General features: G+C 48.0%; 1 protein-coding gene across 1 annotated transcript; it reads left to right on the plus strand.

Moving 5' to 3' along the window:
* The first annotated feature begins 23,898 nt into the window (after positions 1-23,898).
* LOC131059347 (NADH-ubiquinone oxidoreductase chain 6-like) lies at positions 23,899-30,277 on the plus strand. The gene is made up of 2 exons (XM_059215561.1): positions 23,899-24,033; positions 29,584-30,277. The coding sequence occupies exons 1-2, from the start codon at positions 23,899-23,901 to the stop codon at positions 30,238-30,240; spliced, it is 792 nt and encodes a 263-aa protein (XP_059071544.1). The 3' UTR covers positions 30,241-30,277.
* The last annotated feature ends 41,812 nt before the right edge of the window (positions 30,278-72,089 follow it).

Here is a 72,089-nt window from a genome sequence, read left to right on the forward strand (position 1 = left end):
GAACTGTATGATTCTCTGATTTAATCCATCTAAAGAGTGATAATTGTTGAACAGGTATAAGGGCATGGCGGATCTATAAGAACGCCTTTGGTTCTTCCAGATGAGATGGACTGAGAATAAATTGACTCAGTAGGAATGGACTCACAAGTTCATTCACACCTTAGACGTTGTACCTAGGAGTTGGTATGTCCAAGAGGTTACTAGCAGACAGACTAGAGATTGGGATACGATTTCTCAACAATTCTGTGCGACATTCAGATTGACAACAGAAGATCCCGCGTTGTCTGGTATTTTGAAGTATATAACACATTTCATCTTCAGCAACGATGAAGCAAAACCTACAGGCCGAGCGCAGAGAATGGTATGTGTGTGTCATATAGAAAAGGAAAAGTTGAACAGGTCAGTGTATTGCTGGAAGATGGACCGAGAATATCCTACAGAGGAAGAAGAGCTCTGGAATATTCAAATTTCTTAAATTGTTGGAGAGAGAGAAGTCAGAGGAAAAGATCCAGGTAGCAGCAGACCTTATTTCAGGGAGCCCTTGACACCAATGAAATGGAACATAGGCTCTGAAGAATACCCTAAAATGGTTAGTATTGTAGCTTATTGGCATGAATAGACTGTGAACAGGTGGTGGAATTGCTGAGGGAATATGAGAACCTATTTCCTAAGAATTTGTCATAAATTAAAGGGCCGGAGGTCTTTTCCTTCTGAGGACAAGGAATTGTAGGATCCTTGGGAAAAATGAAGATTCAACTCAAATCTGATGCGCACCCTCTGAAGAAGAGACCATATAGAATTCATCCTATGTACAATGAAAAAGTCAAGCAGGATATAGATAGAATTCTCAAAGTAGGAATTCTTTTCCCATCTGAATGGATTAGCCCTATGGTGATTTAGCCCAAGAAGACAAGTGATATAAAGATCTGTGTAGACCTCAGGGGGTGGAATGCAGCTTGTGTAAATGATACTTTCCCCACCCATGTGGGAGGGAAGGAGGCATACTCATTCACCGATGGCTTCTCAGGATATCACTAGGTTAGGATTGCTGAATAAGAGAAAAAAAAGACCACCTTTGCGACAGAATGGGGAGGATTTGCATATAATGTAATGCCATTTGGATGAAAAAAACCCTTTTTTTTCTACTTGTATTATTTGCTGCTTTCAAGGTGCGTTTAGCTTATTTACCATTGGGGGAAGGAGCGAAGCCGCCCAGGAGGGGAAGGAATTCATGCACAAGTTCCTTGAAGTCTACCTCAATAACTGGACCATGTTCAGCCGAGCATATTTAGGTACTTAGACTAATGCTGGATAGATGTAGAAAACTGTCAATTTTGTTCAATCTGAATAAGTGTGTGTTCTGTACACCCTTTGGATTCTTGTTAGGGCATGTAGTGTGCAAGGAAGGATTGTTAGTAGACCAAGCAAAGATAGCAGTGATTGTTGATATGCCCCCTCCTACTTTAGTAAAGACATTGCACGCAACGCTGGGACATACAGGATATTATTACCGTCAATTCATTTTCCATTATGCTAAGATCACTATGCCAATGGAGAAACTGCTCAATAAAGATGCAAAGTTTATATGGACACGAGACTATCAGAAAGCCTTTGATGTGTTGAAGGAAAATATGGTGATTGTGCCTATTCTCATATTCCTAGATTGGAACTAGTTGTTTGATGTTAATGTTGATGCCTCTGCCATAGCAGTTGGCGCAGTACTTGCGCATCCTGGTGAGGGGAACATAGACCATCCCATTTCCTCTGCTAGATTCAAATTGTCTTATGTAGAGCGTAACTATACTACTATAGACCATGAAGGGTTGTCTATGGTCTACGCTTTACCACAGTTTATACACCATAAAAAGAAAAGCCATTGATCAAATTCTACACGGACCACTCAGTGTTCAAATCCCTGGTAACACGCCTGTGTTGGGGGGGGAGGATCTGTCGCTGGTTACTTCTTTTCTGGGAGTTCAATTTTCTTGTGGTAAAGCCTGGCAAACACAACGTGGGACCAGACCGGGTGGAGTCAGGAGAAAATGGAGGGAGCTTGAATGAGGAGTTTCCAGATGCATACCTATTTCGGGTTGAAGTAGTACCAGATCATTTCATAGATATTGCAGAGTTTTTGGCATCTGGTAAGGCACTTGAAGCATATACTTGCATGTAGAGGAGGAAATTGGTAACCAGAGCAGCAGATTACCAGTTCATTGCAGGGCAATTACACAAGCTAGGAGATGATAACATTCTGTGCATATGTGTGTTGGTACATGAAAATGAAACAAATTGACATGGTTTTAATGAAGTTTTTTGGAGGACACTATGCAGGTCAAAAGGCTGTGCAGAAGGTGTTGCGCGCAGGACTCTGGTGGCCATCCCTCTTTCAAGATGTCAAGGAGTATGTGAAGTGCTTTTATGTCTATCAAAGGATTGGAAAACCTTCCGGTCGGAATGAAATGTCGTTGTTTCCTATAGTTGCACTAGAACCATTTTCAAAGTAGGAAATTGCTTTTTGGGATCCAATCAATCCCCCGGTGCGAAGATCCGGTGCGCGCTAGATTATCACTGCGACAGAGTATTTGACGAGATGGGCAGAAGCTGCGCCGGTAAAGGATTGCACTGGAGATACTACTGCGCGCTTTCTTTTTTTACACATTGTGACCAGATTTGGTTGCCCGAGAGTATTGATGAGTGACCAGGGTTATCATTTGAGAAATTAGACTATCCATGCATTGAATCAAGAGTTGATGATACATCATCAGAAAAGCACACCATATCATCCACAAGCCAACGACACTGTTTAATCTGTTAATAAGATATTGGAACATGCGCTGACTAAGATATGCAATGTGGAGTGCGACGATTGGGATGAGAGAATTCCTGCAGTTATCTGGGCATACAGGACTACATGCAAAAGGTTAACAAAGCATACACCCTTCAAGCTTTTTGGAAAAGAAGTTATGATGCCCATGGAGTTTCTAGTCCCTAGTCTTCTAATTGTTGTCGCTACAAAAATGTATGATGAATAGTCCCTAGAAGCAAGGTTGAATTAATTCATGGAGTTAGAAGAAGATCGCATTATTGCTTTAATCAAACAGTGGAGAAGAGCAGGCAGAAAGCATGGCATTACAGAAATAGAAGAAGCAAGACTATAGAATCTGGTACATGGTTATTATCTTACAGTCAGTTTTGAAACACCTTTCCAATACATAGATCCAATACATAGATCCAATACATTCTTTAACCCGCAACAAGAATACGGGCTGGTCGTAACAACATTAGCACTACAAACAAAGGATAACCATAGCAATATGACCAACAATAGCAACAACAATAACCATACATTCAACCAAGTAGCAACGACTTCTACTTGTAGCCTCAATTTCATCATTATACAATTTGTGGTTTTTCTTTTTGACTTTCTAAAAACCCTAACTAACCTAGTCGGTGCCATAATGACAAAGCATTACATATAATAAATAACTAGCCAACTTAGCAAAAATAGAGTTTTCTTCCACTTTGTTGTGCCCTTAGGCTCCACATTGCAAAGCTAAGGCTATCCATGTGTCGTGTTATCATCCTTCTTATGCGTAATCCCAAAAATGAAGGGGCCAACAAGCCCCGACCACACCTGTTGACTCACCTTCGAGTAAACTCCGCTACTTTGTAGCATCTTTCTCTCTTCCTACCCCGAAAATGAAGAGGCCAAATCTAGAACTAACGCCAATGCATGAGTGTTGAATTGACTGAAGGTGTAAAGCTCCTTAGTCCATTTCCCTCAAAAAATTGATGCCTAGGTTTGTGCCTGATCATTGTCTGGTTTGGGGGGCTACATTTTGATACTAATTACCATTCCGCATCTGCAAAATATTCCAACTGCATGAACTCAAAATATGATTTTCTTTAGTAGGCTGAAAGTGCTTGAAGGCCACGAGTGTCTCATCATGCATAGCAGCAAGCTTATCATCTGCAACCAGGATCTCCTTCAACTTATCCGATCAAGAGGGTTGGGGATTGCACGTGCCTCAACAGTAATTTGTTTCATCTTATCCCACCACTCTTTAATTGGTCACTCGCACTTATTCAGAAGCCCCATCTAATCCTAGACCATAGTATAGATTAGTGGGCTCTCCTCCATAGCCTTCTTCAATCATGCTCGAACATCCCGACCTTGAACCAGGACAACATGGACATTATCCATGAGCTCCTTCAGATGTTTCTCTTCCTGACTGCACCCCGAATCCAACTCTAATTGCTATGAAATGGCATGCTAGTGCAGCTATCTCCAACCCAAGTAGATGGTGTCTAATGTTGTGGTAGGTAGACAAGCATGGGCAAAATCTGCTAGCTCTGAATCAACCTACTTCAATTAAGGCTAAAGATTCTCCAGATGAACCCTAACCATCTCTAGCTCATTCTTTGCATGCTGCCTTGCTTGTACCTACAAGTCTATATCAGATGTGATCTCTGCAAGTTGAATGCATAACTGCTGATGGGCCTGCTAGAGGTCTTCGTGAGTCTTAACCACCTGAGTCACTCTCTGGACGACTTCTTCAGTAGTGAGTTGAGCCATCCTCAAAAAACTTTTTCAAAGAAAACAGATAAATTGTTTGTCCTTACTAGCCACGCTGAGATCCTCCAGGTGGGAACCAGTTCAATGGTAACCCACTGTCAATAGAGTGCGAAGACCATGAGGGTGTATCGGCTTCAAAAACTGGAATAGATTGTAATCTGATGAATCATTGAAGGACCCTGTCTTGCATGGCATTTGTGAAAAATGGTCTAACATAAATATGCTCCTAATAGATCTGCAACATGGCTGAAAAAGACGGAGGATCCTATGTAAACTGCTCAATCTGTGCCATTAATGAGAAGTGCTCTAGAGGAGATGCTAGTGTCGGGATAGTCAGAGGCTCTCTCGGAGGAGAAGTGATCTGTGTCTCATTGGCTGCAACCTCTTACATGATGATATCTTCATCCTGTGGTGGTGTAGCAATCAAACATTTCATTTGTCCCGAAGGTCTATATATTAACATTCACCAAATCCATCCATTCCACCACATGCATGTATTTCTTCAGTACCGCTAGGGGCACTGTGTTTTCAATCTGATGGCGGGGTATTTTTGGCATATTCCGATGGTCATGATTTCTCCTGATGGGGGTATGAAACCCAAGCATGTTGTACCTCGTGTTCAATTGGGACACCCGGAATGTCCACAAGAACATCAGGAGCGTCATCTTCTATTTGGACCAAAGTAACAATAGGACCTTGTAGCTCCTCAAATTCATGAAATTCTTGTAAGGCAGAAGAAAAACCTCTTTTATTTGCAAAGTGAGCCAATTAGATGAAGAAAGCATTGCTCGCTTCTATGCGCAAGCGACTCGAACGCCAAACTGTAAAACCAACTGGAACATTTACTGGCAAAGGAGCTGAGGGCCTCGGTGGGATTACTGGGACTTCACAACTCAGAGGCTTCACAACCCAAGGATTCTTGTGTGGATTGTCACCCTATAGATAACTCATAAAAACACCTAAGCACTGCTTTATGTCACACCCTGATAAATTGGCGTCATCCAGAAAACGAATAGATGTCGACTTTTTTGGTCCATAGATGATGAGCCCCCTTCCACTTCACTTTATGTTTGGCCAACCCCTTTATATATATAGAGTCTTTGAACCGATTGATATCATTTGGATACTGGGGCAGCAATCAGAATAAGGAAGAGATAGCAGCTATATAGATGAGGTTCGTCCTTGGAAGATGGCGCTTGAGGAGGAGAAGCTAGGGTTTCTGCTCAACAGTCAAGTCATTGATGCAGGTTTGGAGGTTGTCAAGGTGAGTACTCCACCCCCTAGTCGCTTCGATCTAAGTGTGGAAGAATAATGGTCTTTCTAATGTGATTGGGGAGACCGAGCTATGATCTGCCGTACTTCGATTGGCTTCCTCGAACACGCTACGCCAGCCAGTAGCAACCGCCACGCCAACCAGTAGAAATGCAATACCAACCAGTGGAAACGTTATGCCAACTTTGATATACGCTTACGCGACGCCAACTGTGAGAAACGCTACGCCAACTTTAGAAGACCCAGATTCCTGCCATTGGGGTAGAGCAGTTTAGAGGCAATTATTGAGGGAAATAGGTTGGGAAATCACTCTAATTCCTGCCATTGGGAGAGCATCGTTCATAAGAGATAATAAGGCGTGAAAGAGGAGATAGCACCTGGCGTTAAGCAGAGTTAGGTGCCTTTACTGCGAGATCACACCGTTAACAGTCCCCCTCCTGCCTGTCGTTTAGTGGGCTTCACATCCCGAATCACGACCTGCGGTTGAGATCGGCTTCCCTTTTCTTCCTAGTAATATCGCTTTCCTCCAGTAAGACCGCTTTATTCCCGTTATTGAAGAGGTGCCTTAAACATCTAGAAGAGGTACCTTTACTGCGAGGTAAGACCGTTAACCAGCCCAGTTCCTTCCTTGAACTAGGTCGGCTTCACATACCGAATTATGACCTCTGGCACCTCTCGGATTCCTCCTTCCACTCAATAGAGAAGACCGAACCATGACCTCCGGCACCTCTCGGCTTCCTTATTCCATACTCAATAGGTAAGACCGAAATAAGACCTCCGGGCTAGGTTAGGATTCCTCCACATCTCCAATAGTCAGAAATACCCAGTCAAGAAGTAAGGCAAGGTGCGAGAGGAAACACCCAGATACGGTTTGGTGCTTTCCTGGTATTCTATCCAAGAGAAGACTCAATACGAGTGAATAGGAGCCGTTAGGCGAGTGAAGAGGAGCCGCGAGGCGAGGTTATACCATTAACCAGCCTGGTTCTTCCTGTAGCTTGGGTTTATTACATATAGAAAGTCGAGATCTGAGTTTGTCATAAACTATGCTTAGAACACACCCTGTAGGCGTTAGAACACACTATGTAGGCCGTTATATCAACCACACTATGTAGGCGGTTATTTTAACACAACTAGTGTTATTAGGGAGATCCGAGGCATAACCCATGGACTAGATCCGGGTAATTGAGTACTGATCTTATTAGGCGAGTCCCATTAGCTTCCCAGTTCCTGCCTTTTTAGTTAGGTAAGCTTCTCATGAGACTAAGAGACCGAGACAATACCTTCGGGTTAGATCGGTTATTCTAGTACTTATTTGTTTAGGCGAGGTGATCCCGTTAGCCAGCCTGGTTCTTCTTTGAGCTTGGGATAAAGACTTCTATATAAGGTAGGCCGAGATCTGACCTATGGGCTAGATCGGCTTCCTATTTTTCATAGGCAAGTCGATAGCTCATGCTCATGCCGAGACAACTTCGTAGGAGACGTTACGGGCCCGGATTCCATAGGAGACGTATTCGCAATTGTAACGGGCCTGGGCTCTGCCGGAGACGTATTCGCCATTGTTTCACCCCTGTTTCCATTCACCATTGGGCTATTTAAGAAATCATTCTATATCCCATCGAGCAATCAACAGAGCATGCCAATATATATGCAGTATCTTAAGGGTCAAAAGTGGTCATAGAACACCCGCAAATGCCTGCCCTTTTAAGCCGCATTTCAATCCATCCACGTCATGTCTATCTATACACATATATCTAGATTTCTTTTTATCGAAAGAAGTGGATTCTTAATAAGCAGCAGTAAAGGCAGCAAAGGCAAGGGTTACTTAGGTAGATATTGTCAAAGCACCGGCGGCAGAGCCTGTCCCAGAGCTTATAGATACAGGTCCAGATCCAGAGCCACCAGTAGCATCTAAGTAAGCACCATCAGTAGCACCATATTATCTGGTTTAAGTTCGAGCTGCAGTTAAGGATTTCAAACCAGTAATGGAATTAAACCACCCGGGGGTGCGTCGTCTATAATGGACGTATCGTTGTATCGTATTGGATTGACCCACGCCTCCCTAGCTCGTTACGATATTTTGCACATCTTATCCTGTTCCGGCTTTTTGCACACGCTACCTAGTTCCATTTCAAGTTCCAGTTCCAGCTACAGAGCAATCACCTGTAGCACATATTTCTGTTCCAGATTCACTTCGTCCAGTTCAAGATCCAGCAGACCCATACCCCATAGCCTACAGCAGTAGTTTAATATGTTGTTGACTCTAACCCAGTAGATCCAGTAGAAGCATCAAATTCTGATCGTGATCGTGACGAAGTTTCGGATGACCCATATGCAGTGCCTGTTTCGTAAGGTCCTTATGATCGTAATCGTGATGCAGTTGTTCCTTCGGATGATCGTGATCCTGATTCAGATCTTCGTGATCGAGATCCATAGCTAGCAGCACAAAAGTAAGCATACCTATAAGCATACCTAGGTGGAGTAGTTCCATACCCAGTAGTAGCAGTTCCTGGTCCAGTTCAAGATGCGGGACCAGCATAACCTGTATAGCCACCACCACGCTTAGCACCCCTTCCGGGTTTAGCTCCTGTTCGTCTCGATTATGCCTTTCCAGATCGAGACCCAGCCATCTGCTCGAGCTTCCTCTTTCACTCATTCACTCACCTTCATTTAATCGACGATTACGGGGTTTCCTCAATTAGGTTGATTACCGAATATCCAACGCCGAGGGAAAGGATAAAAGGCAGCAGGAAGGCTGGTGAAACCACTATAGCGTAGCGTACCTTACTTAGACGATGAGGGCTTATTGGCTTACTCCAGAAAAAACGTATTTATAGAGTTCCAAAACAACTGAGCTATATGGGCTTAGAGAACCTTCTAGCTCTTGATTTGGATATAGTGAACATGTCTCCCTCCTTATGCCCGTCCTTATTGAAAAGGAACAAACACTATCCATCCCTTTCTTTCACATGTAAATAGACAGGTCCAGTTGATATGGTTTCGGACTAGCTCCAGTAACAGTAAAAACCTCGCTCGAGGAAGGCAGGAGGCCCAATGAGATGCCAGATCCGGTCCCCCTTTTCTATATAATAATGGCTGAGAAGTGGACCGAACATAACCTATTCCTTATTCTGGAAAACTGGTAACCCATCCGTGAGCACGGATCCGAACCCTTGCCGCATCTCTCGACGGGCAAGGTTTGATTAATAAGCTGGGATAACTAATTAGACATATATTAAAGCAGTTTCCACTAGTTCTTAGTAAATGGAATAGCAACTTGCATATCCATAGAATTCGATATCACCCAGTGGACTCCATAGAATGATTCCCTCTCGGCGGAGCGGAATAGTCAGACCCCTCGCACGCACGAAAAAGTGATTCAAAGAAAGGAATGATATGAGTGGGGGAGAAATAGGAGCGGCTTAGGCAGGGGTGGACTTTGATTGGAAGGCAATGGGACGAAGAAGTATTGAGTGGTGGACCTTCGATAAACTTGAGCTAATGGTGGGTGGGCTTATAGAAACAACTCGTCTTATAGACGTATTAAACACTCTCCGCGCCCTGAGATTTCTAGCATCATTGGGGCTGGCGGGAAAAGGATGAACATGGGAAGTGTGCTGATCCATAGTACCGGCCCTCCCGACTGGATGTGCAGAACGAACCTGTGGGCTATCATAAGGAATGAGCATGGTCCAATTCCCATCTATCCACTGAAGGCTTTGATTCATTCCGGCCTTTCCGCGGGTGGGATAAAAGAAGTTGGCAGCAAGGTGGAATTTGTATCCTTCATTCACTTTTATTGGAAATGCCTTGGTTTGGGAAAAAGGTAGGTGAGGGGTATGGACATCCAGTAGCCAGAGTTGCTGCGCTATCCACCGCAATGGAAGTGGTATGACGGAGCAAAAAAGCCCCGCTATAAATCATCCGGCCGGGAATCATCCTTTCACTTATTCCGCCGTGACTTCCAAGCCTCATAGATCTACGAAATGGTGGTAGTAAAGACACTTGGATCTGCTATCTATGGTTCCAAACATCAGACTTATTAAGTGCGGGAGGTATTTAATTAATAAGGGGTTCGTTCAGTTGGGAGAAATAAGTGTTGTAGCTATCTCACAAGCCTATGATCGCAATCAAAGGAATTCTCAAAATGATATTTCTTCGATGAGCCAAGTGGCGGGTTCCCCAAGGCCCGCGCTATGCCACCAGATACCAACCCCACGCAGAGGCGCCATTCACCCGCACCCCCCCCCTTACTTAATAAAAAAAGGTAAAATGGAACGGAGGAATTGGGCTAAAGAAACTTGCCCGCCTGGGGTCCTCGATCCCAGTATCGGTGGTCCCGAAAAACAGAATGTCCACGCGCAATGAATAACAGCTCATCGATCCGAAAGTCAAGTGCGGAGGGGTCAAGGATATGCTGTCACTTCCCTATTCCAACCGGAGTCCAGGCGAGGTGTATGACACGATATCTCGGGGGTTGTTCGCATTGGAATAGTGGCATACAGCAAGCTCTCTCCGAACCAAACTACTTTTTTTTCAGAAAAGACTCCTGCAGGCGGGAATCAGGTCCACTCATATCGGTTGGTAATTCGGGTTTTTCCATTCACACGCAGTTCAATTGAAACTATATTCTTATTGCTATTTACGGCCTTCATAATAAGAATCCCCAATAGATCAGATATTGGTTTTAGTCCTTCCCCATAGTCCTCCCTTTCACCAGCTCCCCGCCCACTCCATTCGGTCGACTTGCCCCCATTGCGCTCAGGCCTAGCAGGGAGATCGGGCAGACGCGTGTCCCACTGCCCCCATTCCCATCTGCTCGACACATGTCCTATCACCTTCCCCTTATAGAATAATGACAGGCCGGAGCAGCTACCGAACTTGCAAATGTTGATGCTTACTATTGAAAAGTGAAAGGTCATGCCCCACTTGATCTCCGTCTTTCGGAACACGGGCGAGCAAACGCTGGCTCTTACACACATCAACTCATTTCTTTCTGGATCGGACGTATTTATTGAAACAAGCTCGACCTACGCCTCCTTCTCCCGATCCAAAACCACTGAAATCTCTCTTGATTCAAGGTCGATCGATCCGCGTTTCTATGACCGCACTAATACCTTGTTTGTTGCGAATTCTATAGTGCCAGGGAAAGGTGTCTAGGGAGATGGTTTAACGATACGATTTCAGCGCTATCTATTGGCCCAGATGGAGAAGTGAGGAAGTGGACCCGAATGAGTTGGATCTCAGTCCCTCGTCAAGTCCGGCTACAGAGTTGTTGGGTTACCCCGAGAAAGACGTTCCCATGGATCCCTATTCCAATAGAGACGTTGGAAAGTGGGACTGAGATGAGGACCGCGTCCTCCAGGCGAGTTCGGATGCTTACAAAATCATTGATTCAAGTCATGTTTTCCAAGTGCCAAGCTTCACATCGGTTAGAAGATTGGCTTCGCTCGCCCTCTTATTATATAGGCTAAACAATGAGCAATTAGAAGAATGCTTCCCTCGATGGTCAATCAATGGATCGAGAAAGACCAACCAATCTCAATTGCGAGCGCAAGAAGGACCAACCTTGAAGCAGCTTCCACCTCCTCTCCCCTGCATTCGACCTTCACCACCAACCCACTTTGAAAGCCGGATCGATCAATTATCAAGGAGAGAGCATTTATGCACTCGACTTAGAAGTGTTATTACATATGTAATAACACTCGCAATTCATTAAAGGGTAAAAAGGAAGATGGCATTTATGCACTCGACGTAGGGAGAGGGAGAGCGCTCAATCTCACATGGTCATTTATTCCACCCTCCGTGAGTTGAGGGAGAGGGGAACCAGATCGAACCTGGCAACCCACTAATGGAATAGAAGGTCACTTGCCGAAATACATACGAGAGATAGATTAGATGCTTGCACTCTCCCCTCCTACTCTGGAACGATTCAAGGTCGAGTCTGTTATATACGTGAAAAGAACTTTCCGGGATCGACTCTCAATCGAGTTATAGATTTCGGTCGAGTGCTTGCTCTCTCCCAACAAGTCGAAGGTCGAGTCAGATCGAGTCTATTAGTTCACGTATTACTCCAAGACCCGATAGAAGAGTTGGGGAGAGCGGGGAGAGGCTCCACGGTAAAAGGATATTTGAGTGGTTCACTTCTCCGGGTGATCTCAATGTCGAGTGATGGAGGTCCGGGTGTTGGGAAGAATTTGTATCGGCTGGAAGAAGGCGCTCAATCAATCTATTTGTTGGTTCAACCAGCTATTATCCCACGGGGAAGCATCAGTAAATCACTAACCTTCATTTAATTAAGATGAGGGGTTTCCGTAACCTTCATTTCATGAAGATGATGGTTTGTTTCCTCGTGAAACTTTTTCATGAAATGAATAATGGCCTGTGCTTGCCAGTAATGCAGATTCAACTACAGTGTAGGCTGGGTGAGTCGAGCAAGCAGTCGAGTCCTGTCGTTTTTCAACGCCAATCTATAGAGTCAAAATTTTGGTTGTTGGTCCAATCATCAAAGTTTCCCTCCCCGCTGGATAGTGGGCCGAATTACTCTGACCCTTTATATATATATATATATATATATGTGGGGTGATCTGGAGCAGCTCGATGCAGATAGTTTAGCATTTTATGACTGCTGACTATAGGCGAGAAAGGGTTCATCTCTCCCAGTATTCATCCACTCGAGGGAAAGGTGGTTTTTCAATCACCATCTATGTCTCAATCCCCCTACTCTTATAATAAGGAAACCCCCATCTCCCGCTTCCTGCTTTTCGTTGGCAATCCACTTCACTCGACTTAAATAATCGAAATGGGGATTCATTTATTAATAACGGAAAGCCTCTGCTGCTTAAAACGACTATGAAAAAGGCATCACATTCATTGATATGAACTAGATAACCCCTACTCCTATATCTGGCGGACTGACTAATTAGCGACGGGGCCCAAAGAACAACAAAAACCCAAATCAAGTGGAAGGAAGGATGGAAGGAAGGAAAGGAAAGGGACTAGAAATCTTTGGAGGTTTTGGACTAGAAATGCAGCAGGGGAAAGGGACTAGAAATGCAGGTTTGGTTTGGGACTAATTTGATTGATGACTGATCTTGCAAAACAAGAAGATTGATGACTGATCGATCTTGCCTCAAAACCTGCCCTAGCCCCTAAACCGGATACCGAAACACCACTCATGTTACGTATAAGATTAGTGAGGTATCACCGGAAGTATGGGTTCGAATCCCATGTAATCTCAATAGGCTCTCCAGAGCGCCGAAAGTAGAAATCGGTACGGATTGAGGGAATAAAATAGTAGTATCCTTCAAGGTCAACTATCTTACCCTTAAGTGCTTTTTCCCCTTCCTTATCTCACAGATATGAGATCAGTTTCTCTCACTGTGTTCAGAGTTGGCTTTTCTGGGAAAGTCAATCCTTCGACAATGCTGCTATTACATATGTAATTACGCCTTAGGTTCGAATCATCGATCGTACCCTAATAGAAAAATATCGTCGATAGATCATTCTATATGTAATTATGCTTGCCTTAAAAGAGCGGGTTAGAGCGGGAATAAATCAATGGATTCAGTGACCCCATTTCCCCTCACACATTGAATCGCATTTAATCAGATACGAAAACATGTGATTCTGTTGGCTCAGCATAAGGAGATGCAGCTATAGATTATGCAGTATAGTAAGATAGCCCACTATGGTAGGACCCGCTAGGGTAGGACACACTAGGTTAGAGCCCACTATGGTATAGAAAGAGGGGTAGAACCTATGGAAGAGCCCACCCCTATATGAAGAGAGCCTAGGTAGAGAGCCCACCCACCACTAGCAAAGGCGGTTGATCACCCATCATCAGAAGCGAAGGCAAGGGCATCAGAGCCTATTGAATGAATAACCAAAACCAATTGACCGAGTCGATCCACCCGTAGCATATGTAGCATATATAGATTCGGAGCAAGTAGTTTAAGGTACAGATCCTGTCCCAGCTTCCCTTCGCTTGGTCCCTTATGTCAAAACCGTATATGCTCATTTAGCAGCGGGTTATCCTGTTGTTTAAGCAGTTGATTCTTATGATTATGCAGGTTATCCAGTGAAAGCAGCAGCACCTATTGGGCCAGCGCCAGTGAAAGAAGCACTACCTGCAGCAGGGTAAGCATATAAGCATATCCATAAGCAAGGGCAGGTGCATATCCATAAGCAAAGGCAGGTGCAGCAGTAGATCCAGTAGCAGGACCATACCCTACAGAACCAGATCCATCCGGACCAGAACCCACACAAGTACAGGTGGAGGTAGAACAAGTAGAAGCAATAGTGCCCATTGAACCAGCTAGCTACCTTGATCCAGCAACAGCAACAGTCAAACCAGTAGAAGCACCAATAGCATAAGTACCCATACCACCAGTACGAGTAGCAGCTCCAGGTCCAGATCCAGTCCCTAAGCTAGTAGACTAGGAACCAGGACCATATCCAGTTGATCCAACACGAATAGCTGCTTCAACTACTGGATATGCTTATGGTGCTGCTCCTGCTTCTTATGCTTCTGGATTTGTATCTGTATCTGGAACAGGATATGCTGCTACTGGAGCTACTAGTGCTCCTGGATATGGATAATCGACTTAACCACCCATCTGCTTACTCAGTTGCTGGATATGTTCTTGGATAAGCTGCCCATAGAATTTGAAGGGGCAACTGAATCCCATATAGATAGAGGGGCTTAACTAATTGCTTAATAAACAGGATCAACCACTACAACTATTGGTGCTTCACCGACGGCTGCTTCATCGACTGGATCGACTGAGTAAACTGAATAATATACATATACGCCGCTTGGATGCTGCTGATGGTTCAAGGTAAACCACTGGTAGTGCTGCTTCAAGCTCTCGATATGGTCCAGATTTCTTCAACGTATGCTTAAATATGTGCTATAGCTGGTGCTGCTACTCGTGTTTATGGTATGGGTATGAGTCAATAGCTGCTACTATTAATGCCTACGCCTTCGCCCCGTATACTCCTGCTTGGTTTGGTGCTGGGTCTCGATCTTATATATCCGTACCTGGAACTGCTGTTTATGCTGGATCCTTTTAGAATAGTAGGGCTGAATCGACTGGTTCAACTGCGACTTATGATTCGGATCAACAGAAGCAACAGCCTAATCTTAAACCTATACTACTGGGGTTATATCTCTAACTGGAAGGGATGCTGGTCAAGAGATGGATGGTGGTGCTGAAACGACTGAAGCAACAGAAACAACTGTCTCTCTTGGCTCTGCTCTAGCTGCCTCCCGTGCTTCTCTAGCTACTACCTTTGCTTCTCCTACGACTGGTGCTGCTTACCTTGCTCCAGCTACCTTTGCCTCTCCTACCTTTGTCTCTGCTTCTGGGACCGGGTAACTAGCACCTGGCTCTGCTCTTGCCTGTGCCTCTGTGTCCTATAATGCCTATGCTGGTGGATCTGGATCTTGACCTGGTGGTGGGTAGTGGTGGGTGCTACTAATCAACAGCATAATCTACTGAACCAACAACTGCTTCATCGACAGCAAAAGAAACAACTGACTCTGCTTGATTTGGAAGGAATGCTAAGCGAGGTACTGGATAAGCTGGATGAGCTGGATATACTGCTGGTGTTGGATCACGCTCACGAAGGTCGGGCTCTTCCTCCCGGGTCAGAATCTAGCTCACGAACAGGCTATGCAATAAGCTCTGTCTTTGGTCCTTCCACCCTGCCTTTCTATTGGTATTAGCCGCCCAGGTATTTGATATGCCCAGGAAAGAAAGAAGTGGCCAAGGAAAGAAAGAAGAGCTAGCTCAGGTAAGGTAAGACCAGGACCAGCAGAGTAGGGCCTTCTTCATTAGCTCCGGGTCTCGCCTACCCTTCTGGCTGGTAGTGGGCGCCCACCAGCTGGAATTGGCTTTTGGCAACCAGAGTTTTTTTTTGCTAATAAGGAAGGAGGAGAGATCTATCCTTCCTTCTCAACACCATTTCAAAACCTAACGGGTCCTCCTGCCTGTCTAGAGCAGCCATTGCTTGTCACTACTGGGTGGGAGTTGACCCAACAAGTAAGCCCAAACTGCCCCATACCAGCTTACTCGAACCAGTGAGGGAGGAAGGTGAGGGGCATCCTCACTAGCCACTTGTGGTCATACCGCACCTCGTGCGTGTTGCTATTTGGCTTGTTCCTCTACGTGCGTTAAACGAACATAAAAAGGCAGGTATTGACTGTGACCCAACTATGACGAGGTATACGGATACGGGTTCATGCCGGCAAAAGGCAGGGATCGATCGGAGAGTAGTTACGTGAAGAGGAAATAGGCCAGTGACTGACCAAAGCCAAAGGCAGGGATTACATGGTGCCCAACGAATGTGAGGGATTAACCGAACCGGATAAGTGGACGAACGAATAGAGGTATCCTTGTGTTACCGAACGAAGTGCGGTATATTAAGCATAGCACTGGTTGGGAAAGAGATGCTCCCCTTCCGAATCATAGGTAGGAGGTAGGGGTACATTTACTAGTCCAGAGATAAGTACAGGGGCGGGTACAGTGAGCGCTACCTAGGAACTCCAGGCAGGAAAAAAAAGTATCATGTGCGGGGGTTCAATTGAGCCGCCTGCCCCCCCCACGACGCAATTGACCTATTATAAGCTCCGGTCTCAGAAAACCCCTTTCGGTCAAGCGAGAATTGTCGGCCTTATCCTTCAAAAAACCACCCTTATTATTATTGATTCTTCCTTATTTCGTCGTGCTTGCGCGCGCGGGGAACTCTATTTAAGCCAACTAACCAATTAGCCTCCGCTCGTGGGTGGGGCGGAATCACTCAATTCCTACGCCTCCCTCGTTGAAAAGTAAGTCAGGTTTCCTTGTTCCGATTCAATCTAATCTATTAGAATAATAATAAGCAGAGTTTTCCCTTTATTGCTTGCTTGTCTATGGGCGGGTGAAATGATGGTTTTCGGACCCAGTATGGGGAATGACGGACACATGCTCGAATTCGGTTAGACCGAAGAAGCATAGAATTGGATCATGGATGGAGTCTAATCAAATAAAAATACGAGTACCGTTTCATAAAGCAAGAGTTTGGGCTTCACAACCCGTCTACTGCGTTTTAGGTGTAAACCCGTCGTTCAACTTCACGTTCCACTTGTTGCTGCTGGCCCGAATGAGTGATAGGCCCCTCTCCCACCCAACTCCAAAAGCAATTTTGTGCTTCTTGGGTCAAAATCTCTGCTATATTAGATTGATTAGATATAGTAGAGTAGAGTGGAGTAGAGCTCCGGACCCAGTTCTGTTCTTAGTGTGGGTGTGGTGTTGAGCACCCAATCAGTTTGAATCCTAAACACCCCGTTCGGCCCAAGTAACCTAATCGGAAAGCGGCCCCAAGTCTCTTAATTGACGAATGAATGGGAGGCCTTGCTATGCCTGCTATTTTTCACCCGGCCCCCCCTATTCCACCATCAAGTAAAGCGAGATACCGCCATCAAGTAAACGAGATACCACAAGCCAAGCGAGATGGGATTCATCCTTCGAGTTCGATAATAAGTCTAGATAGAAAGCATCCCTTTGAAACAAACTATTACTTTATTGGTCGGTTGGCATGGGTAGGAAAAAAAAAGAGTTGGCAATATAGTTTGTGGAAAGAACTTAGAAACACTTGAGGGTATCCGATAGCGGCTTAATTTATTGATATTTCTGGTATTTCTCCACTTAGCATACAGATTGGGGCATATCGGCTACTGGAAAGGAGAGGGATACATAAACAAAGATACAGATAGGGATAAGGTAGATACTTCCCACTGCACATTACAGGCTGAGGGGCATTCCACGGGCAAACCCGAACCGGGGGCCTTCAACGGAATTAAGGCATTCTCTATCCTAGAATCTAGCCATATGCTGAGGTAACAGGTAACTTAATCATAGATAAAGAGGACGGGAAACGGTATCACGGTCTCTGGTAGACGGTATCACGGTATCTAACCATCTTGGCTACTGGAATTATGGATTTGCGCATTCTCGGCTCTATTGGGCAGGGGCTATCTGGCTCCACATTTATCAATATTTCTGGGATTTATGGCTATTCTATCTATCTGAGTGTTAGTGTGAGTGTTTGTGACTGAATCAGAGGAGAAGACCGCTTGGTACAGATTGGTATTGTTGGTATTTAAGTCGGTAGGATAACTTCTATTTAATATGATATTTCGACAAATTGATTTCATATAAAGCGATTGAACTCTCCCTGGCTTCTCCATGCTAGTGATGGGCGTTTCGGGGGGTGGGTATTCTCTTCTCTTTGATTTGATTCTATTCATTTCAATATATGATCGATCGTATCAGATCGATGTCGCAGTTCCTAGTAGGCGTAAAGCAAGAATGTGACTCAATTCGGATCGGCAAGATGTGTTGAATCGAAAACTATCCCACGCCACGGGGGCTTGCCACCCAAGCTGTAGGGCCCGACACAGCCGATGGCCAGCCATCATATACGATGCATCGTCGCCGGTGGGCAACTTCTTTCTTATTTATCGAATCAATTGAATCTTAGGGCATGTTACGTATAGAATCCACCTTGCCATTCCCACTCCGGCGGGCGTTGAACGCCATAGAATAGTAGGGGCCCGGCCCCCCAACAACCGTTTGAGTGCTCCTAGTGAGCCTCCGTACCATCGAAGAGACCCAATCCCCTCGAGTTGCCTTCGGCAGTTATGGTGATGGAAAAGACTCATCAGTGCCGGAACAGACAAATGGAAGTGATTCTACTGGATATGGGGTTTCTCGCTATCATTCCAACGCAATTCCAATATTAGCTAGCGACTTTCTCGTCGGGGAAATAAAGGGACTTCATTCAGGCGCTCAGCTGACTCCAGGAGGTCAAGGGAATTTCTACCGAATCATTCATTTGTGCCCGCGCCCCCCCGGGCGCATTTCTCATGCCTTCTTACCCTTTCTGTATGTCTTCTTTCCCCCCTGCCGGAAGAAAGATAGGTACCAGAGATGCTTCCCCTGCCCCGGATTGATAACGGCTTTATTGGGCCCGCTATCGATTGATGAACTATAGTTGCTAGGCTTTTATGCGACAGTTATATAGGTAGGGGGCCCGGGCCTTGGAAGATATGCGACCTTTCGCCCCGGGCCTCGGAAGATGGCCTTGTTGTGATAAGAGGGCGATACGGCCTTGTGATAAGATGGCCTTGTAAGATGGCGCCCTACCTCTGCCTATCTATAGTAGGGGGCGGGCAAGAGAGATTGAGAACTCAGATTCAGATTTGGACCTACTCCCTACGCTCGGAGGGCTGGGCTTGGCTTCATGGTTGGGCCCAATCGTTGTTTTCGGGGTTCGGGGCTATTCGGATAGTGCCGGATGACTCCATTCGGCGGTTCGTTAGTTAGAAGATGAACCGGGAAGGAACCGGAAACCGATTATCAGGAAAGGAGAGCCGCCAAAACTAGAGTAGCTTCCCCCCCCACCCCGGGATGACCGCAAAGTTGATGACCGCAAAGGACTATACTAGCGGGGCACCCACAGGGAGAAAGAAATAGAGATAGAGATGCGCTCGATGGCTTTTAGCTTAGGCACTCGGTTGGTTAAAGAGCCACTAAACCAACTCGACCGGGGTGGGTGGGAGGAGATAGGCCGGAGAAGATTGAAACCATCGATCGACCCCTATCCACCCGTGGGGGCGGGCATGCATCATTTATGCGACCGGCCTGTCTAGTTGGACCTTGTGAGAGGGCCGGCAGGCACTCTAGGCAGCTGGGCAGCAATTAACTAACTCTTGACAGGGGCCACAAGAGGAACCGAGCGAAGAATTGAAAGGCGGCCCTAGGGCTCGCTAGAATCCGGGGGCTCTCTTCCTCCCACCCCGGGCATGTTACGTATAGAATCGAGCCTTTAGAATAGTAGGGCGTATAGTCGGTGCTCGCATAACAAGGGGATCTTGACGTGATTTTATGGGGTTCAACTCGGCCGAAACCTTGACTGGAATGCCGGAGTCCGCGTAGGGGCCGATCAACACAGTGTCAAGCTGGAAACTATCCCAAATGCAGGGTGGGAACGTCAGGAAGATAGCCGTTGGGAGTGATGGAGGCCCTACCCACACCACCCCAGCAGACGCCAGAGGGATCAGGGCAAGGACCTGCACCCCAACCTCACTTTAGAACCTACAGGCTCTTCATTTGGGGGCAAGTTTTGTCCTCCATCCTCCCCTGGGTTGGGATGGGCAATACCCCACAATTAATATAGATGGGTGGATGCCCGTTCGGCGGAACCAACCAGACCTAACGTTGGGCATGCAGACCCTACTCAAGCAATCCCTAGATGACGCTCGCCTCGGGGACTAGCCCCTCTCTTCATCCACAGAGGGTTGAAGTGCCGCTTAGTACACTATGGACGGAACGACAACGCCACCTACCGGAGACTCTGCGATGGCCTCTGTGCCACCACAGGTTCTTGTTTAGAACTCTCTCTATATACAGCAATGAATGCTTCCTAGCTCGAGCACAGCTCCTCCCTGATTGTCTCACCTCTCAGGGAACAGATGAGGTCCCGGGGTGGTCAGCATCATCTCAGCGTCAGTAATCCGCCAGGAAACGGTACACGATACCGGAGACTTTTTATGGAAGCTAGCCGTAGTAGCTCCTCCCTGCTCGGGATTATCACCAGCAGAAAGCGCAATCCTCTCTGCTCAACCGAGGACTCACAAAGAGTTAGTTACGCTCTTTATGCAGTTAGTTAAGAGCAGACAGTACTGCCCGCCCATAAACATTTTTCCGACGGTAATAACACAGAGCTGCAGAGGCAGCTGAGTATTCCAGATCACTCCGGCTCATTCCAATTAATCGGGATGGGTGGGAGATATAGCAGGGTGGGAATTCTAGCTGCTGCTTTTAAGCTATTCCCGATCGACGTTTCGTGGTCCCGAGTTGGTGATGCAGCTATCGTTTCACATCTATAGGTAATATCCCTACCCCATATTCATCATTAATGGACTCCACCAATGATTAATGGCCTACTGCGTCGGTAAGGACCCTTGCCTCACCGCCCCGGCACGTTCGGGCCCCTCCCCCTGCCATTAATCAGCCTGCTAGAATAAGGAGGAGGGTCCCGGGGCTGAGGCCCACTAACTATTATAACCCATCCCACCCGCCTGTGTTCGTTCGAGCCACACGCTCCGTGCCCTGCCTGTAACAATGCTAGAACAAAGAGTGGTCCGGAAGGCGCTACGAGAATCGATCGTATAGTGATATGTGCCGCCCACCTTGGCTTTATCGTGAAACCAGTCATTCCTTTTTGAACTGGATAACAACCAATGGAATAAGCTGCATCCTACGCGGGTATGTATTCTTGCCTCTGCCCCTGGTTATGACTTTGTCAATCGATCAACGGGCTTATGACTTTGTCAATCGATCAACGGGCTTTGCAACTAGAAGATCTTCAGCTACCTCTGCCCCTATATCGAGAGATGCGTGTTCTGCCCCTCTCACTGTAACTAAAAGGGGAGAAAGGGGTGGTGAGAATGCGTACGCTTTTGATCTCTATCTGCTTACGAAACCAAACTAAGGGAAGCTAGGACAGGAAGGGGTGCTTGCGCTGGTGGGACTAAATCAATAGGTTCCGCGGGTGAATCTGTTCGATCTCTTACTGAATATGCAACTGAAACGACTGAACCCGGGTCTGCGAGACTGGGGAAGCTGAAACAAGCTCAATTGACGCGGGATCTCAATAATGTACCTCCACCTCTATCTCTGTATCTTTATCTGCGGGAGGCCCCTACTATTCTAAGGGAGACTCCGCTACGGGATATAGATATGGATCTCTAATGAATGGATATGGAATTGCCGTAGCCTCTGCTTATACTTGCTATGTTGCTGGTTATCAAAATGGCATTGGTAGTGATGCTTACTCTAAAAATGGCCTACTATTCTAAAGGGGATCATTGACTAGTTTGGGGTAAGCTTGACTGGTCTACTGGCTTCGAATATGGATATAAAGCTGCTCGGTCAACTTAAACAAGTGCTACTGGTGCTTTAGGTAGATCAACTCGGTAAAATGCAACTAGAGGATCTGCTGTTTACTTTCCTGCTGCCCTTGTCCTTGCCTTTGCTTTTGGCTTTTATGTTGCTTTCACCCCCTACTATTCTAAAGGGCAACGGAATCCCGATATGGAACTGAACGAACCGGAACTCCAGCCTTTGCCAATGATGGTGGAACCAGGTAAATCGCTAATGGCTCCTACCTTAGCTTCTCTAACCTCTTATATTGCGGGGTCTATTGAGTTGTAAACATACCCCTTCCCTGCCTCTACTGGATCATTCACGGGTCCCAGATCAATTGGATTTGGAACGGGCTATGGCCTAAGGAAGATTCTCATGCTAGAGAGCGAGATCCCTACGGGCAGATGATCCGGTTGAAAAACCAGAAGCATCTCAGTAAGGAGCAGGGGAAGCAACATCAGGGACGGAGGTAGGGGCATGCCCATTAAGAGACTCGGAAGGAGCCGGAGCCCCGTTTTAGATTTAGTTCGAGCAAATCCAAATGCATATCCCTAGCCAGTTGACCGGATCTCCTTTAGAATAGTAGGGCTTCCCTTCGCGAATAGTAGGGGCAACCAACTAATCTCTATACGTAATATCCGTGCCTTTGAAGGCATATCATTCCATTGCTTTCCATCCAGGCCTAGCCTAATTAGGTCTTTCCACCCTTCTTGCTCTTTCGTAACCAATCAATAGCTCGAATCCGAGACATGTTACGTCTATAATGAACTACAAGGAGGACCTACTAACCCCCTACTCTATATAGTTTAGATAGGCCAAGAGAGAGTGAAATTAACATACGTCACATCCATCAATAAAGCAGCTAATTAAAGTCGGGAACAACTAATCGGTTCCCAGAGGGTCTTCATCAGAGGGAAACAACTGAGAGAGAAGTGGCAAACCACGAAGTATAAGTTGGTCTTTTTCCCTACCATGTATAAGTTGGGGGTGGGGGAAGGGCCTCCTTACCGTCAAGAGAGAATGGCCGTCAAGATAGAATGTTTGGGTGGGTAGTGTCGGGCGGTTCCCCCCCCTCATTTTATTCCCAACTGCACCCCCTCATTAATCTACGATTCCTAGGGGTGGGGAGAATAAATATAGCCCTACCCTCAATATAGCAGCCCCCCTCTCATTTTCAAAGCATTTTGAACCAGAAGTACCAACGGGGCATTAATATTAATGGGGTTGGGGGAGGAAGAAAGAATTCTATGTTGGGGTGGGGGTGGGGGAATACTAGTGTTTACGTTTTGAACAGGTCTCCTACAAAAGCATTGAATCAGTCTACTCGGCCCTACTATTCGGCAAGGCGGGGTGGTTGTCTTAGTGATGAGATGAATGACCTCACTAAGAGGACAAGGAGTCGAGAAGCCTATACTGCATCATTATGTGCGAATGAGCCATCTCCGGCTGCACAGGATAGGATCCTAGATGGGTAAAGGCTATGCAAAATGAGTATGATGCTTTGATCAGAAATGATACTTGGAAATTAGTTATTGCACCAGCTAAAAGGAATGTTGTTAGCTGTAAATGGCTGTTTGAAACAAAGCAACATAATCCCCACCCGCCTTAGAATTGTAGGGGCCCGGAAGTGTTCATGAGTATGAAGCTAGACTTGTGGCTAGGGGGTTCACTCGTATCGGTATTGATTATGATGAGACTTTCGCTCCTGTGGCCTGCCTTCCATCGGGTTTATTTGTGCTTCGGCTGCGGGTTGGGAGGTACATCAGATGGATGCTAAGAATGCGGGTCAAAGGAATCAATCTATACGGCCCCTGCTTTTCACGTTGATAGAGAGACCCGTGTGCAAGCTTCAGAAATCATTATATGGGCTTGAACAAGCACCACGAGCATGGTATGGAACAATTACTTCTTTCTTTCGTTCCCCGAATCCCATGAAATGCTCTTGTGATAATGATTTGTTCATCGCCCCGATGGACAATATTGTTATTATTCTTCTACACGTGGATGATTTGCTCATCACTAGTCTTTGTTGACAGCTGATACCGATATATAGAGAGAGATTGTGTCAGCAATGTCGAAATGTCTGCCCGGGGAAGACAGGACAAAAGCGACTTTGTAAAGGGCGGAGTGGAAGACGGAACAGCAACATCAAGGGAAGGCACTTCGGGTGAACAGTCTATTGCTTATTCTAGCTCGATTCTAGCAACTATAATTGTAGGGCTAGCTTCTTTTAGCCCCCAATTCTATGCTAAAGGGCGAGACTAGCAGGCGGATTCCCTAGGGGTGGGTGGGAGGAGGCTATGGGGCACATTAATGAACGTCACTATTTTAAGGCGTGTGTGGGGCTTTACTGGTGGGTGGGTGGCAATAAGGGTGGCCTCCCACCCACCCCCAGCCGAATAGTAGGGCGAGCTCGGAGTTTTCTAGCAACTATCGAGTGCAAGTTTCTCGCCGGGTGGGAGGAGGAGGCTATGGGACGCATTCCCTCGACATTCTATGGTACCCAGCCCCCTACAATTCTATGGGGGTAGGGCTTGACTGAAGCCCGCTCAATTATAGAATCGAGCACTCGATAGTTGCTAGAATCGAGCTAGAATAACGGCTGATGGTTCCATGAATTGGTACATCTTTCCCGTAGGTTTGATTCCCCCCTTCTATTACATAACATGGATGTTGGTAGCATTCCAGATCCTCGAAAAAGGCTTAATAAATCGCCGCATCGAGACCGATAGTGACGAAAGTAGGCCAGGTGGAAACGGAATGCTCTATGTATGGTTCCGGCTCCCAACCAGAAATAGCCATCTATAGTGGCCCTCTATTGCTGTGGGCGTTACCGGTAGTTATTAGCCTTGATAGGCGGGCAAGGCTTGATAGGGGTGGGTGGGAGGAGATAGTGCGTCGGGTGGGTGGGAACTATTTTGACACCGCCCCGGGAGGAGGTTAGAACGGTTGGGGGGTTACCTATCATCAATGGGGTAGCAGGTTGCGATCACAGTACCGAAGAGTTACTGAAGGAGCTTGGCTGAGTCAATTACTATCCCCACCCACCCCCCCTACTATTTGAAGGGAATCAGCTTGCCGCAGGTATAGGCGGCCCTACCCCAGGAAGTCAAGTAGGGCCTGGGCCCATTATAGAGTAGGGGTTGTGGATTGATTCCTCTCCCCAATAGAAAGGATAGAAGAGCATACACCCTACTCTATAATGGGGCTCCCTATAATGGAATTCTTCTAGCAAGCTTATTAATTAACCCAACTATAGTTGAGCCTATCCCAAGGCCCTCTCCCCTACCGCGATTCTATACGTAACATGCCCCCTCCCCCCTACCCCTAGCCGAATTGGGCGGGGAAGGGATCAGTAGATTAATGACGCCTGCTAGCCCTTTAGATAGTAGGGGGCTAGCCCTTCAAATAGTAGGGGGGAGGGTATGTATATTGTCATTCTAGCAGGCTAATTAATTAGAGGTAGATTAATTGTTGGGCGCTCCCCTACTATTCTATGGCAAAGGTCTTCGGCCGTATATCTATATGGGTCCGCCTGGGGATAGAGATGGTCGTCGGATCACTACGGATAGAATGGAATAATATTCTGCATGCATCCCATCGGCCTACCATATCTACCAATCGATTCCGCCCGCATGAGATTCCCCCAATATAGAGATAGGCGAACAATGGGGTATATAGAGTAGGGACCGTGATTGGAACCCAAACAATGGAACGGGCCGAACCCGAACAATGAAATCCGAAAATAGGCCGGAAAGGGGCAACAATAGGCCGGAAAGGCCCGAGTCCCTCATATCGCCCGGCGGCACTCCCGATCTGTGTGGAATGGCAAAAGTCGAGTCGTATTGGCCCAATCCACCACTATAAACCCCCTCCCGTTGATAGTTGTTGATCGATCGCATTGTTCACCGGCAGATTCAATGTTCTATCCCACTTCACGAGCTCTCCTCCCCTGGCGTTCAACTTGACTGGAGCGAGTTTGTATTCGTGAGAGGGGTTGAATTGAAAAAAGTCCCCGGGCGGTGAACCCCAGCTTCACTGTTACTATCTCCCGAGGCCGCTGGGAATGAGAGGTTGAGGTTCAATGATGTTGTCAAAAGGGAATGATGTTGTCAAAAGGGCACGATAACGATTACCGCATGAAGGAAGCCTCTGTTCTGGCAATCCGCCCGTGGATTAGTCGGCATGCCACCTCCGCAATGCCGTAATCGGTAATGGCGGTAATCGGTCCGATTGGTCTTGTCGCCCCGCCAATGATCTATGAATGAATGAATGGATGTAGTTGTCCATCCACCCCGATGAAGACCGCGACCCCTTTAGAATAGTAGGGAAGCGGGATAGGGCGATAGTCTAGTAAGTACCAGGACTCCCTTTCAACGTCGAATTGGCGCCTGATCCTATGAACGGGACGAGAACTCGTAGCCACACAGACATGATGCCAGTGGATGGTCGAGCCCCCCTCTATCCCCCATATATAAGAGAGGGGGGGGGGCGAGAGCCCCTATCCCCTATCTCGGTAAAGGCAAGGCGGCTATCTCGCTACATGAGTCAAAGTAGTTGCCTATAGATATATATGGCGGTCGTTTTACCATACCCGTATGTGCAACACCGGTGAATAATCGATACGGAGAAGGCCCCCCGGGCACCTCGCAGCGTCCGAATCAATAGCTGCAGCAGTCAATTCATGAGCCAAAATGGCTTCGGATGATCGGCCACTCTCACCGGGATGGGGACACCGAGAGGATTTCGGATGATCAGCCGCCACATCTAGAATGTCGTCTGGTCTTTTCGGCTTCCCCCTACGGGCCTCCGGAACTCTAGTCCCACCCTGCTTCCTGCATAGGGGTGGGTGGGGGGACAAAAGGGGGCAGGCTGATTAATAAGGAACTATCGAGTCCCTACCCACCCATGGGCCCAACCCCACAGAATTATGTCCACCCACCCAACCCCACAGCACCCACCCCACAACCCTCTACCTCCAACCACTATAATTCGGGTGGGAGGGCGAATTGAACCCCCCACAATAACAACGGCATCTAGGGGTGGGCCCCTACTATTCTATGGCAGGAGGATATAGAAGTTCGGCCCCTGGCAAGGGATGGGTGGGAATAAAGGGCCTCCCACTGCCGGCATTAATAAATAAACCTGTAATTAATCAGTCCATAAAATAGTGGCTTGTTTGAAGTGGGCTATGATTCTTTCCGATACAGTAGGCATTGAACCGACTGAACCTTCTCGCCGAATAGTAGTAGGGGCGACGCCCGAGAACGTCTTCTCCTGCCATAGAATAGTAGGGGCCCACCCCCTAGTCAAGCGAATAGTAGGGGCCATATAATTTGAGGGGGGGCCCGCCAACTATCGAGTGTTGACTGGAGGCGGGCCAGATTATCTACGTAACATGCCATCCCCCCCCCCACTATATATTCTCCACCTGGCCCCCCCTGGGAGGTAGATTATTGTAGGGGCCCACCATAACTATTCCCTCCCACTCCAGTCAATTAATGTACGCCTGCTAGCCCTTTACGAATAGTAGGGGCCCGCCCAATTATAGGGGTAGGGCTTGACTGCAGTCCCATAGCCTCCTCCAGAATAATAGAAAATAGGGGCCCACCCCCCCCCCTACTATTTGAAGGGAATCAGCTTGCCCCTAATGTCCTCCCACCCACCCCGTACGGCCGCAGCAACCTCTCCTCTCTCCCTCTCCACTCTAAGATGCTGGGTTCAACTCGGCCAAACCACTCCTCCACTTTACTATTCCCACCCTGCTGCCTTACTCTAGCAGGCTAATTAATTGGGGGAGTTGGAGAGGCAGTAGCATCTAATATTGATTCATAACCCCCATTAGCAGGGTACCAGTTGACTCAGTCGAAGGAGCAAGAGTCAATTCCGTTGTTTATAGAGCAGAAAAAGCTGCAGCCCTTACAATTAATTGGGTTACTAAAGGTCCATATAATGCAGTTACAGATCCAGGTTAAGCAGTCGATTCAGCGGTAGCCCCAGTACCACCAACAGTAGCAGAGCCTAAAACTAGGGATAGAGAATAGTTAGGTCGGTTCTCCGATCCACCTTGAAGTAACATCTCCAAGTCAAATCTCAGAAGAGACGTGCCGATCTGGAATAGTTGAGTAAGGCGGATCATGCTTATGCGCTGTGGGCACAGAGAGGAATAGGTCGTGCCTACCATCCATCGCTATAGTATTATGTGTAACCGAGCAGATAACCACCTCCTTCCTCGGATGTATAACTCAGTTAATAGTCTTGTGTACCACTGCTATATCCATATAGTGTAGTGCAGCGCCGATCCACTTCGGTATGGCATCATAGAAATTTGCACCGCGAAACTCAGAGGAGTTGGATGAGCCGAAGATCTGCCTCGGGCGATAACCCTTCCTTATCCGATCTGCTTGGCCGACTAGATTGTATTGTATTGGGAAACGTAACCAGAAAGGACTAGTAGCTCCTGCATATGCATCGGCCCCGCCTTGTTCCCGAGGCGGGAGCTTACTCATTGGGAAACGGCCCCCCCCCATAGAAGTAGGGGGAATTGTTACTCTAGCCCCCCCTACCCCTACCCCTACTATTGAAAAGGGGAAAGGGAAAGGGCATAAAATGTCGAGGGGCTATGGGGGGCTCCCCTACAATAACTAGAATAGGGAGGTGGGGGGGGAGGGTTATTGTTCTATGGCTAGCTTATTCCCCTACCATAAAATGTCGAGGGGCTATGGGGCGATTCTAGCCCCATAGAATTGTAGGTCGAGTGCAAGCGCATCCATAGAATAGTAGGGCACGTCATTAATGAACGGCTCGCCCTACAATTTCTAGGGGCTGATGCCATTAAGAGGCATTTGAATACATTTTCTTGGATGGAAGGGTTTACTGGAGCAACCAACATTTCCGTAATGAATGAAAGGTAGGGGCCACCACACCTCTGCCTGGTTTTGATAGGAGATCCTCCTCCCCCTACAATTTTGATGGCCTATTGCCATAGTAGGGAGCTTGCTAGAATAATATGAAAAAGGGGCCGAATAGTAGGGGCCCATAGAATATTTTAGGCTCCGGGGGCATACTCCTATCTCTTGCTTTTGAATCCAAGGTAGGGCATCTGGGTAGGGAATACATCTGGAAGGAGAGGAGCATCTGGGCATGAAAATACTCCTCTATCCGGATTGGCAAGGCTAGGCCCCTATACTGTCTTGATTCGGCAGATGGAGTTGGTAGGGAACAGAGTTTAGGGATTAGCTGGGGTGGGTGGGAGGCCCCTACTATTCTAAGGGGTTCTGCTGTTCCATTCTATTCTTCTGAACTGAACTAACAAATATGGAGAGGTTCACCAATGCGATCTGGGGATTCAATCAAGGCATTCAAGACTATTGGTAATGAGGTGGCCTCCATCACTCCTATTCCTTCTTGCAAGCCGGGGAGCATCTATCCTCTTAAGCTCCTCTCCCCTTAACTTAACAGTGGAGTGCAGGCCGTTGGTGGATTGGCTCCCGCGGAGGCGGTGGGTGGGAAGATCTAGTTGGCAGCACCCGGGTTTGAACTATCGAGCCCCACCCAACCCGGACTTCTCCTATATCCTCCCGCCAATATCGAGAGTAGCCCTCAGCCTGCTAGAATGAAAATCTACATACCCTCTTTATTAATCTAGCAGGGCCCATATAATTCCCCCCACCCCCCCAAAGAATAGTTGAATAGTTGCTAGAGTGACGGAAACTATAGTTGGCATAGTCGGGGTGGGACTATAGTTTCATAATAGAATAATAGGGCTCGATTCTATACGTAACATGCCCGTTCCATTCTAGGGAAGGACGGCGTACTACGATACTTTCCGTTTCGCCGAGCCCTGCTTTGGTCTCCGGTTTGATGGTTGTACGCGCCAAGAATCCAGTACATCCCGTTCCGTCCTCCATCCCAGTGTTTCGCAACACCTCGGGTTCACCCATTTTGTTAGGTCCTGACCTCCCCGCCATGATCTCCCCGGTGGTTCATACAGGAGCTATTGCCGTTTTATCCTTACCCGTGGTCATGATGTTGAATATTCAAATAGCGGAGATTCACGAAAAGGTATCGCGCTATCCACCAGTGAGCGGTATTATTGGACTGATCCCTTGGTGGGAAATGTCCCTCATCCCAGATAATGATCACATTCCATTATTACCAACGAGCATAAGTACAAACTCTCTGAGATATACAGTTCATGCTGGAGAAATACAGGGTTGGACCAATTCGGAAACATCGGGCAATTCACTTCATACCTACTATTCCGTTCGGTTCTTGGTTTCTAGTCTAATTCTGTCAGTAGCCATGATTGGGGCTACAGTACTGACTATGCATAGGACTACTAGAGTTAAGAGACAGGACGTGTTCCGACAAAATGCTATTGATTCCAAGAGGACTATGATGAGGAGGACGACACTATGATGAGGAGGACGACAGACCCACACCCACCCACCCCAGGTTCCGCCCCTACTATCTATAGGCAGAGATAGGTAGTGGTTCGGAACCTGGGGGAGAGTTTATTTCGAACCAACTGAAATATGCTTGACCTAGGGGCCTACCCTTAGAACCATAGAATTTTCCCCATGAACCATAGGAAGTAGAAGCGGGGGTGGGACTATGCTGCAGCAGGGTGGGTGGGAAACTCTAGTTCCGGGGGGGGCCTTTAGCCCCCTTATTGTAGCAAGCTGATTAATTGCCATGGGTTGGGTGGGAATTGTAGTTCAGCGGAGGTCGGCACTAGAATCCCCACCCAACAACCCGGTAGATTAATTGTAGGGACATGCACACTGCCATTATGGCAGCAAGGTGGTACTTTAGTTACTCTAGCAGGCGTACATTAATCCAGGGTGGGATAACTATAGTTGGGATTGGGTGGAAATTGTAGTTCGGAATCTGCCGTTCTAAATGAAAATTCTTAATTAATCAGTTCATTAATGCCGGGATTAATGCCGCTTGCTAGAATACGCTAGAATACGCTACTTTAAGCTAGCCCTTCAAATAGTAGGGGGCTCTAGCAAGTTAATTAATCTTAAGCTAGAATACTTTATTAATCGGCTTGCTAGAATAAGCGAATAAGCTAGAATAAGGCCCCTACTATTCTACCGTTTCATCTTAGTTCGAGTTCGGCTTAATTAATCAGTTCATTAATACGCCTGCTAGAATACGCTAGAATAAGGTGGGTGGGTGGAAAGGCGGGGCCTCCGGGTGGGGGGGAATTCTGGTTGGGGTGGGTAGGGGGAAGTAGGAGGGCCTCCCACCCATCCCGGAGAGGTATAGTTGGTCGAGGTCTTCCCGACTTCAGGGCCCCCACTGGTGCGATGCCCATAGTTCGGATAGGGGGCCGACCGCCAGCTATCTCCTCCGCGGGCCCCTATGATTCCCTCCCACCCGGTTGAGAATTCGGGTGGGTGGGAAACGTTCAGTTCCGGGAATTCTAGTTCTCGACAGGCCCTCAACCGACGTCAGCACTCTTATGCACTCACGACAGCACTCGGATAATCGGATAACGGAGAATCCATTCATGCGCTCACCGCTCACGACAGCACTCGACCCACCTGTTGCCCTACTATCCCTACGGGGGGGCGGGGCCCCTACTATCTATCTATGGGCCAGAATCTAATCCCAGTGCAGCACTCGACTCGGATCGGAAGGGTACTCGTTCGAATATCAGTCGACTGTTGATTAGGTGGATTGGACTTCTGAAGGTTGCGCCCTGCAATCCAAATTCACAGACGGGCCCTATTGTTCTATACTCTGAGACAGCTTTCCTAGCTCAGAACACCCTCCGCCCTATTGTTCTATACTGGGCCGGCTCCTCTACCTTAACGCCCTATTGACTTCTTACTCGCGGACTCTAGTTGGTTTAGAGGCTCCAAAACGGAGAATCTGTCAAGATGCTCGATCGATGGTTGATCTTCCTCCATTCGCAACTGCTTCAACGCTTGGGCCCCGAGCCAGTATCCGGAATCATCACGGTTGCAGATATTATTCGGGCATGAGTGCCATGATCGCTTGGGGTTTGCAACCCATCGACTGCAATGATTTCAAAGGCACGCGCCTTATCCTGATCTGTCTATTTCCACCTTATTCTAGCAGGTTATTCTAGCGGGCTGATGCCATTAGTGTGGGCCCCCCCCCTATTCTAGCCCCCTACTATTTGAAGGGCTAGCGTATTCTAGCGTATTCTAGCAAGCTAATTAATCCCGGCATTAATGAACGTATTAATGAACTGATTAATTCGGAGCAGGTTGCCCTACGGGGGAAGGAACTATAGTTTTGCTAGGGTGGGGGGGGGAATTTGAGTTCCGTTAAGTTCGGATAATCGATCGATCGATGTACGTCACATGAAATCGGGGTGGGAATAGGGGTAGGCCCTTCAATAGAATCCCTCCTCAACGCGCCGCCCGCCTCCCTTAGAATAGTAGGGCATTCTTTGCCCCAATGCACTCAGCTCTTTCTCGCACTCGACCTTTGACAGTTTAGTAGCCCACCTATTCGTTTATCCCATCAAAACGGAGTCTATCTACTACTGCTTGCTCTTGCCAAGCCAATGAATGGAAGAGAATGAGAATCATAGGTTCACTAGCGAAACGGAGGCATATAGAGAGCAATCTTTATCTCTGCATATGAACAGGGTGAGGGTTCATCCGGATTGAGATTTGAATCAAGAGCATCTTAAGCAGAACCTACCTTATAGCTTGGCCTGCGCCTCTATTACCATAGCAAGCAGCCATAAAGCCAGAAACATTCTCGCTTCTCCACCACTACCTCTAGCACCACCAGCAGCAAATGTTAATGACCTAGAACCACCACCAGCACGAATAGCAGCTTAAGAAGCAGTTGTAGTTAACTAACGAACTAAGATTCCAACTAGAATTGGAGGAGGGCGCATTAATGAACTGGGCTAGCAGGTTAATTAATTCACGAACTACAATTCTGAATTAATTAGTTCATTAATACGCTCATAACGTAAACCCCCCACCTAACTTGAAGTCCTCCCTCCCACCCTGCTTCCCAAGCAGGCTTATTGTAGCGTATTCTAGCGTATTCTAGCGTCAATCTAGCAGGCGTATTAATTGACTGATTAATTCACATTAATTCACTCATTAATTAAGAACTGTAGTTCTAATTAATTAACCTGCTAGGATAAGCAATTAAGTGGGTAGTTGCTAGCCCCCCTCCACTCGATAGTTGCTAGAAGAACTTCGAGTCTTGACTGCAGTGCCCTACTATTCTAAGGAGAAACCTGCTAGAATGACGCTAGAATAAAAGGACCACCCACCCCGATTAATCAGTCAATTCGAGACGGCAAATGACTATGCCCCCAACTATCGAGTGTTGACTGGAGGGAGAGGATTCTATCGGGTCGACCTGGGAGAGAGACCCCTATCTATACTCAATCTAAATCTACGTTCGGGGTGGGGGTCAATGAAACTCTATGCAGTGATAGTGCCAATGAAACTAGTTCACCCCGTAGGGGCCCGATAACCCGGCTATCCTCCCACCCACCCCCAGGGGCCCGCCTTTATCTTCTTCCCACAATAATATGAAAAAGGGCGACATAGTAGGGGGGCATCAGCCTGCTAGAATAAGCATGCATGCAGGGTGGGGGGTTAAGGGCCGCACGAACACCCTTTCCAATTCAATTCACTGGTGAGACCTTCCTATTCCCACCCTGCATACCCGAACGCCATAGAATAGTAGGGGCCACCCTGCTTCATGAACTGCAGGGCCGGTTCCTCCCACCAACGGCCATTCAACTACCATAGAATTGGGCGGGGCCCGGGGATTATAGGAGCATATAATTTGGAATAAGCTGACCCCATAGAATAGTAGGGCTAGTTACAGACGTTTCTATGAAATCATTTATGCGCTCGCAACGGGGCCCTACTCTCTACTATATATAGCCCTACTCGATAAAGGTGGGGCTTGACTGGGATTTCTTCTATACGTGATATGGATGGATCGATATTACGTCCATAGAGATAGAGGGTTCGAACTGACGATTCCCCTTGCCGGGTGGTGCATAGGGCCCCTACTATTCTATGGTAGTCGGTAGATTATTGTAGGGCCTGGCGTACTCTATATCCTCCCACCCCCCCCGGGGGGGCCCACCCTGCTTCCCAATCGGCGAGAAAGGTGGGGAACTATTGCTGGTCGAGGGCGAGAAATCGACCTGGGAGATAGCATTGATTGCACTCAACCTGCTGTTCTCGGGGATAAGAAATGAATTCCGGCTGGTTGCACCTCATTTGCTAGTTCCTTAGGTGTATGGGCTTCGGGAGCATAGCATCGTTGGAGAGAGGGCTTGAGAGCGAAGCTCCGGGCGCCCTACGGACGAACCCCTATCAATCATTGGCGGGTGCCTGTTGTCGAACCCCCTACTCTAGATAGGGCAAGGAGTCTTGTCACAGCATTCTCGTATTCCGAGCATTCCTCCATCTACAGTAGTCGAGGGAGCGCAGCATTCTTTATTCGCATTCCTCTCTCTAGCATTCTGCCCTACGGGCCGAGCTCGCAGCCCTTTTGTTTCTTTAATCGCTTGCTGAAAGGTTTTTACAACCGCATAAGAGTATTCGTTTGATTCGTCCGGCCAGTAGCAGGAAGTACTCATCGGTCGCGTTTTTTGTGGGCATCAGGAGAGAGGGGGGTGAGGGCGGGTGGGATGGGCTTGCATTGGATGGAATTCGTTTGGGGTGGGAGGAGATAGATGGGCGGAATGACTGGGATGGGATAAGGCCACTAATGAATAAGTGAATGTTCCTTCGACCAATGCTGCTGTAGCCGAGGCTCCTATACAAAAAGAGGTAGTGCCGTTCAATCCTTCAATCCGGCGGTCTGGAATCTCTACATTTCTAAGTGGTGGGTACCAATAAGATGGAATAACCGAGAAAGCCCGGAGCCGAACCTGCTTGTGTCCTATCCTCCATCACTGCTGTTCCAGCTGTAACGAACGGGTCACCCTACCATACTCTATTCAACGTGCCTAAGCCTCGCCCGCGCGTCTGGAATGGATGAAAGAAAAGGCCTCATGCTTGCTACGGGTGGGTGGGAAACTATAGTTGCTCCACCCATAATTAATGAGTCGATCAATCTCCTTCGTCATCAGCGGGGCGCTGAAAGGAAGAATCTCCATTTCATCCATAATGCACACTTCTCGGCGGAGAAGACGTCTCGTGTCCCGTAGGGATGGGTGGGAGGAAACAATCGGTGGCCCCCGCCACAAATCCACGGCCCTACTATTCTATGGCGGGCACAGGCAAGCAAGCGGGCAAGGTTTCCGAGGTACCCAGGCTAGCCGAACCTAGCCAATCGGATGTTGTATCCGCTGCCCATCCCTCCCGCTGCAATCGATACTCAACCTCCCACCGGGGTCTCCACCGCTGCCACGAGGAATCAATCCACCCGAAGTCTCCTTGAAGGAGACAGCTGACTGACTGATAGTTCTTATTATCGGTTCAACCGACAACTTCTAGAGTAGAGATTCAATATCGGTTGTTGCCTCCCCCTCGCCCGATCCCCATCCCCATCCAGCGACACCTTATCCTTCTCCCAATCGGGTTCTATTGGCATCTCCTTTGAAGCAGCGAGATAATGTCTGCCCACTGCCCCAACATGGCATCAGCCTGCTAGAATAAGGCACCGCACTATTCAAACCGGGCCCCGTAGGGCCGGCCCGGCATACCCGGGCTTTGAATAGTAGGGGCCCTCCCACCCTTCATCGGCGGATATAGTTCCCAACCCATCCCTTCAGCCCTACGGGGGACTTGCCGTTGCCCGGAGATAATTGCCGCCCCAGACAGATGGAATCTGGGTAGTCCTAGCGGGGAAGGATATAAGGGACTGCTATGGGCGAGATAAAGACATTGGGGAAGAGATAACAGATCCCAACCGGGTGGAGGAGAAGTCCATGTCTCCCTCTATCGGATGTAGCCCGGGTGCAATGTCTCCCTCCATCAGATGTAGGGGTGTACGAGAAGGGTGGGTGGGAAGCAATAGTTTCTCGGATGTAGTGAAATAACTTCCCTTCCGATTACTTCTCCTTCTCAGAGTTGTTGGCAGCTGTTCATAGGGAAAAGGCTAGGACCGAGGAGCAGATCCCTCTTCATGTCTGCCCACTGAGGCCCCACCTATGACACAATCGGGGCGGATGGCTCAATAAATCTTTGATCTCCCCGGAACATCTCGCCCGCCTTAAATAATAGTGGGCTCCTCTGATCCGGAAATGCCAATCCATCTGATCCGTTTCGCCCTAACCCCGGAGTCCGATCGAGAGGCAGGAGGGACTGGGGACGAAAGAGACTTCTATAGATGCGTGTACTGAAACAACTATATCTGTTCTTTCCTTACCGAAACCTTCTAATAAATCCTCCGAAGGCGGGGGGTGATGCTATGTTCTATCCCCGGCAGTCGAGTGGCTGAAGCCTTATCGCTCTGCTCCTGAAGAGCAGTTGTTGATGAACCCGAGGAACCGGTAGGAATTAATGCCGGGTTGTTTGTTTCGAATCGGTTTGGGTTGACAAGCACTCGACCATCCAACCTCCGAGAGATAAAACTACTTCTGATTGATCCCCGCCCGTTGCATCTGAACCGGATTGCCCGAACCCAAGCGGGGAGGAAACCAATCCCTCTGACTTCGATCTTCTTTTAGTAGCTGTTTGGGCCCATCCTGCTTCATCATTGAGATCGATTATCCGCTTCGGCTTCTACAGATCGCCTATAGATAGTAGGGCCGCTTCATTAAGGCAATTCTTTTTCCGGGGTGGGCCCGCCCTATAGTTCCCCCCCCATCCCTGGGAATTCTAGGAAAGGGTGGGTGGAAAGTAGCGGAGGCTATAGATTGGGAAGCAGGGTGGGGATTCTAGTTGGGGCTCGCAGTCATCACATCATGTTACGTAGATAGTCTGCCCAGGCCCCCGTAGGGCCATTCCCCCCCCACCCTGCATAGGAACTAGAATTGGCTAACCTTCAATCGACGCCCTGGCGAATAGTAGGGCAGTGCCGACGAAAGCCCACATCTGGAACTGCTGATGGAAGTGATGAGTATTCTTAATCAAAATTCTTGTCAATTGGGGGTAGGGGCCTCCGACTATGAACTATAGCTGGGAGGGTGGGAAGGAGTCTATACGTCACATGGGTGGGTGAGATGCTATAGCAGGCATGTGTAGTAGATAATCTGCAATTAATGCCCATAGAATTGTAGGGGCCCCATAGAATAGTAGGGCCGGCGATTGAGCACCCCGAATATGCGTTTCGGGTCGAATAATCTACCGACTACCGTCAGAATGGTAGGGGCCTGATGAACCATCCCGCAGTCATCTGAGCAAGACGAAGGATCAAGAAAAGGGGCGGGGGGAGGGGGGCAGGTCACAATAATCTACCGACTAGCCTATAGAATGGTAGGGGCCAACTATAGCTCCCTCCCACCCTTACAACTATAGTTGGTAAGGGCCCTACTATTATTCTAAAGGGGCTAGAATAAGGAACCCTATGATTCCCACCCACCCGATCTTAGTTACGGGTGGGGGGGAACTCTAGTACGGCTAGCAACGGCTATCTTCCTTATTCTAGCTTATACTAGCGGGCGCATCCTTAGAACAGTAGGGCACTTATTAATTGTTATGGATATAGTTGCATGCAGGCAGGGCCGTGCGTTCGGGCCGTGTCTCAGCGTGGAAAGAGCCGGGCTCATCATTGGCCTAGTCTCTCTCCCCCTTTCTTCTATGCTATGAGAGATACTGGACGACTATAGAGAAGCATCGTCGTTCCTATTCGAATGTAATGGTCTATCCGATGCGGTATCATTATCCGGGGACGGCGCCGTGTGATGCGGAATAACACACACGGTTCTATTTTCTATTGTAATGGCATCAGCCTGCCACCTTATATATCCACCCACCCTGCAGGGGGGGTTACGGGAATTCTAGTTGGCAAGTCAACTATCTTTCCCAACCACAAGATATAGACTCTCCCAACTAGAATTCCCACCCATCCCCCACCCAACCCGGATATAGTTTTCGATGAACAGGCCCTACTATTCTAATGGGCGTTCGGTTGAGTTTCGGAATGCTTGGGACTCTCGAATAGGCAAGGATGATGCCCCTCAACTATAGTTGCTGGGTATCGATATCGATCGCCTTTAGAATAGTAGGGGGGCGGGTGGCATGCTAGGAAAGAAGCTGAGACAAAAAGAAGGGATGTTGGGCCGGCGCACCTGCAGAGATGACGCTGGATCAATTGGTTCTAGTCCAATTGGCTCTCGAACGAGAACGAACTGCTGCTTTCACTCGGTTTGAAACTGGATTTGCTGGGGCATAAACTAATGGTTTACGCGTTGCAGCTTCTTCGGTTCCATGTCCACCTATTGCAACTAGAATTCCCCCCCCACCCGGTTTGAACAGTGGGTTCCCTGCCTGCTTATTCTAGCAAGCTGATTAATTGAGTGGGAGGAGATATTCAATTGACTAAAAACCAGTAAATGATGCTGTAGATGCAAGGGCGTAAGGAACATAGGTAGATTGAGATCCAATGCCAGTAGTCGCATATCTGCAGAGATGCAGTGCTTATTCCGGATCCATATGCAGTTGGTTGAGTGAAAGCACCACCAATAGCACCAGGAACATGAGAGACAGAGACAAAGACAGGATATTCTGTAGCGGATTCTGCGCAGTAGCAATAGGGGATACATCTTCGCCGGGTCGAGTTCCCATTGTTTATCCACCAGCTGTAGCTCGAGATTAAGTTCCATTCTGTCTGCAGAGGCATAAATTTGTTCCATCTCCACTTATCCGGTCCCGGAGCAATAGAGAGGGAAGGGCGAGATCGAGATACAGTGTCCATTATTGGAGAGCCATAACCCCCATCAGTTCCATACCCAGGTGACCCATAAGCATCGAAGCAAACAGCATAAGTAAGGGTGACAGCGGCTAATGATTCAGTTGATCTACCAGTTTATCCTGAACCAGTGAATGTTCCTGCTTTCCTGCCATCACTTTGCCTAGCACCAACAATTATAGAAGGGGCGGCCCTACGGGAAGCAAATCCAAATCCATAACTTGAGCGAGCATAAGTACCCATTGAAGTTTATCCTTTTGACCACAACTACCTACATAAGCAAGGGGGTATCGGAACTACCTACAGAAGCAACCTACCATAGAATAGTAGGGGCCCCCCCACCCAGCAGCACTCGCGGTTTCATCTATTGAACCATTGCTAGTGGCATCCCTTTCTGTCCCAGCTTCCTAGCCACCACCTCTGCAGGTGAACCATTCCTTCCATTTCGAGAGGTTGCATCCCTGCCAGTTGGAGATAGAGCAGATCTAAATGCAGATCGAGATGCAGTTGAACTATATTGCCCTCGTGCCTCTCGCATCCTATAGGGACGTCCGGAGCCCTACTAATGTTGTCCTCGCTGTGGACAAGTAAGATAAAGATTCCATGCCGGGTGCAGATCTCGTCAATGTCCACATGGAAGGGATGAGGTCAATTGAATCCGGGACTGGCAAAGATGCTACTAGCACTGGATATGGATCTGCCCTATAGAGAGGATGGGGGGGAAGCTGGATATGAATCTGCAATTGGTGGTGCCTCTATAACTGCTTCTGACTCTGCCTTTGGTTTTGCTTTCGGTTTTGTTCCCATCGCTACCTATGTCCCTGCCACCTCCAGTCAAGCCTCCTGCTACTTATAAAGAAACCTCATACCTCCGCTGCAGGTGGTTCCGGATCAATGGATTCAACCGGGTAAAATACCCGCCTTTGGTTCCTCATACCTCCGCCCCGTAGGGGGTGGTCAACGGGTTATGGTTAAACCTTGTTGGCTATGCGCTTTGCTCCCGTGCTCGCAGATAGGATAGATAGGGCCCTTGCTTTCTTCGTTGCCTATGAACATTAATAATATGTGGGAACATTACATCCAGGAACCGGAACTTATGCGGGCTAAGGAACTGGACTTGGAACTCAATATCGATACAGAACTGGTTCTGGATCCATTCGGTCAATGAAGTAAACTGGCTATGGAATTGGATCTTGAACAAACTATCGAGCGGGAATGGATGCTGCCTCCTATAGATGGAAATATAGAAGCGCTCCCCCTCACCTATTACCTATTAGGTAGGACCTTTAGCCTTTACGGTTCTTGGAACCAACCACCCTTTATGTCTTTATGGGCTTTCTTCGGACATGTCCATCCACTTCGACATAAAAAAAATGATAAGTACACTGAGCGATACACCTACCTTTCACCCCGCGTACCCCTTTCCTCATGGTCATGTCTTTGTCCTGTCCTCACCCCTGCGGCTTAGTCAATTGGTGTAATAAGCTATTACTCTGTGGGATCCCCTACTATTCTAAGGGGCAACGGCTTCTTAAGCTGCTACCTCTCCCTATGTAGAAATATGTATATTATGCCTTTGCTTCCTCTGCTTTTGGCGCTGCCGATGATGTAGCTTTCAGACGGCGGATAATCAACCAATATGTACTACCGAGTGAAAAAAGGCCCAATTGAACCCGAATCACCAAGACAAAAGGCGGGGAAGTTTTTAGGAAAGATAGGAGCAAAGGCTTAGTGAACAGAGGCAAAGGTAGTAGTAGAGGCGGTGAAGGTGGATGCAGTTGAAAGACCGGATATAGATTCTGTTGATCCCGTTGCCCGAGCGTATTCAGATCCAAATCGAGATGCACATGCCCTACGGGCCGGGAATAGAGTCAGCTCAAGTTCGACCAGCATCTCGCCTAGCATCTTAGCCGACTAAGAAAGGAGGGGCATTTCGAGAACCACCAGCACCCGTAGAGGCAGCATAGGCAGAGGCAGAGGTTTCACCAAATACATATCCAGATCCATCTCGAGCAGATTCTGTGCCTGTTCTTTCTCCAGACCCAGATCAAGATGCATATTGAATTCCATAGCCCGTCCCAGATCCTGTTCCATAGCCAGTGACATCCCTCCCAGATCGAAAGCCTGTTGAGCATCCAGTAAGAGCTAGCCTATCTTAATCATATGCTGGTGGACTCAAAAAACCATGAAGCCCAAATCGCTCATACCAAAACATACCTTCGCGATCGTACCAACACGGCCTAAAGTGATTGTCCAAGTTTATCGATTGGAAGAAGGGTTAGGGGGTCCGTTGGCGCCCTATTCAAATTACAGGGGCATCCCACGCGTGGATCCGGATAGTCTCAGTCTCCCCATTCTCTCTATATACGTGGCACTTACCAGCTCTCTTTTCAATTCCAGGCGCTGCAGCTTTGGATCGACTTGCCCTTTAGAATAGTAGGGGGGACTTATGATGTTGTTTCCGTTTCACCCTTACTTGGGCTCATGGTATCGGCCAATTCCAACCAACAATTTGGGAATATAGACCTAGGTAGCATATTGACTTCTCAAATGGATTATCTGTCCGAGCCAGAGATTACATTGAATTGGGACTATTCGCTCCCTTATGCCCACTCAATCAAATGGTTGGTCCTGCCCCACTTAGATTTCGGGAGTGTCGGCTACTATAGTTTCGGGCTGCTGGCATAACCTAGGCCAGCTATAAGGATATAGCGCCTGAATGGGTAAGCACTATTGCAGATCTAGTGGGCAGGGCCCTTGCGCCTGTGAGTCAAATGCAACAGAGCCCGTAAGAGTCCGCCCCAAATAAAGCGCATCTATAGTCGACCAGCTGCTCCTAAAACAACCCTTGACTTATCCATGCCCTTTAGAATAGTAGGGGCCGGGTCAGCTCCAACCGCTGCTGAATAAACTCAGTTAGCTTGGTAAACTTAATCCACTGGTGGTACCGCGACAACTATAGTAGTGCCGCTTCCATAACTTTTTATCGCTAAGCAACGAGACGGGCTCTGCTACTTTTGTCTCTGCTACTGAAGCCTCCGCTGCCTTTGCTACTGCTACCTTCGCTAATGGTCCCGCCTATGTACCTGTGACTAGTTAAGATGCTGGCTCTTGATCTCAATCTGCTGCCGCTGGGAATCTGGGTAAACCATGGGCCTTGGAGAATGTATGTAAAGGTCGCCTTCCCCAGTAATTGGATCGGTTCGAGGTGGCAGACACGTGCAGCGGAAGCCTCTTTGCAAGACGGAGTTAGTTCCGGGGGTACCGATGGGTATTGTTGCCCCGTTAGGCTGCCAGTTCGATTAAAGAGACGATAGGTACGAGCACCCGGCCTTGGTGGGAGGGTTTTTTGAGCATCATAGGCTTGACTACCCAACGGGAACTACGAATTATAACCAAGCAACTATTCCGAACTATAGTTGCACGTGTTTATAGAATAAGCAATGCTCCTATATATTTTCTAGAAAGAAGCGCCTACTATCTATAGGGCTCCCTCTCACCGGCAACCACTTGTGAGTTTATTATTCTCTATTTCCGAGGGTGGGATGAGCTGGTATCGGGTTGGATAGGTCACCAATAGGAAACCCTCATCTTGAGAAGGAAGGTGAGGTGAACCCTCATCTGAACTTGTGCCATTTGAAACCACCCACAATAATATATTGATGGGGCCCACATCGAGCCATTACCACCCACCCATCCCCACATTACCCTCATCTGAACTTGTGAAGGTGAGGTGGCGGTGGGTGGGAATAATAGTTGGCGAAGGAAGGTGAGGTTTGACCTCATCTTAACTCCGTGAAGGCTTGTCTGGAATGAAGAGGGGAGGGCGCTTCAGTGGGGCAGTGGACCAACCGACTATTGCAGTGGGTGGGTGGATCTGTGGACGACCCCATCCGTTTCTTGAGTGGTTCGCTACGCTGCGCTCACCCCTCCTTCGTCGGGGGAGTGCCCCGGGGGCCCTCAATTTATCATATCAATCGAGTGCCTAAAGGCGGCCCTAAAGGGCCTCCTCCCCAGATCTCTATATAGGATAGGGTTAAAAGGCGAGTGCCCCATATAGAGTTGTCTAGTAGTGTGGTTTCCGATCTAACTAGAAATGCCTACTATAGTTAGTTGTAGATCTATAGATCTATATACTCTAGATAGTTCGCATCACTCAACTCATGTTGCGTATAGAATCAATCCATTGGCTCGACCCTCCTGACGTCGGGAAAGGGAGGAGTTCTAGAAGGTCACACGCCAATAGAATATTATTTTGACGGGCCCCAACTATCTATAGTTGCGTACTCTGTCTATTAAATAGTAGTATACGCCATGTACGGACCCTTACTTTTATTTGTTCAACTTGGAAGTTCCCTTCGCGCCCGCTACCCCCCGGGGCAAGGCCCCCTAGTCTGGAAGCCCTGTCGATCTAGTTTGGTTGGAAGAGGTTGCGACCACCCGGATAGTATGTCGGGGTGGATTGATTGGTGATAAAAACTGGACTGGTGAATTGCATGTTGCATGTCGTAGTCGGGCGTCGTCGTATACCTCCTTTTGTTATTGTTAGATCCCGTGCGCGTGCGAATGGGAGAACTGATACACCCACCGCGGGAATGGTGAGGCGCTCGAATACGAATGGGAGTATCCATTGAACAAGTCTATAAAATAAATGCTAGTACATACGTCAGTATAAGTAGTTGCTCGAACCCCTACGGGGGCCCTATCCTAGCTATAGAAAGCTATAATTCCCAACCACTCATCCCGGCTCGAGCCCTTAGGGAGGGAACTATAGGGCCCTACTATAGTTGGCGTTTATAATGGGCGATCGAACACAAAATGCCCTACAATCCAGTCCAGTCCCACCTTTTATGTCACGTATATAATCTGCATGAGCTACATAGATCATTCTTAATTCTCGCATTCGACCCATTCATGTTACGCATAGAATCTGAGATATCAATTCTGGGATAGATAGTCTTCAGTCCTATATCTTCCACCCAGTCATGTTACGTAGATAATCCAGGATTATCAACAATTCAGTCTTGGATTAGACAATCGACCCATTCATGTTACGTAGAGAATAATATAGAGTGGTTGTCGACGCATCTCGGGAGTCATAGCACGCCTATAGAAAGAAGGGCGATCTGGGCCCATGGATTCTGAAAAGGGCGATACAGGAGAAGACCGCCCGATCAGCCCATCAGACCAAGGATCACATACCCCCTACCTATATAACTGGGGCGGCCGTCCGTACAATCGCAGAAATGGGAGGGAAGAATCGCAGCGGGGTGTTTCATCGATTCAACGTCTACCCGGTCGAATGGATCGGTATTACGTCATAATTCGGATTCGGACGGACCATTCCTATGCCCTTGGCAGCGAACTCAATCGATTTGATTCAGTGGGAAGCGATTCATGCTTCCGATTTGACTCCATTTTGATAGTCCATTCATCTCCGGATAACCTGTATCCCAAGTCCAGTTAGCGAACCCGGAAGCTGAATGCCACTATTATCTACTCAAAGAGTGGGACCGCTTTCTTAGTGTTGGGGAAAGAAGGTTGGTTGCGATGAATCCGCCCCAACACCGGGGGCCTACGAACAAGAATGTTGGGCTGCTGGTTCCGGTGGTGAATAGACCCCTCTATAGTGGGTAGGCTTTGTGCTTCACCGGCCCCCGAACTGGGAAGCCTTGTTTGGAGCTTTGCTGGATGGTTCGCCATCTCGAAGCCGAGGTTGCGGTGTCGGCATAGTAACTTGTGCGGAACAGAGTTGAATATCAAAAAGTGGCAAAACCGCCCCCCCCGTGATTGTCGTTGCATGAACTCAGTCCGTCTCCCTACTACAGGTTCGAATCAATTAAGCGGGCTCTCCCCTCCACTCTTCGGCCCTCATACCGAATCTGGCCAGATTACATACATAACATGATGGGGCCTGATTATAGACGTAAGATGTAGAAAGAGCCGCAAGCACCAACGCCCCCCGGCTAGATAGTAGGGCTTTTCTCTACTTTCCCCAAGGCCGAACACACCAACCGCAATGCTACCCACCAGGCTTTCCCTCAATGTGGGGATGGGTGGGTGGTAATGGCACGGAGTGAAGGTGAGGACTATAATTGGGGGGAATCAGCAGCCTATAAGTTCAGGCTATCCATTAATAGACGTGTATTCCGGAAAGGGAGGGGATGGAGAGGCAGGAGCAACACCCACACCCACGATCGACGGAACAACAACAAACCGCAATGTTTCGAAGAAACCTCCCGACACGGCTATTTTCTTTGGGGGCGGGTGGGAGCCCTTCAAATAGTAGGGGGTTCCATAGCCCGGGGGAAAGTTGAAAACCCCCGGACTTAGGGGTGGGTGGGTGGATGATAGTTGCCAATCAAAATAGAACTAGAAACCTCCCTAAAGTTACCTCCCCCCCGCCTCCCGGCAACTATATGGGGCTTGGGGGCCCCAACTAATTGAAGAAACCTCCCGGCTATTAAACGGCATCTACTGAAGCGGGGGGGCCGGGGGTTCGTCGTGTGTGGGCCCCCCCCCTTACGGTAGATTAGAACCAAACTAAACTCTATTAGCAGCCGGCAGAACGTCAACCCCCCACAATTAATCAGGGGTGGGTGGGGGCTCAAATTGGGGTGGGTGGGCCCCTACTATTCTATGGGGTAGTTATGGCGTATAGAATCTGGTCTTCGATGAATAATTCCATCTTTAGTCTGGGTCATATGACTGTCAAAGTGACCCGGGATGGGAGGAGAGAGGGGTGGGGGGGCTACCTAGAATTCCCGGGTGGGGGGGCCCCGCCCTATCCAATAGCCTGGTTCCGGTGGGGGGGCCCCGCCCTATCCAATAGCCTAGCGGGCGGTCGAGCCCCACCCCTTATTAATCAGCCTGCTAGAATACCGCTATAGTTGATAGTAGGGCCATCCATTATAGTAGCCGTGATATGACCCACTATAGACAGACAGGGGCTGGTTGTATCACCCCAACTACTATCTATAGTTGATCTGTCTGCATACGCCATAAATGCCGCAGCTACGGATCCTGACTTACCCTCTTCCCCACGGACCAGGCGTCTCCCTGCTGCTCCAGAAGACTTGCAGCTGTAGCCTGGAGGAAAGTGAGTTGGATCAGGAATCGGTGGGATTCGGGGACTACATAGGCGGCTTAGTGGAGTAGTCCATTTGGTCCTACCCGCCGCTCTCGGATCAGCTGGAGCATCTTGCACCTCTCATTCTTCCTCTAGCAGTAGCAGGCATGTCTGGATGTTCGTTTTACATGCGGGTTTCCTACTCTACTGTAGAGACCAACTATTTCATCCGCTAGACTCGTCTCCTTATGCGCTTTCCATCGATACCAGTGCCTGTATTCATCCTATATCCCCGTGTCGCTATTTCGCTCTGGTCTCCCGCAGTTATATAGGTAGGGGCATCTGACCCTGCTAAATCATCTGGCATTGAAGATTGGAGGCTCGAGTTGGGTCTTCCGGGAGGCTTCGTTTGTTCTTATGTATTGGTGGACCCCTGGCGAATAGTAGGGCATGTGGAGGATGATTGCTTGCTGTTTAATCCGGTTCCACTACCATAGAATAGTAGGGTTAAAAGGTGCTTCATTATAGTTCCGAGTCTATTGAAAGGTTTTGGTTAGCACGAAGACGAAGGTAAGACATCAAGGACGAGACCAATCACTGGTGTACGCACGCTTCCCAAAGCCGGATGCTTTCATATTATTGAAAGGTACCGGGGTGGGTAGGGGTAGATTAGTAGGAAGGATAGAGCCCTTACTATTGGAGCCGCCCCTTCAATTTCTTATTATTATTGCCCCGATCCGGGGAATGGTTGATTGTTAGAAATCCTGCGAGAAAGCCCCTTTCTCTAGATGTTTCATTCCAGCTGCTTGTTAAGGATCCGGTTGTCCCAGCTCAGAATGAAGAATGGTTGCTTCCCAGCATCAGGGTAAACTGTGCCATCAGGAGTTATTGAAAGGGAAAGAAAGGAAGGAAGGGGCAGAATCCAACTCTGAGCCGCGTCACTTTCCACCCACCCGGAACTAGAGTCCCACCCAACCCGGGCCCTCTCCATAAACCGATGATTGAATGTTTGCTAATCCGTATATAATGTAACGATGCATTGTAGCCCCACAGGTGGAGCATTTCAAGGAGAAGATGCGCCCTTCTTTAATATTATTGATAGCGGCTGGGTAATAATATTAAAGAAGGGCCGATAATGCGTTTGGTTGGTCATCAGCTTTAACAGCTGGGTGGAACAGAGGAGAAGAATCATAGTTAGTTGTCTCCCACCATTGGTTCGACTTTCAGTCTTCCTGCTCAAACGACCAAACCACTGTTTTTTGTTTTGCGCACTCGTTCGTTCGATCACGGGTTCTTGCAAGCAAGTTTGATAGCGGTATCTCCCACCCTTCCATTGGTTCATTCTCTGCCTCTCCTAACAGTCTTAAGACTTAGAAGAGCAAGGGGTTAACGAATCGTTCTTTCATCCTTCCTTTCGGCTCTGCCCCCGATAAAAGCTTTATGAAGAAGACTTCCGCCGGTAGAGAGAAGGGCGACCTATCTGCTACCGAGTAGACCGGTGGAGAGGTATTAACGCATCGAACTCCATCCATTTCGGATTCAAGCATTTGATTGATCGCCATTCGGCACAGCTTCTCGCCACATCTGGAACAGCAATAGAAGAATATCACTCCTTCGGATCACCATCTCCAAGCGTGGTCGAAGAAACACTCTTCTGAAAAGCGGGACTCTAACATCATTACTCATTGAACGAAGTGCCTACTATACCACCCACCCAACCCAATTCTATCTTCCGGTGCATTTGGGAGGGACTCGATAGTTGGGTGGGTGGTTATATTGGGGTACCTTTGATTGCAGTTGATTTCTGTCTTAAGAGTGCTCAATAGAGTGACTATAAACCCCGGGAGGGGAGACAATCCTCTTTCAAAGGCACAGCAGGAAGCCTATTATTTCCTTAGGCAGAAGCCGGGTGGATAGGAGAGGGACGAATCTCGACCTTCTTTGTTTGCCGGTATCGGGTGTTTGGATGTTTGCACTGACCCATCGGTCGGGAGAAGCAGAGCCTTAACACTGGGAGAGGAAACGATCAACGGCAACTCGTGGCCTACCTCCGTCCGTTCTATACGATGAAATCACTCGATCCAATTCACCGGAAGGAAGCCCGGGCGGAACCAGGAGAATTGTTCAATTCATAGTCGAGGATCGCCCCTACCATTCTAGCCGGGCATTGGAAGTAGAGTTCATAAAGGGAGCACAGCATTAAATCTTCCTATCTTTATGTTTAGATTTGTCTATGTACGTATTAGCAACATCAGCTTTCATTCGGAACACCCTATCCTCGACTTGCTTGCTTGCTAGGTTCCGAAAGCCATTCCGCCCCTTTAGTCAGTCCCTTCGCTTCCGAGCGGAGACCGAGGGATGGGTGGGAGATGATATAGTTGGGCATCTTGGGTCGTCTCTTATAATAGTATTAAGAACTCGAGTCACCATAACAAGCAGTCTTAAGAGTGCCTCCGATCAAGGAAGGCCCCGGCAAATTGGAACTTCCAGGAAGACTGGAAGTTGGAAAGGCGTTAGCCCTCCTTCGGAAGCAGGGAAGAAAGCAGGCATTGGACCCCCGAACCTTAAGGCACAGCGGAAATCAAGCAAAAGGGGAAGAGAATGAGATGTTTGTTTGGTCCGAAGTGAAGACATCCAGAGAAAGATTCCAACCAATAGGTAGACATTTGTTCGTTCCATGATGGGTTTGGGGTGACTCTCCCAGTAGGGGGGCATGGCCACGCACAAGGAGAAAGAAAGGAACGAAGTCACTCGAGCCACCGGGAACTAATCAAATAAACAAAGAACCAACCGCATCCCACATTTAATACGGATTATCGCTCTCCTCTCCTTTCGAACGAGCAGTCTCTGATGATCCGGCTTTCACCACTTCTTCTCCTCTCCCAGTCTTCAGAGTTATCCCTGTCTTAAGGTCGAGTAGACGGACTTTGGCACTCGCTAAGGTCGACCCCTCAGAAGGAAGGAACGATTGAATGAAAGAAATACAGCCAGAAGGAGCAGAACTGCGCTGAAGCCGGATGATTGGTTTGGACGGCACTTCTCCCTTTGTTTCTGTGTTCGACCCCTGTGGGTTCGGCCCGGCAGCACCCACCCGTATGAATGACAGCTTTAACAGCCCCTGTATTGATTGGTTCGGTACCGGTGAAATAGCTAGAGGAGACTGAAAGGAGAGGAACCGTCGTTCCAATAAACACTCTTCATTCCTTCCTTCCAACCCCCTATTGTTTTTTGAGGCATTTGTGAGCTTTGATCCCGGTCCCATGTTCCGAATGCCTCTGAGTTGAAAGCCTCAAAAAAAAATAGGGGGACCTGCCAAGCAATAGAGCAAGACCAAAATGCCCTCCAACTGGAAGTGATTCTCCACAGTTGCTCATATACTTAATACCATTATCAACTCCCAATGGCACTAGGAGCTTGGTGAGAAGTCCATGCCGATCAATCTCAGTTCCAGATGTTCTTGGAAGGGAGGGGAGGCAACCCGGAGAAGGGATAGAAACCGGAACAGGCGGGGATGACTCTAGCCGGTGCATCGGATCGACTGACTTAGCTCCTTGTCTTACTTTCTTTCTTTATTTATTCCATTCCCACTCGACTGAAAGCAAGCACTCAGCAGATGTCTGTTTGTTTGTTACATACGTATTAAGCGTCGAGTTCAACGAAGAATTCAAGGAGAGGGTGTTACGAACTCATAGCCAGAACTGAACTCTTTAGCGGCACGAATGATCGATCTTGGCCAAACAAACATTACTTTCTGTCATCGATTCAATCCCACAGTTCAGGTATTGGGCCTGCCCGCTCGATCCTCCGGGTTAAACTCCTTCTGCTGGGAACAAACATCTCCGCTTTGAAGCCCTCTCAAAAAACTATGAAATGGCAATCATCCCTCCATCCGAATGGATGAGATAGCTACGGGGCATTGGAATCTCCGGTTTCTTACCCTCTCGCTCCATCTCTCCCGGCACATTCAGTCTTCCCCGGCACGCCACCGGCAAGGACAATTGGACCAGATGTTCTCCTTCCAACCCGAACTGGCATTTTACCCCCCAGCCTCCCTTTCGAACTGCACTTCCATCGAGTGATGAGAGTCGTCCAACCTCACGATAAAAGAGATAGGGAGAGGGAGACCCAGAATCAAGCCATCAGAGGGAATAAAGCAGCGCCCCTATATATCTATGGCTCCAAACAAATAAATCCTGTCGTGCTGTTGTAAATCCATAAATAAAGAACTCGATCGACTGCTCTTAGCGACCACCCGTTAATGGTTCCCCTTTTGTTCCCAATGCTGGGCGGAATGGAGGATCAGAGAAAGCTCCATAAGGAGAGGAGCAGAACGAATTGATATCCGCTCAACCCGCCAAGAACGTAAACCCCCCACCCAATTATGTTACGTATAGAATCTGCCTTCAGAAACAACTATAGTTTAGGTCCTTGAGAGCCAAAATAAACTATAGGCGATAACATTTCCCATTAGGGCATATACTACCTGCCCCCACAAATTGTATACGTCACATGCCCCCACCTTTTGACAGTTACTTTTCCACCGGGTGGGTGGAATAGAAAGTGGGTGGGAGGCTACCCCTATTTCCACCCACCCACCCCGGGCAACTTGCCGTCAACTATCTGTTCCCGCCCAACGGCTATCGGGTGGGGGGAAATTCTAGGGTTCCGGTAGTTCTTATTAATTAGCCTGCTAGAATAAGGAAGAAGAACGGGTGGGTGTTCCATAGTAAAGCTGTTCAACTGCCGGTGTTGATCGCCATGGATAGTTGAGAATCGAAATGAATGGGAATTAGGCCGGGTCACTTTGCCAATCATATTACGCCAGACGAAGGATCGACGAAAGGTAGGGGGCAGGTCACAATCGAGATACCTCCCTGTGCATGCATGCACGGGGGGGGGGGCATTCATATGAGCCATACTTTTGATCAAAGAAGATCCTTCGTCTGCATGGGGAATCAATCAACTAAAGACGACTTCCTGCCCCGCCGGGCAAACGCCAGATTATATACGTCACATGCCTGCTATAGCATCATTGCCCTATAGTTCCCACCCATGTGACGTATAGAATCATCTGGCGTACCAGCAACTAGAGTAGTTTTCGATGCATGCTTCGCACTTCAATGAGACGCACCTAAGTGATCGAATCACTCAAATTGATCATTTGTGAGTCGGAAACGAGAAAATCTCCACTAACTCCTCGAGCGTACATCACAAATCCGATTATCAGTGGCCAGTGGGAGGGTACAGAGCAAATGGAGAGTCACCATTTCTCCATTGCACGGAGGCCTAGTTTGGACCCGAACCTCCAGATCATGAAGCAGACCGACTAGGCTAAGTCCTATGGGTGAAGCGGGGCACGGTAGGGAAGGAACGGTCCAACTTCGCATGGAAACGAAGGGATGTTCAGACATAGCATCGTACTCGTGGTCGGTGCATGGATTCGGACGTGTTCCCGGTCGCTCCTCCAATTCGAGGTTCCACCAATTTGGCAGTTCGTTCCTGTATCAGCTCGTCCCAGGATTCACGCAGGGGGTTCGATCTCGCCCATCTAAGTTTCCAAACAGGTTATCAGGCTGTTCTTCCGCTTGGATGTTATCCGTAACCTTTATGTACATGATTTCTTGGGAGGGACTTCGAGAGTTCGTGCCCCTACACATGTCCTTTTGATACGCTTGGGGATGCAGGGCCTGCTGCCAGATGTTTATCCCTACTACATTCATTGGGTCGATAATCTAAAAACACCTCTAGCTCTTGTTTTTCGAACTATTCAATTGATTCTCTACGGCTATTGCGAATGATAAAGAGAGGCCCGTCCATCTCGAGAGGGGGGAAATGACTAGAACTACGATGCATCGTCGATCTTTCTCGATTGGTTCTCCATGGATGAATTCTATACATGTGATTCCATAAACCTGCTACCGTCTTGCTACGAGCGTAACGAACGTGTAACCAAATTGGATGAATGGGAGTCGAACCCATGTCTTTGGGATGATACCGCATCCAAGGCTGGCCCTACGGCGGAGTCTGGTGCCGGAATCTAACAACGAAAAATATGGATGTATTATTTGTCGGGTAAAGGTAGATCGCCACTCGCCCAGGCCCTACGGGCGGAAACTAGAGTTAAAAGCCACCAGAGTGATCATCCTAACAGCCGGAGCCCGTGATGTGACCCTAGTGTGAGTAACAAACCGCGGGGCCTCTGTCATCCTACCGTTCTATCTTAGCTCCGAAGGTGTATGGTTCCCTGCGCCGCGAGAAATAGAATTCAAAATGGAAATGAAGGCCTAGGGGATAGAAACCAGGCAACTTCAAATCTGAGTGATGGTAGGCTCGCGCTGGTGTCTGCCTAAGTTACGTTCCGCGGAGCTATCTTAGTGACCATTGTAGTGGCTTTAATCCTCCCGAAAGTCTCCGTATGAGTAAAAACGTGTGGAATCTAGTGCTCCCCTCCTCGGCTATGTCTTAGCTCTGCGATTCCGTGAAAGCGTGCTAAGTAAGTGAAGGTTTCAAGGTGTATAGCATAAAAGTTAGTTTGTGCGTCCCACTTTTCTAGCTCCCAATCGATCTCTAATGTAGCGGCGAGCCTCCTTCGGGTGTGCATGGCCTTCAGTATTATTTTGATTAAGTTTAGGTTTGGTTCTGCGTGCCAATCTGCTGTTACCTTTGCTTTATGGTTGATCCATTCGTTTATGAGCCTCTTTAAAGTGCTCCATCATTGCTCGCTCCCCGTAACACATGCTTGGTTCATTACAGCATCAGGCCTTGACACAATTACAGCGGTGCCAATATACCATTCTTGGGGCCTGAATTATTACGAGTATTGTCCGGGGCCGAGCACAGGCAGTTAGTCATCACATTTCTAGTAGATGCATTCTTCGTTCGAAAGCAGTTACTCTTTCTGTAAAAGTCCATTTCTTCCAGTCATTCTTTATAGATGTAATTACGCTTTGCTTTATGGGCGCCAGGTATCTAAGTGCGCTGCTGGTCATGGGCATATGAAGTAATTACGCCTAGCCGCCGCTTTAGGCTCTCATAATCGATCGTACCCTAATATCATAATATCGTCTACAAAGATACCTCTCATTATGCTTGCCTTATTACGGGTGGGTTACGGGAAGGCCAAGGAACGGGTGGTTGCTGGATTTATTTGGCTGGCCCCTCAAAGAGCTGTGCCCGTTGCTGCGATTGCTTTTTATGGGTAGGGCGATCAATCAACCTTAGTTAGATGGTGCTCCCGATGATCAATTCGTCATCCGCAAATACTACTATGAGGTTGTAGTAGGTAAGGGTTGCGGGATATGTAAGGCGTTGACGTTCCTTTCAGAAAGACGACCTTTATGGCATACGAGCATTTCAGAAAGCACTTGCAACTTAAAGCAATATTCACTTTACGAACGATTCACAGCAATAGTTAGTTGCTTTCTCTCCGTTCCTTGCCCTCTATACCCACCCGCCCAACACTAGAGATTCATTCGCCGCTGCCGCTTCTAAGAGTAAGTGCACGCAACTACGGATCGTGTCGAAAACACGGATTCGAATCTCTACCCATACCGCAGATGGGAGTTAAGTTGAAGATGGCCCTTCAAATAGTAGGGGCGCGTACCTTGTCAAAAACACGATTCATCGTTACTAAAGTAAACCATCTGGATATGCTGCAACGCGGCCCCCTACGGGCGATCGATCGTGAATGGTAATTGGTTCATCGAATGTGTAGGATCTAACAGATTTGTTCCCGCCCACCCACAAGCGTTGAATGAGCTTTACCACTAAAAGACAGACGGGAGTGTTACTCTAAGCCTACCCGACTCACCCCGGATCTCTCTTTTTAAGCTCACTTATCCACCTCGGGATGAGACCGATCCGACTGACCCCGATCACTGGCTAAGGCTTTCAGGATTCGAAGCAAAAAGTTCACTTCGGTCCACTAAGGCCCCGTCCTACCACAAATCCTTTTCCAAAACTACTAGATAAATTCGCGGGTGGGAGGGCTCCTCTGACTGAATCAATTGCCAGCTTAGGGGACAAATGCTGACTTAAATCAAGTATATGATCCAGATAGAATAGTAAACAGAGCACACCGCTCTTAATGCTGGAAGGTGCGGCGGAAATAAGTGATATTTGAGGTCAGAGGATTCTAGATAGAGAGGTTCGTTCCTATCTTTTGTTCCATAAGATTTTGTGTCTACAGGATCCACCCTTTGTTTCCAACCTGTCCAATAAAGGCGAGTGCAGCGGGCCTTCCTCTAACAACCGGCCCTACCTTTCTATAGTTGACTCGAATATTCTTCGGGCTCGATCGAGGGAATATCTATCTTTTCCAACGCTTTTTCATGGGGCCGATGAACTCTAGTTGATCGAGTCTATACAATCTCCTCCCACCCACCCCCGGGGACTCTACCTTTTGCCGCCTCCAATGAATGAATGAATTATGGGCCAACCGGACAGGCTAGTACCTTTCAAATGTGGGAGAAACGAAAGCCCTTCGAAAGAAGATACCTTGAGAGGGGACGAGACCATTCCATAACGTTCCCGTTCAACTAGAAAATCGGTTGCCCAATCTGAAGATTGATCTCCAAAAAGAAATTCACACATATAGAAGAGTTTCGTTGCTTGCTTTTGAATTCAGCTGGCGGCTTTCTCTTCTCTCGCCGCCTCTCCTAAATGCTATAGAAAACTGACCATTCTGCAGGCAGTTCATCAGGCAGGCGCATTTAAGCTATTTCCCGCCCAACCGCAATGGATAGAAGGTTTGATCAACTTTGAAGGGCAGGTTGGAATTCTATAAAAAAGGGAAGGAACCCTACCGCATCTAGATCATTCGTCTGGTCCACCCTCAACATTCATTGTTTTCGTTATCATTCGTCTGGTCCACCCTCAACATTCATTGCGGATCAAACTCGGGCCAGCCATTTTGAGTATGATAAGAATAGAATAGTAGGGCCGATACAGTAGGCATTGAACCGACTGAACCCCGAGAGAATAGTAGGGGCTTCAAGTAGACTTAATTGGGATAGGGCTCTAGAATTCTGATAGGGCTCTCTCTAGCCTATAGATAGTAGGGGCATGCAGGGTGGGGGGGACCCAACGGCATTCTAGTCCTTCGGCACTCTAGTTGGTTCTAGACTCAACTATAGAGACTCGACCTAATGCCACCTATTGCCGGGGGGGGGGACCTTTCAGTCGACGATTCTATACGTAACATGCCCACAATATTCATCTACCTCTTATTAATGTACGCCTGCTAGAATACGGGGGGGCCTTTCTATTCTATTGGTAGGGGCCCCTACTATTCTAAAGGGCTAGCAGGTTTATTAGGCTAGGGGTTCGGTCTTTTAAGCTGATCCCCTATAGAAATGGGACCCACTTTTGAGCATTTGAGCAACTAAGATATATAGGGCATGACCCCATTATTTGGAAAGGAAGGGAGCATCAAACATGTTACGTATTGAACCAGCAGCCCCCGGCCTATTATAAAGGCACTTTCAAATAGTTAGCTTTATTAGCTTAAGAAGATGGCCATAGAATAGTAGGGGCCCTCTCATAAATCTGATCAGGAGAGCAATCAATTACTCTCCGCCATAGACTCGGTCGGGGTTGGCGGAGAGAAAACAGGGAGAGTCACCAGCTCAACATTGGCAGTATTATACCCTGAAACTCTCCTCGCTCAATACAGGTTATGGGCATCATTTTAAGCAGCACACCCAATTATAGATTATCACTTAAGAACCGGGGCGAAAGCGGAATTTCTTTTGAGTGCGGAGACCATTCCGCAAAGTGTGAATCGGCCTTTTCATCGATAGCCAGTTCACTTTTCTATGAAAATTGATCAAATTCTTGGTGGGAATCATCAACTCCATAATGTTTTAATAACGGCTCACGCTTTTCCCATGTTGTCTAGTCTTCGGTCAGTCGTAATGCTATTTAAGCCAACCTGGCCTCTCTCCCGAGATGAAGGTGTCAAAATCCCCCTAAGCGAAATATTCAAAGAGATGGGATGATAACGCGGGGGGGTTCCAGACTTCTTCCCAGAGGAGGGCGACGATTCCTCGGGGTCTGATTCCAACGATTCTAATTCGGCGGATTTAGTTTTGATTGGAAAAGGAGGCAAGAAAAGTTTTGATTGGCCCATATTAGCTTCTTTTCTGTTGGATAACGTGAACGGTGGTGGTCCTTTCTATCTTGTCTCCAGGAAGGCACTACCCTGGGCAAGTCCCTAATCTAGTTTGGCTGGATAGGGATAGCTCCCTACCTTCTTCAACCGGGGGTGTTCAGTTCAGGCTGATAGCATTTGTTTAGCTTCGCCATCCAATCGATTTCTTCCTACCTACCTACGTTCAATGAGAAAGCAGTTCAACAACCAATGACCCAGAGAAGGCCCTACGGGCAGTTCAGGTAAAGGAAGGGAGTTGTTGGATTGGTCAAGGGCCTGCTAACAGAGTAGAGCCATCCTGAACCCCCTGGGGCACTTTATAGAGTATGACGGGAGGCAATAGAGGATAGTCGTTAACGACCCAGCCGGAATTGAGCTAAATAAACTAGCTTAGCATGAGAATAACTAGCCATAGAATAGTAGGGGCCACCCGGGCCTAAAATTAGGCTGGGCCGGGCTATTCGGCTGGGCCGGCTTCAACGGCTCGCATGGGAAGAGAAGTTGGGATAGGGGGTGTAGGACGAGTTCAAATGAGCCAGCCACTTCATTTAAGTTGCTACTCGGTAGTCCAGATGTTGGATTGTTCCGTGTTGATTCGCCTGCCTCCCTGGAGTTCTCACAACTATATCTATATATATAGCGGGTGGTAGGAGATAGGAACTAGAATTCATTCCCGTTGCCTTCCCATTCCCCATCCGGAAGGTTGTAATTGGATAGCCATCCTTCACCCCCGGTTGTTTAAGGCCCAAAGAGCCATAGAATTGATAGGGGGCCCTCGGTCCAGCTGTGTTCAGGAAGTTCGGACAGCACTGTTACCATCTAGCCAAGATACAAATAATACAGGAACCAGAGAACAAAGAGTTGAATGGAAGGGAGGAAGAAATAAGAAGCGTTTCCCTTCAAATAGCCCTCTCTTTTCGGTCATGAAGCGTTTCCCTTCGGGGGCCCTCCGCCTGCCCCTATTATTAGATTATTGATAGACAGTAGGGCAAATTAGAGTTTCGTTTTTGAAGCCAGATTCTAGACTACCCATGCCAACTAACGGCATCTACCTCGGCATTAATTAGTCAATTAATCAGTTAGTGGAGTTGGGCGATTATCCGTCGGGGATAGTCCCATCCTTATGGCTCATTGCTTCCCATCCTATCTTCGTTGATTATATACGTCACATGCCTACTATAGTTCGGAACTATAACTCCCACCCACCCATGTGACGTATAGACTCTATGAAATTTGTTTGCCAACAATTGAACAACGTAGGGCTCGACTTTCTCTTAGGTTTATTAGGGGCCCCTACGATAATATACCTCCCGGGGGGCGGCTGCCCCTACGGGGCGAATAAGCCGGTATGGTTTTTCACAAATAGATATAGCCTATGTCAAATCGATTATGTAAGGGGTACTCAGGGCGGGTGAGCCTAGTCAACACACACATGTTATCTAGTGAGTTGCGCCCCTGAACCGATAGGTTCAGGCTGCTTTTTCGCCGCAATGTGGATTCTTGCTGTTCTGCTTGAGGCAGGTGCTATGCCTGACCGGAAGTCCTTACTGCTTGGGTCAGTGTCTATGGAACTCGTTCCTCCCCGGAAAAACCTAAGAAAAAGAACAATGTGTTATAGTGCGCCACCCGGAAAGCCCGGGCCATCATTATCAGTTGATAGTTTATCAGTTGATAGTTTTAAGCCGCCCAAAGCCACCCGCACCAAGTACATAAGAAAAGAATCCGTGGAAGTGGATTGAATTTCATATTGAAAAGCAAAAGCATAAGAAGTTTGTAAACCCTCGACTGACGCAGCCGAGTGCCCCCTCGGAACTTCGGTCGAGTGCGATATATATATTGGCTGGCCCTTAGGTATATAGCATTAACCTAAGTTCAAACTATCTTTATTCATACTTAGTCACAATCCAAAACCGAAACTATCCATTCCCTTCCACCAACATCTCAAAAGCAGCTCATTTTGGATGACAGCTTTTCAAACCTATTCAATTGATCCTACCCAGCGGCCCTCATCAACCATACATCAACCACCATAGCCATACCTATACCACGATTATAGCCCTACACCCCCTGCCGGGAGGGAGCACGGAACCAGTGGGAACCCGGGGAGCCTAGATCCATGAGAGGAAGCAGAAGCACGTCATAATTATAGGACAGAGGCGGTATCAGGGGAGAGAACCATTAAGGGGTCTTACCTAGCAACGATACCTAATATAAAAAAAGCAAAAACAACCGCACGCACAAACTTGAATAGCTGCTTCAATTCTTTTAACCCCAACGTATCACCGGAAGGCCAAATAAATAAGTTCAGGAGAAGGGGGTGTAGGCATTAATCCGTGTAGGCAGGCCGCTAGACTAATCGTCGAAGAACGAGTTGACAACCACTGCTCGGTCGTCAGACTCAACCGGGGGTGGGGGAAGGTAAGAAGAGCTCACACTTACTTCCATTCTCTCGCAGGAACTCGACTGTCTCTCAACAGCAGGAACTCCTCCAGAATGAAACTAGTTCATTACCTCGGCCTAACTTTCTTCTTGTTGGAAGGAAGGTCCATGCCTGAACCCCCGATAAAGTAGTTGATGTTGGCATCCCTCACCCACGGAAAGTTACCTAACTCTTCCTCTGCACCCAGCCCATTCTATAGCCTCCCACCGCCAGCCCACAGAGTTAGGACAACAGCTAGAAAGTTAGGATGGCCCGCTTTCGTCGAACTCGGGAGTGCCCCTACTATTCTAAGGCAGTAAATGAACTAGTCGATAAGAGGAAGGGAGTTAGAGACGGTTGTCTAGCATGTGACGTATATAGTCAACACCGGCCAGAGTCTCTACGTAACATCCCCAGGGAGGATCAAGAAGGAGGATAGTAGTTGTTGTTAACTCGTTACTGGATGGATGGCTAATAAACTAGGATGGATACTTTCGTCGAACTCCCAGTAGACTAATCGGAATTCCCCTTCCTTCCATAGTAGTTGCTCGAGCATGCTTGAGCTCCGGCCATCCAACTCAACTCTATTGCTGCTCCAAATTCGAAACGGCTCTCCGATTACCCCGGGTAGCTTTAGTCAAATGTGGGAAGAGAACTACCTGTAGTCCATCCGCATGGGCAATTAACAACTGTCTTGCCTGGGGAACTCTATAGAACTTGGGGGGTGGCCTAGCCCGGGTTCAGTGAAGGCTGAGTGAGCGATCCTCCGACCAGAACAAAAGCAGCGAGAACTGGATGCCATAAAAAACTATAGGCTGCCGGATGGAGAGAATACGTTCAAGCAGCGAGAACCAAAGAGATCGCCCACCCTTTACACCCCCGGAACACTGCTTTCTCATTGAACTCTTCCTCGGGCTGTTTTGCCTCCCATGCTTGAAGAAAGAGCCTGTCCTCACCCCCGGAAGCACAGGATGGATAGCTCGAGCTATCTTCCATCCAGCCACCACCGGTCACCTTCAATCTCTCTATCCATCCATCCATCCAACTATCCTCCCCGGTTGAGGGCAAGAAAGAGAAAATGAAAGCATGCTCGCTGATTGAACCTTCCTTCCAGAAACCAAGGATCGATCCTCCAAACAACGACCAGAACAAAAGCAGCGCAGCGAGAAGAGTCACGGGGCGGCAGGCGAACCGAGAAGGGAAGGAAGGGTTCAGCGAGCCATAGAATTGTAGGGGCCCTCGGCATTAAGTAGTTGAGTGCCTTAACCAGCAGCCAATCTAGTAAAAGAAAGAAGGAAGTGCTCCAGCACACCCTTACTTAATCAGCCTGTTAGAATAGGTAGCTTAGCTGTCTGGTTTGCCCATAGAATTTGAGGGCCTTTGTTTTCTACTGTGCCCCGTGGGCATGCTCCCTGCTGGAATTAGCTCGAGCTTCACCCTGAATAATCTAATAATAGGGCTCCTGTGGTAGGAGCAATAAAACTAGATTGATACATAGCTGCCCATCGAATATATAGGCCATCCCACCCATCCTATTACCCACGCACCACCGGTTTCACTCCCTTCCCACGAATGGGGGTCCCATCCTTGGAGTAACCGTCACTTTCTTGAACTCCCACTGCCAACATCTCTGAACTCAACAGTATGGGTCCCTCCTGCCTTAGCTCCGGGTGGGTAGCGGGTAGCTGTTAATTCAGTATCACTAACCTTTATGGATTCACCCCCGGTCCATCCTGAACCTCCAGGTAGTTAGGCATGTTCCATATAGAATCTTATTTCCGTGTAAAGCTCTCCCTGAACCCCCGGTGGCCAGTATCCGGTATAGAAAGCATAGTTCCATCCGGGGCCAGCCTCACCCCCAGGCTATAGTTACACCCCCGCCCGGTGGCCCCTATTATTCTATTATTGTAGACCTTGAATGAACAGTTCAACAACCAATGAGAAAGCAGTTACTCGCCGGTGATGAAGGATGGAGAATCTGTTAGCAGGATAGGACTACCGAGGGAGTTAGTGAACAATCCAACCCGGGGGTGAAGGCCCGCCATAGAATTGTAGGGCTTAAGCAGGAAAGAAAGAACGAGATGTTCTAGTTGTAGTTGCTCGGTTTCTCATCTTCTTGACCTTGGAGGGGGGCCTATCAATTCTATGGCCTTCCGAATGAAAGCATGCTCAACTATCATTGGACTTGCCTCCCACTCCCATCCTATCCATACAGGGGGTAATGCAGGATAGCCGGTGAAGGATGGAAAAGCAACTAATCGTTATCCTATTCAACCCCGTCTAGCCTAACTTCTTCCTACCGGCCCCATCTTACCCGGGGGTGAGTGAGGGATGGCCACGGGTGAGGATGGCATCCCCAGGTTAGCGAAGGATGAAATTGAATACGTAACATATTCAATTGAATACGTAACATGCCCCCTTTAGAATAGTAGGGCAATGGCATCATGGGTGGCCCCTACTATTCTAGATAATTTGCTTTAGGAGCACTCAATTCTCTAAGCAACTATGAACAATTATCGGATTGTTTGAGCTACCGGGGGTGAGGCATAGAGCTCTATCGAAGGTGGAGGCTGTAGAAGAACTCTTTCTGTATTGTCCCCACTTCGACCGTGGGCGAGGGCTGATCGGGGGGTTTTATTGTCTTAGCTCTGGGAGGGGGAATAGTTTCATTACCCCCGGTGGGCTAATAGCTAGTGGGGGTTCAGGATGGCCCGGATTGCAGTTGAAGCTAGTCTCCCCGGATTGAACTATCCTAGAAGCTAGTCTCCCCGGATTGAACTATCCTACAGTCGGCAGGGAAGACTCAACTCTCCATCGGAGGTGGGGGATGGCCCGGTGTGGGAAGGTAAATGCCAGCTTAATATCCCCACCCCTCCAACTACTTCTCCCCCCCATCCCGCGGTTCATGGGTGGCCCCTACCATTCTATAGGCTAGTCGGTATATTAGTTGTGGAGTGATAGCCTGAACTGGATGGAAGGAAGGTTGGATGAGTCACTTAATGATAGGGCAGTTCGTCTCGCCCATCACAATTGGTTTCTTTCCTGTCCAGAAAAGTTGAGAGATAGGAAGGTCCGCCTTCACCCCCGTTAAACCCTGAAGGAAAGCCCTACCATTCTATAGGCAACCCTGCTTAGCCTCACTCGGGTTCAACCGGTGGAATATAACCGGATCGATCCATCCAAAGTTTTGATGGAATACGCCCGGGTGGGCCCCAAAGTAGCAGATGGAATACGGTCCCTAACTCATAGTAGTTGCTCGAGCATGCTTTCTAGTTCATTAGTTCCGGAAGGTGTTATAGCAGGGAAAGCGGATGGAAGCAGTTTATCGCCGAGGAGCCTGTCCTCCCACTGAACTGAACACCCCCATAATAGCTAGTCTCGGAATTCGGCAATGAGATATTCTAGTTGTTGGATTGTTCTTCGGAAGAGTTAAGATGAGAAAGGTGCAAACAAGCTATTAGTCGTTGGGAGGCAGGGAGTTCTAGCCTAGCTGCTGTCATCACAGGTAGTTAACTATCCATCGCCGTCGCACCTACCCGCTTCTATTAGTTCAACCGGAAGGTGTTACCATCCTTTCTTCACCGCCTAACTAACTAGAGTATGTTGAGAACTAGCGGACTTAGTTGTTTGTTGGCTGGATAGATCTTGACTCGGGTGGGTGGGGTTTTTGAGGGCTTGCGAGAAAGGCACGAGCCCGGGAGGTAGAAACGTTGGAATAGGCCCCTCCCATTACCTGTGGGTGAAGGCTGGAGTTAAGGATGGCTCCGGAAGGAAGGACCCCACTGAGAATAATAGCTAGCAGCCCGGGGGTTCAATAGGGCCGGTGAAGGATGGCTTCCCTTAAACTGCATGCAATCCGGGGGTGAGGAATGGAGAGTTGGCCTGCCTAACTATAGTTGTGATAACTCCTCGGGGCACCGGCCAATTGATTAGTTTAACCGGACCGTGGGTGGGAGGGAGGCAAGCTTTGTTTCTATCCGGTTGGTTACCCGTTCTCGGCAGGGAGTAGACAACTAACTACCTTCCATAGTAGTTGCTCGAGCATGCTTGGCTGGCCTAACATTATTATTGGCTGTCCTAACTTTCATCCGACTTCCTGCTCCATCCTTCAGGAGGCAAGACCCTTACTCTAGAGCTTCCATCCCAGAAGAATCCAGCCAGGAATTCGAGGCCCGGGGGTGAGGACAGGCCTGGAGTTCTCACAACTATAGTTCTCCCTCCCTCGGTAGTCCCATAGAGTTGTAGGGCGGAAGGAAGTCATTTTTTGAGTGTCTCCCTCCCTGCCGGATAACGTTAACTCAAATTCCAGCAGCGTTCCAAAGGATGGGTGGGGAAGAGGTTGATTCCAACTCCCTTCCTGTGACTGTAGACTAATCGGCCCCTTCCATAGAACTTAGTTGTTCGTTCGGACCCTCCCGGAACCCTGAAGGTGGGAGAAAAGGTGGCCTAACATTCTTTCTTTCCTCCGAAGAGCTATAGTTTATTTCTTTCCTGTCCGGGCAAGGGGCTGGCAATGCTATCTTTCTTGGGTTGTCTTTCCTGCTTGGCTGGATGGTCCTTCACCCCCGGGAGTTAAGGATGAAGGAGCAGAATAGTTCAACGGCAGGCATCTACCTCAACTGCTGCCTTAGAATAGTAGGGGATCTACCCCGCCCTTCCGAGCCCCTCTGCACCGGTAGAGTGCCGGGGCTACCCGTAGGGCCGAGTAGGCATGTGTAGTATAGATGGCTAATGAACAATAATCGTTGAAGCCCGGCACAATAGTAGGGGTAGGCCTATAATGGTTCGCCTGCCTGCCCTACTATTAGATTATTGCAGATTCGATACGTAACATGCCTACAATCTAATATGATGGGGGGCCAATAGAACCATCAGCTCGCTATAATAATATAATAAAGGTCCCTACCCTACTATTCGGCTGGGGCACCACCCACCCCGAACCGTTCTAGTTCGAATCGATCCAACCGGCGGGCAAATGAAAGGTACAAAGGGCGGGGCTAACTGGAATAGGGAAGAGAAGGGTTCGGAAAGGGGTTCGGGTAAGGGCTAATGAATAGGGGTAGCGGGTCCTATCCATACCTAGGCAGACAAAGAACCATCGGCCCGGTTGATAGTTGCAATTAGCCAAGAGTTTCTAGTTCCGAGGCCGAGCCGACCAATAAACTAGTGGGGCCTATTTCGTCACTGAGTTCTACCCATACCTAGCTTGGTAGAGTAGTTCATGCACCAGCAAAGGCAGTTTGCTTCTTCTAGTAACCGCGAATACCTTTAAACCCGAGATGTAGATCGAAATGTAGATATGTACATTGGTACAGGGACCAGCTCCTCCACCATTTCAAGGTTTGCCAGTGCTCTATTTCTTTTTTTCTGCTTCGAGTCAAGTCCTATCCACACTTGAATGAAGTGCCCGCATATACTTCGATAGAAGGGGGGAAGTTTTCAGATAGTATAATAGGCCTCGTGATTAGCTATAAACTGATTGACCTACCCATAGCTATAGTACCCGCATGTCCGAATAAAGCCTTGCCACCTGACGTTAGCTATAAAGATTATTTCGCTTACTTACTCATATTTGGTTACTCCACCTACTGGCCTCCGTTCTTTCTGCCAATATCGATGTAAACTGCCCTAGGCGCTAACCCCTACTATTCTATGGGGGGTTCTAGCTAATAGTTTGGTTTCGTTGCCCCCTGACCCCCCTCAATAAGTTGTAGGCGTCTCATTCTTTTGTTGCCGCCCGATTCTCCGAATAAAGCTTCTATTGCGTTACTTCCCATATGCATTCGATAGGGAGGAGAAAAGCTGTTCACCCCAGCACTCCTAAGATTCCCTGGCACTTTGAAATCCCATTCCTATTGGCCAGCACCTACATCCCACATTTTCTACTCTACCTCGCCCTAGGAGCTTTTTTTCATCCATTTGCCGTTACCCGAATCCAAGGTTGATTGGTTTAGAAATCATCTAGTTTCAACATTGATCCGGATTGACTTATTCGAGTAATGGATAGAGCTGCGCTAGCTATATTGATTGGCCCAAAGGAGTATTAAGAGGATCGGTACTTTATAGCTAATAGGATTCGGTTCCTTATACGTTCGCTTTGGCTGCTGGTCCTGCGGGTCTTTCCGTTCCAACTGGTAGATATAAAGCTTCAACTGAGAGATAAGCTCCGCAACTCCTATTTTTCTGCTCCATCCCTAACGGAGAATATACGGGTAATGGGGCTGATCCTGGAATTAGTTTCTAGCTAATACTGGTTGACTTCCTTCTCCTGCCATTGTATCAAGTGTATGCTCCTTCCGGTACAGAAGCTCCAGTGAGTGATGGATGCGGAACTACCCATTCTTTTGACTGCTTGCCATACCTTGATATGCCATAAAGTAGAAAGCTGTGACTGCCATAGATAGTTAGCTTCTATCAATCAATTTTCTTTATCCCACACCCCGTACACTCTTACACCTCCCTTCAAATAGTAGGGCGATATGGATTCCCCAATAATTGGTTTATAGCTAATAGCCAGTTCCCAAATGCTCTTACTAATAGAAACATTTTTTTATTTCGCCTAGAAATCCCACTATTCCTGTTCGATCTGATTCTTCTATATCACCTGCTCTAGCTGAATTTCCTCCTGGTCGAGTTAGTTTCCCTGGAGCTGATGGAACTATGTAACCCGCTGGCACTAAATCAACAGTATTTCCCGCTATTGCTACTCCACTTTTGATATTCTACTCAAACTAGCTCATTTCTGGTTCTGTTATAGGGGTTTCACCTCCTCTAACTGATGGTCCAACTGTTTCTAACTAATAGGTGCCACCCCATGCAACAAAGGATGAGATGGAAAGATAGATGGAATGGCAATATAAGATATTAGTAACGATTGCGAGTATAGCCAGATGGATGCGTAGGTATGATTGAGATAGATTTTTTCCACTCCGAAGGAGATATAGCTGTTGCCGTTACATCTAGTTCCGTTGCTTCAGCTTTGGTTCTCCTGCCCCTTTCATCAAAGGTTTAAACCACGATACCTTAATGTGATGGGATCATTCCTAGTGGAGTGGGATCAAGCCATAGGACTAGGGGATATAGGCATTTTAGCCTTGAGACGGGGAGACGTACTTGGGCTAATGGCCAGGAAGAAGGGAGACCAACGGCTATGATAGGATGAATTATTGCCAGGGGGAGTGACTAACTTTTCCACCCCTATCAACTAGTCCCCCATATTCTACCTCCTACAGAAGAGTGAACGCAACTACAAGGAGTGACATTCATAGGAGCTACACTCAAATTTCCTTGATTGCACAGACCCCATAGTCATAAATTGTAGTTATTATTGGCAGTGCTTCTAGATTTTAAAGGGCCTCATTGTTCAGTCGGGCTATCTCCAAAACCCTTTGATGCACGGGCTTCGCGTTACTCTTGGACGACTACGAGCATGTTCCACCAGTTGAAGGTGGAGACAACCCCCCATCTTTCCACGGAGGAACAAATTGGCAGGTTTTGCTCCTTACATTAAGTGTATACAAAGGAACACTTTATCTATTGTTGCCCGGTTTCTTATGAGATCTGTGGTAGGTATCACTGCCTTTTTGATATTTGGGGGGTTCACTTTTGGTTTTCTTGAGATGCACCGATTAGAGGTGTTTCGATCTGTTCATCATGGAGGTGGTTACCTTCAGATATCGGATGCTCTAGCGTTCCTCCACGATGGTCACATGGATTACCTTGTTTTTCCAACATGTTGCAGGCACTTAGAGAGCTAAACGCCCAACAATTCGAGCCAAAGTGATGGTCACAGTTCTATCAAGCATTGTCCCTCGATGTGCTCCACCCGACCTCCAAGTTAGGCTAGATTTGGGCCTTGAAGTTTCTTTATTGCTTTCCCATAAGGGCTTGACTGGAGGAATAGAGCTTTTCGGCAATGACACCAGCGTGATATTCCCACTCGGGGACGAATCACTAGTTTCTCGCTTGTGGGTTCGAGTTCGTGGAGGCTAACCCCAACCTTCCCGTGACACTTATTTTGCAGTTTGTTACTTTCCCCCCCCCACTTTTTCGTGCTTTGCGGTACACTTGAATGGTTATCCTTCCCTGGACCTATATCCCGACATTACCTAGTACACATCTCTGGGAGATCTCATCCTTCTTGGCGACTTCAATGCTCGAACCAGGACATTACAAACACCTCTTCATGATCGCTCCAAGGATAGCTGGTCGATGGCCTTTGTCTTTAAGAGCTTGACCATGAGCCTTCAGTGGGTTTTAGTTAATGCAGCCATGCCTCTCACAGCTTATGGGAGGCATCTACTTTAGATAGTATAAGCCCATGAGCTTTTACTTCTCAATGGACTACCGGGTTATTGGGATGTAAGTAGGTTCACCTGTTTCCTGCATGGTTATGAGGCTAGCGTGGTGGATTATGTATGAACGGGCCCATCCCTCCTTCCATACATTCAAGGTCCTTTCTTATCCACCCCTTTCCCTCCCTTTTCTTTGCCGAAGAGAAGAAAATAAGGGCCTTAAAAGGCAAAAGTCGCGTCGACAACACTCCAAACTCTCGGATCTGAATGGGCCTTCCTTTACCCGCCCTTCACAAACGAGACGGGATGGAGGGAGAGTTTCCGAAGAGCGTCGAAGAGAACCGGCCTTTCAATGGGCTTAGAACTACGGACCTCTACTAACGACAAGTAGTGAATTTCGTGGTAGATGCACCGCGGTAGGCAACTTCAGGTTCTTAAATAGAGAAGGGCCTTTAGGCAAGAAAGACTCTATGCCTCTCAAGATGCTACGTTTGATGCTTCACCCACCCCTCAAGATGCCTCTAAGATGCGGATAGGAGAAAGTAGGACAGAAGGACGGAAAAAGATATATATTACTGCACGCCTCGACTGACGTCGGCCGGGATGGTGTGCCAGAAGATCTATATATGGGCGAGATCTTCGCTCCGTTCGTGCCCCGTACCCTTCCTTTCTTTATTTAGTTAGGGGGCTCCCTTTCCCGCTCTGCCTGCACGCGTCACCCATGCATGAAGATTCAATCGAAGGATCCCCCTACTCTATAGCACCTATGAATCTTCATGCTCCATCCTGCTTTGGAAACTACAGGCGGCCAGATTAAAAGGAAGGATTTTCCACGGATGGCCTGGCCTGCCCCGGCCTTTGGAAACTACAGTGGACACTGCACCCCTTTTCCACATCGCTTTCAACCCTTTCTCGATCGTATCCATGAATAGCTGGACAGAAGGCAGTACGCCAGCCTACAGACAGGGACGACTCCATCCTAACTGCAGTCGGGAGAGCGCCTAAAGGCCGCCCGCCCTTTCCGGTGGTCGAATTGGGATCTCCCTCCCTATAAAGACCAAAAAGAGGGAAAAGAAAGAGAGATGAATAAGTTGACAAGAAAGTCTGAAAGGCCCACCTACGCTCGCAATCGCAGGGAAACCCCGTAATCTTAATTAAATGAAGGTGAGTGGTCGATTCCATTGAATGTGACTCCCGCTGCTTATCCTCCTTATGAGAAGGATTATTTCCAATCTCAATTACCAAATTATGGCTTGTTTCCCTATTCCTTCCTATCGAGCGAGCCTTCCTACGACTCTCTTTCTCCCCTATCGGTCGGCACGCACCCCCGAGGGAATGGGGAATGACCATCAGCAGCGGACCAAGAAGCTCACGAAATATACCACTGCTTGCCAAAATCTCTTCCCCAAATCCCTACTGTTGAGGCTGTGGCGGGGAAGATCATTGGTGTGAAACCAGCCGGTTCTGCAGCTCAGGCTGGAAGTGGAGGGAGTACTCGGTTCTGTGCTTTCCCAACGAATGGGAATTATTGACCTAAAGAAGCAAGCAGAGCCACACTGGAAACAACCCGAATTCCTGGACACTCACTATCGAATCTCCATCCATCTTCGCTGGCTTCAACCACAACTATTCGCGTAAGCGTCCCTTCCCGGTCGAGCGAACGAGTGCCTACCTAAAGGCCCTCCCAAGGTATCTTAGTTCGCTGTCTCGGGGCATATTAGGGGATCACAATGGGGATCACAATAGGGAACAGGCAGGTAGGTTCTCTTTCTTCCTTTATTTCTTTGTTTGGATGCTTTTACCCCTTTCGTGAACCTCAGCGAGCGAAAAAGACAGCTTCTTTCTCTTGTGGAAATCTATATAGAATCTATATCTATTGGATCATAACCCTTGGTTGGATCTATTGGTACCATAACCGGGCAAGATGCTAAAATCTCTTTCTCTTCAATTTTGAGATCACGATCACTATATTTACGTAATATCAAATACATAACGAGAGTGCCGGGGCCTCAAAATAGCAAGCATTCGGCCTATTCTGGGCTCGGACAACCCCGGATCGTTCCTTCCCCTGGCCAGCCGCCAGTAAGTATGCTGCTTCGTTTTAGACCTTTCAATATTATACCTTACCCAACGGAATCAGGTTAAGCCACAACCCTTAGGACTTTCCCTAAAGCGGTTCCCGAAAGGCCGGGTATGCACCTCTGCTGCTTTGTTCTTGGGTTCGGGTTATTATGAGGGGAAAAGATTCTTTTCGAACAAGAAGGATCCCCTTTTCTACCTCGGGCCATAAGCATGCACACTCTCGACTTCAATAGATAGATAGAAGGACTCGTACTTTTGTACGCATGTGGTATAACCACTAACCACTTGGCTATCGCAGCCCAAGGGGGAAACGGAAAGCGGCGAGGCTCTTACCTTTCCGAATCTTTCCCACCCCAGATAATATGCTTTCTCCTTCCCTATTTCTTGGTGGGCGGGAGGATTGATTATGATGGCCAGCGTAGGCGTAACCTATTCACTCACCTACATTATATAGGCAAGGCCCACTTCATATCATATTCCCTCCCCTATAAATGATATATCTAATATATATGCCCGATCGAGAAAGCAAGAGAAAGAATATCAAAAAGAAAGTTGTCTTTTAATTCGTTACGCGTCCATTCCCAAATCCCATTGAACGAGCACAACCATCATGCATGAAGAAGATAGATGTGTTCTAATAGAATAACAAACGACAAGAGAGAGATAGCCAGGTTCCACCCAAACGGAATAATAGATAGAGGATGCGAAGCAGGCTCTTAGACCTAAGAAGGGCGAGGAATTGAGGGCTCCCTATCACCTTCCAGCCAGCCATCTTTGATCCTTCGGCCGGGAGGTGAAGCGGGCTCGGGAACCTTATTGGAACACACCTATATTGATTGTATGTAGCGCGCATCCATGGGAGGGGGCCAACCAACACCTGCTAATAAGAACCACATAAAGATTCAGAAAAGAAAAACGCCCAGCGGCAAATAAATAGATAGAGAATAGGCAAATGGAGAGCTACCGATCGCACAGGGATGCAGCAGCTCCGTGAATCACTCATCGATCGCACCAGTTGGATTCATATTTCAGTAAGGTTCTTCTTTAAGACTTTATTTAGGACTGGAAATCAATGTGTTTTCCAGTAGTAAGTGCGCCCTCGGCTTCTGGGGGGTGCGAAAGCATGGGAGGGAGAAAGACGCCAGTTAGCCCGCCCTACCTATAGAATAACAAAATGAAGAAGCGCTGTGCCAGGGTAAATAAAGAGAATTCCTTTCCCTTTTTCTCTGCCTACCTGGGGTAAATAAATCAAGCTAACTATAGTATGACACATTCATGGTTGTATAAGGCTAGTCCCTTTCCCTGTCCAGAGAGAAAAGGCAGCTTCGAGGAAGAGGTCGAGCGAGTGCTGCTATCGGAAGGATTCTATTCGCTCCGGCATTCGTCTAATAGAATCTAAGGATAAGAGCAATTAGTATACTAGACTGTATTATACTATAGTATAGTAGGGGCGTATATTATAGATAGGTCAGGACAAAAGGAAGTAAGTGTCGAGGTGGCCAGGGTGGTTAGGCCACCTTTCCTTTTAAGGTAGATAGGCCACCATATACATCTATAAGGCAAAGCTAATATCGCCTATATCTAAGTTGGGGTGGGCGATCTCTTCTCTTAGCCGAGGGGGTGGGCTCCGCTCCGAAGGTGAAGTGCACCTAGCGAGCGGGTATTAGATGGAGGTTTGGCTTGGCTAACCTTTACCGTTTCTTATGTCATGGGGCTCCTCTTCTTTCTCTTAGCGAGCGAAGGAAGGTCCTGGTATTAGTTGGAGGGTTGGCTTTCTTTTCTTCCCTCAATCTAGCTCTTCCGGGTCAGAGACCTGAGAAAGGCTGGAGGGTTGACGGGCTAAGAATAGCGGGTCGCTTGCGCCCTATCTTCGCTTGCTTCATGGATGGACTAACTAATACTAATATCGATCGCTCGATGGCCCTATATCCACCTATCCAATATGCTTGAGATGACCACTGCTATTTTTCCTTAACCCATAGCTTCTACACATCCAAAGCTATTTTGCCTTTATCGAGCGGCTTCTTTCTCCCTCCATGCATGAATAGCTGTCTGGACAGATGGCCTACTGTACGCTAGCCTACAGACAGTAAGGGAGGGGAGCATCCTAACTGCAGGCAGTCGGGCGAGCGCCTGCCTAAAGGCCCTTTCCCGGTGGTCTCCCTATCAATAAATAGGTCGAGCCCTCTCCCGGGATACCTGGTAAAGGAAGGATGGATTGAGTCGATCTATTTCCCTTTCCCTAGTGATAGGGATTCTATATATAGATAGATCTACGTAATATGCATCTAGGTGGAATAGGCAGGCTTACCAAACCTATTTCCATCGTATGGGCTTACCGAAACCATTTCCACATCATGATGTAACGGATGAGTAAGGCTTACCGGATGGATGCAGAGATAAATAGCTTATCAAACCATACCATGGATGCATCCATGTTTGGTTCTCCATTCATTCTAACTGACGTCTAACTGACTGATGCACGTCTAATCCATGTGATTTCATGCATGATCGGTTTCAATCGAGCGAGAATTGGACTGGAGATGCGTCGACTTCACCATTGACGTAATAGATCCACCTCGACCAATCATTCCGGTCGAGCCCAGAAGAAATCACTCAGTCAGAGAAAGGCAAGATTCCCCGATCTATTTCATTTAATTATTCGAATTCACACCGAGATGAGATAACGAACTATATACTGACTTATTGTATCCCACCCAGCCTGCCTCTACACGAGCTTCGGGTAACCAAGCGCTTGATCTATCTCGCGGGTCAAATTAGTGAATCACTCGAGACGCTTTCTTTGAGACTCTGTAAATTGACTTCTGCAGCGCCAATGGAGAAGTGGCTCAATCTACGACTCCCTTTCTTTTATTAATTAAGCGGTTGGCAGTTGATTCGAGAACGAACCTTAGACTCACTCTCTCTTTCCGTCCGTCTTTCTAGCTAGTACTGAACCAATCGGAAAGACAAGTTGTTGAAAAGAAAGAAAGCCACCTACGCTCGCAATCGCAGGGAAACCCCGTAATCGTCGATTAAATGAAGGTGAGTGGAAACCCTCATCTGAATGAAATGAAGGTTACAGGAAACCCCGTAATCGTCGATTAAATGAAGGTGAGTGGCCATCTATAGCCCTTTTTTCTTTCTCAAAAAATGATATCCGCCGATCGATAATATCCGCCGATCCGCCTAAAGATCCGCCGATCGATGTGCCGATCCGAATAATATATAATAGGGCCGCCTCACATCCGCCGAAGGGCCGCCTCACATCCGCCGCTGATCCGAATAATAAATCGGCGGGGCGATCCGAATAATATATAATAGGGCGGGCGGGCCGCCTCCCTAAAATGATATGGGCCGAATAATCAATCTTTTCAGGGGCGGGGCATCCGGGGCCTAAGAGAATTATATAGAATAGTAGGG

The sequence above is a fragment of the Cryptomeria japonica genome, unplaced genomic scaffold (genome assembly GCF_030272615.1).
Source record: "Cryptomeria japonica unplaced genomic scaffold, Sugi_1.0 HiC_scaffold_190, whole genome shotgun sequence".
Taxonomy (NCBI): domain Eukaryota; kingdom Viridiplantae; phylum Streptophyta; class Pinopsida; order Cupressales; family Cupressaceae; genus Cryptomeria; species Cryptomeria japonica.

What these genes read in the sequence shown, in the direction of transcription:
- LOC131059347 (XM_059215561.1), top strand. Translation starts at nt 23,899, where the DNA reads ATGTCTGCCCGGGGAAGACAGGACAAAAGCGACTTTGTAAAGGGCGGA. An exon ending in CGATTCTAGCAACTATAATT is followed by an intron (nt 24,034 to 29,583) that starts GTAGGGCTAGCT and finishes ATAGAATAATAG; the next exon opens with GGCTCGATTCTATACGTAAC.